The sequence below is a fragment of the Ruditapes philippinarum genome, unplaced genomic scaffold (genome assembly GCF_026571515.1).
Source record: "Ruditapes philippinarum isolate M1 unplaced genomic scaffold, ASM2657151v2 ctg9275_1_1_1_1, whole genome shotgun sequence".
Taxonomy (NCBI): domain Eukaryota; kingdom Metazoa; phylum Mollusca; class Bivalvia; order Venerida; family Veneridae; genus Ruditapes; species Ruditapes philippinarum.
Window position 1 is genome coordinate 4,796 of NW_026855433.1, and position 67,271 is coordinate 72,066.

The 67,271-nt window shown below is 32.5% G+C and overlaps 4 protein-coding genes and 3 non-coding genes across 7 annotated transcripts; 6 read left to right on the top strand and 1 right to left on the bottom strand.

The window, feature by feature from the left end:
* The first annotated feature begins 30,540 nt into the window (after positions 1-30,540).
* Positions 30,541-31,763, top strand: LOC132743323 (galactosylceramide sulfotransferase-like). Its single transcript, XM_060731859.1, has one exon. It carries the CDS (start codon positions 30,541-30,543, stop codon positions 31,687-31,689), a length of 1,149 nt encoding a protein of 382 aa, XP_060587842.1. The 3' UTR covers positions 31,690-31,763.
* Positions 31,764-32,298: 535 nt separating this feature from the next.
* Trnar-ucg (transfer RNA arginine (anticodon UCG)) lies at positions 32,299-32,371 on the bottom strand. Its single transcript has one exon. It is a non-coding gene; the product is annotated as a tRNA-Arg (tRNA).
* Positions 32,372-33,302: 931 nt separating this feature from the next.
* Trnas-gcu (transfer RNA serine (anticodon GCU)) lies at positions 33,303-33,384 on the top strand. Its single transcript has one exon. It is a non-coding gene; the product is annotated as a tRNA-Ser (tRNA).
* Positions 33,385-34,481: 1,097 nt separating this feature from the next.
* Trnas-gcu (transfer RNA serine (anticodon GCU)) lies at positions 34,482-34,563 on the top strand. The gene has a single exon. It is a non-coding gene; the product is annotated as a tRNA-Ser (tRNA).
* Positions 34,564-38,661: 4,098 nt separating this feature from the next.
* On the top strand, positions 38,662-40,441 carry LOC132743324 (solute carrier family 22 member 4-like). Its single transcript, XM_060731860.1, has 3 exons — positions 38,662-39,034; positions 39,299-39,720; positions 40,177-40,441. The coding sequence occupies exons 1-3, from the start codon at positions 38,732-38,734 to the stop codon at positions 40,439-40,441; spliced, it is 990 nt and encodes a 329-aa protein (XP_060587843.1). The 5' UTR covers positions 38,662-38,731.
* A 1,302-nt stretch (positions 40,442-41,743) lies between these two features.
* LOC132743322 (solute carrier family 22 member 6-like) lies at positions 41,744-44,875 on the top strand. Its single transcript, XM_060731858.1, has 5 exons — positions 41,744-42,218; positions 42,507-42,589; positions 43,119-43,251; positions 43,565-43,637; positions 43,952-44,875. The coding sequence occupies exons 1-5, from the start codon at positions 42,112-42,114 to the stop codon at positions 44,096-44,098; spliced, it is 543 nt and encodes a 180-aa protein (XP_060587841.1). The 5' UTR covers positions 41,744-42,111; the 3' UTR covers positions 44,099-44,875.
* Positions 44,876-50,025: 5,150 nt separating this feature from the next.
* LOC132743325 (solute carrier family 22 member 4-like) lies at positions 50,026-60,708 on the top strand. The gene is made up of 7 exons (XM_060731861.1): positions 50,026-50,115; positions 51,106-51,190; positions 54,988-55,271; positions 57,519-57,940; positions 58,313-58,549; positions 58,930-59,064; positions 60,618-60,708. The coding sequence occupies exons 1-7, from the start codon at positions 50,026-50,028 to the stop codon at positions 60,706-60,708; spliced, it is 1,344 nt and encodes a 447-aa protein (XP_060587844.1).
* The last annotated feature ends 6,563 nt before the right edge of the window (positions 60,709-67,271 follow it).

The following is a 67,271-nucleotide window of genomic DNA, read 5'->3' on the forward strand; positions in this document are numbered from 1 at the left end:
GGCTTCGTATCTGGGGCAGGTTTGTCACTAGTGTGTGATTCCTCTGTGCTACTTGCTGTGCTAGACATTGCAAAATCTGTCCAAATAATGTCACAATTAACTTGGAATATTATTAATGTTGAGTTAGTCTTGGATAATATCAGTGCACTGAAAATATATACATGTTTATTAAGTGATGTAAGGTCTACGTACATGCTCTCTTATAAGCAAACCTTTATAGGCATGGATGGGCAGCAGGGAATTTTGGGCAAAATCATAAAAAATAAATTTATGTTTCATTATTTAATATTTCAGTGATAAACATGACAAACATTTTAAAGTATTCAGCTGACATCCTTATTTTTTGTCTTGATTACTGTAAAGTTGAATAAATGAGTATTTTTTATGATTTTGTCCACCTGTACGTACATAACATGTTTACAAGTGAAAATGATAGAAAACAACAAACATAGGTGATTTAGCCTACATGCAATATACCTTTTGTTAAAAATGAGAATATTGAATGAAATGGCAAAACTAAGTTTCAGCTTCTTGGCAAAGCACACTATCATTACTTTTCAAAATTTTAATGTTAATTTATTACTGGAAAAGTTGTACGGTTATGTTTAAACTTCAGTATTACTGTCAGTATTCCCCTATAAAAGTTAACACAAAGATTTTTAGTGCATAAATGGATATATGTTTAGATTGCGAACAAAAATAATTTGACAAAGAAATTGTATTTTGCATATAGTTTCCAGGCCCACCACACATGCCTCAATGGTTATACAATGTGTAGGTTAAAAACATACAATATACACACAGCATGCAAAGGAAGCTATTAGTTTAAAACCTTAAAAACTGTGTTCAGGTAACCAATACCACATAGCAAAACCTATAGAATTGTATCACTTTCAGGAGAAAGATTTATACAGTGGAGAAAATCCCCGATTAAAATGGTTATTATTGGTACTGATAATATAAAGTTAATATCAGCCCTACCACACTTTTCTCTAACTATTGCCCGAAACACAGTTTTTAAGGCCTTTTAGATCAACTATCTAGAGTGAAATATACCCACAAATACATGTAAGAGAACGAAACATAATGCTAACTTTTAAGGCAAGCTCGAGGAGGTACACCCATGGTACAGTACAGTTGACTATATACGTAAAGTACCTGCAAAATGTACTCATAGTTCTTCACTAGACCAACAAGAACACAAACACACCCACACACATGCAAATGGAAATGTTTGGTAATTATATACCTTTCCACAGTACTGATTATATTATAAGTAATTTATTTTTTATGTAAATGATCAATGTCAACTGCACTGTAAACAGTAATGACAGTTTCATTTAAAAGCATATATGTCAAGGTATTATTACTAATAAATTAAAATCACCAGTAAACACTGTACTATTAAGAAATTTACTATTTTCCATTTCTTAAAAATCAATTTAGATATTTTGTTTTAATCTAAAAATGTAAATGACTGCCATTTCTTCTGCGCATAAAACTAAGAAATGCAAGCTATACAATTACACATGTATAAAAATTTAAGCTTTGAGACACTTACATTTGCTCAAGTCACTGAACTGAAGTATCTCTGAATGTTCAGACCGCATGCCTGGAACTGCTATTGTACCTAGAATAAAACTAGGACAGAATTTAAAATAAAAATCAATCAAAGGGTAATAATTCAAAAACCGAAAAAGGTAGAGTTACAGTTCTTGTGCACTTCACTTCAAGTCATAGCCAAGAACATGCATACCAAGTTTGGAATCATTTGACCCTTCGGTGACAAAATTACGCTCCGGACAAGGTAATCCAGACGACGCTGCCGACACCGCCGACAAAAGTAATGTTGCGGCCATATAAATGTAACAGCACACATGCATGCAAGATAAGTTTATTTGTGTCTCACCTGTCCAAGACACGATTTTGCTGCAAGGTCACCTGTCCCGGACACAATTTTGCTGCAAGGTCAAGCTGTGACATTGACCCTCAAGGCAGCGACCCAAATGTTGCGCGCGACACGTCGTCTCAATATGGTGATCATTTCTGTGAAATAGTTTTAAAATCCGACTTCAAATAAGAAAGTTATGGACCGGACACGATTTTGCTGCAAGATCATGCTGTGACCTTGAACTTCAAGGCAGCGGCCCAATTGTTGCGCGCGACACGTCGTCTCAATATGGTGATCATTTCTGTGAAAAGGTTTTAAAATCTGACTTCAAATAAGAAAGTTATGGGTCGGACACGAATTCGGGACGTACGTACGGACGGTCTGACGGACGGACGGACAACCCGACGACTATATGCTCCCCCGAAATTTTTCGGGGAGCATAAAAAGAGTAAAAGGTTTCCTGTGGCATAAAATACTTTTAAATATTAAGCATCAAATGATTCTAATTATCAAAATATTTAGTCTGAGGCTGACATACAGTGTCAAACATATACAAGTAACTACTCCAGAAAATAAAATAAATTGAGATTAAAAACGTCTGCAAAAAAGTATTGCTAAAGTAAATTTGTTCTCCAAGGTTTGAAGAACTAGACTGAGTCTTAATTCAGAACAATGGTTCATCTGATCTCGTCGTAAAATTGAAAAGGAACGCTAAAAATTTTGTTAAATATATACATGTACATAATAATGTTTGTGTTGCAGATATTGCTAAGACATGTGTACACACGTGCCTGTAATAGTTTGTTTGTTTGATTGATTTGGTTGGACGTCACACCGAAACATTATAGGTCATATGGCGACGTTCCTGCTTTTAATGGTGGAGGAAAACCTTAGGTGTTTCACGAATAATGTTCAGTAAAGCAAAGTATTAGTAGTTTGTTTTTATACCAATTTTTCATTCTATCTAACAGTAAAATAATCACCCGATTTCCCTTGCATGCATTTTTACTAGAACTATATTTTTTTTTTAAAGAAGTCTTAGTTTTTTCTTTTCTATTTATGTCACATTATTTACTGGGAACTATTTTAATAGCGCAAGTTTAAAGATAAATAATGACATAATTGATAGATGATTTAATGCTGTAGTATATATATATATATATATATATATATATATATATATATATACTGCTAAAATAGTATATAAATTGCAAGTCGTTTAATATTTCCCCGTATCGTGAATGATTCAAAGAACGGTGACACCTGTATGTTTCAATTATTTACCCATTTTTACAAATAAATAGATAAAAAAAATAAATAAAAACATATAGCATCGCTCAAGGTAAATAAAAGTTACACAATCATCGGTATAGCTTTACCTATTTTTAAATATGGAATGCAAATGTAAAGTGGAGGCATTGATTGAACATGGCATACATGTTAAATAATATTTCTCTCTGTAATCTTCAATGTAAATAGTACTTTGTTCCGAATATCAAGTACGTAGCAGAAAATTTGTAAACTGTGTACTTCAAATTCTTTCGAATTACATATTTGTAATTTCATTCTTGTAACGATGAAAAAGTCGTCGCCCTACTTTGTGCAATGTTTTTATTATTTTGGTAAGTAAGAACAATATAACAAAAAGTGTTTTAATGTTTCATGTACAATATAAACTATCATTCTTATTAATATATACAATAACGATGCTACAAAATTATTTTTGTTTGCATTGTTAATTAGATAAAAATGTATGAAGTCAGTGATCTTATAACAGTGAAGTTCGGTGTTGGCTCCGACTTTACAGATATAAATAAATTATTATCAGGTATTATTTTAACAAGCCGAACAAAGTCATGTCTCAAAAACGCTGTGACGTGCACATATTCTATATGGGCATACAATGCAAAGGCATGCTTACTATTTGAATTACTTATTTCTGATGTAGCATTATTTACAGGACCTACGGGAATATTTTAGCTCCATGATTGTACATACCAATTACATACATATTTCATTTTGCGTTTTTGGTTTTCAATAATTTGTTGCCAATGTTTAGGCTGAACTTGTCATAACGAATTTTACTAGCGTGATATGTTGTCCCAACGGATATGTTATGAGACGGCATTGTCGATTATCATTTAAATTTTATTACTCAAACTGCTATTTTGGTCTAATGAAATATAATTTGTCTTCATTTCTGTTTGTGCTTGTAAGATAATCAGCATAAAACAAATAATTTGTTTCGGTAATTCGATCCAGTAAAATTAATCAAAACACGATTTTGATTCACTATTTTGACAATATTCTATTGGGATATTTGCTGAAACATTATTGCAAGCATAGTTTCAAATCAATGTCAAAGAAGAACACTTATCTTGTTCAGCTTTATGCCACATTGATATTATTTAGAGAATATGGGTACAGAAACGTTAAAGGGTCTCCTATAAGTTAGATCATGATGTGCAACTGTTTACAAGTCTTCTGTTTTTTATTGATTTAATTAAACGTTTAAATTTATTTTATTAACAAAGATTAAAAAACGTTTATTTTGTCGAACCTTTTCTCGATATGCCGTGAAGTTATTGTCTTTTGTAAAGCATTTATTTTTTTTCGGCAAAAATTCGCAAAAAATTTTTTTTCAGAAAAGTGACTTATAATGACAAAAATTGATCTAGTCTTTTTGAAAATAAGGAACTGATCTGTGTTAAAATTTCTAATCAAATCGAACATAAATCAGTCGTCTTACACATCATAATCTCATGTTTAACGTTTACCTGATTGGCTACTGTATTGTATCAATTGAAATTACAAGTTTAATTTTTTTTTTGAATTTAAACATCCTTTTTCTGGTAAGCCCAGGTTGAGAAAAATCTGAAATGCAATAGCAATAAGAAACCACTGTCCATTTACATTAATTGAGCACTTATACACTTATCGCACTATTAGGATGAATAATGAAATTATTTACAGTTTATGTCTTTAAGTTTTACATAAAGACCGTTGAATTTATGTCCACTCAAATAAATCGTTGCTAAACTAAAAAAGTAACAATACCTTAATAAACAAATAACCAAACAAAAATGAATGATATAACGTTATACCATACATATAAATATTAAAAAGATTATTTAGGCATCCATTAATACATACATTTTGTAAAGGAATACATATGTTCATCATAGTTTGTCACAGTTAGTTAGTCAAGATGAATAAGCGTTGTACAATCAAGTCAGCTTAAGTTTTACTTAGTTATATCCATGGTTCATTCTACATTCAGTCTATATTTGGATGACAACAAGGATAAGTTATTAACATATCGTATGAAACGGAATGTTGTAACTGTATCAGATAAGTTTTATAAAAGCTGATAACAAAAATCCATTAGTTAGAAAATATTTTCTGATTTAACGTCCTTCACCCCTTCTAGTATGTACTTCTCATTCCTGTTAAACTAATGTATGTAAAACATCGTAGAAGCATAGGTCTCATCTGTTTATTTATTAAAGAAAACAATTAAACAGAATAATGATATCTTATATCCACCCTGTTTGCATATATATTTTTTTGAAAGAGTATTCAAAACTTTCATCTTGTTTTATAAACAAGATATTTAAATCAAAAATCTTGACACACACAAAAAAACCCACAACAAACGAACATAAACTGTGCACCATTATATTTGCTATATTATCGCGATTCGTGATTTATTTTCATCTGAGAACTGCCGTATTAGCCTACAATAAAATGACCGACATTTTATCGGATATTTACCGCAAGATAATTTGAACGCTGTTACGTTTTTCATGTTTGTTGTGTCACTAACCGACTGAATCCTTACGCATAGAAAACTTTCGCTTTTTAAATTGAATTTTACTCTTTAAGAAAATGTCACGGCTTGAAAAAAAGAGAGTCTAAGCGCTTGTCGGCCTTGTGTGTCTTACGTCTGGTGCTTCTTACGTCGGGAAGAAGCGTGACCGACGTTGTGTGACAGTTAAACTGCCATATTAACACAGTTGTTAATCTGCGACAGTCTTTTCTGAAATATAGGCAAAAAAAAGTATTTTTTCTAGGATTCAAGAAAACATTAATACTTGATTTTCAGGATAGATATGTCCTAAATAGGTAGCTCTAAATATATTTCATGATTTTATTTTACTAAAATACATTTTTCAAACTATACACAATATATGCAAATAAAATATGATATGCATTTCATCTTACTTTATTACATATAATTATACTTTTACGAGAACTCTACTAATTACCAAATATTCACTTTTAACATGAGTGGATGTATGTTCTTTTTTTACAACTCTAGGTCTAAAAATAAGTACAGTTATGGTAAAAAGTATATAAACATAAGTGGAGGTATGACCGATTTAATTTTACAGTACAAAAGTGGAAACAAATCTATAATCCTCAACGTTTACTACTGCTTCAATTCTTTTAACCCCAAGCCCTTTAACTGACTTATACTATCTCTATATACATATGCAAAATAACTCAAAAATAATAATAAAATGATATTAGTAATACTTTACTTCTTGATCAGAAGTAAAATAAAATACAGAGCATACTTAAAAGATCATATTAGTTCTTAATACTATGTAGACGGTAACTAACCCGTACAGAACTACAAGAACCTTAATAATGGTCTGATATTTTGGAATTTATGTTTAGGACGAAAAGTATACAGTACAATATTCATAGACTAGTTGGCATTTTAAAAACAAATTGTAGATTTAATTAAACGTACTGTTTGTATTTCTGTGTTTTTGTTTTAACATAATTTTAAAACGAGTTAATATTTCTTATAATACGTACTTTTTTCGTAGAGACGATTAACCTTTATATAAGCCATGCGTTTAGATTAAGTAACTTCTTTTCTTTTAACCAATGCATTATATTACTACGCCGAAAAGAGAAATACATAACTAGAAATATATAAACAAACTAACGGATTAAGATCGTTAATCATTAGTATATATATATTTCTTTCTTTTTATAATTGGGTTTGACATGATTCTAAATATGGTAAGTATTTGCCGAATATCCTTTATCAAAAGATATTTCTTCTTGCAACTGACATTGTTGTCTCAATCAGTAACCTAAGGGACTTTGTGCAATTTTAATGACATTTCCAAGACTGCCGCAAAATACTTTACAACGCATTAAACATAACATAAGTGGACGGAGCAAGAGAAATAAAGAATACGATAAAATTTTAAACTACATTATTTCAATAAAGTTAATATGTTCTACGTAATGATATCTTACAAAAAATATAAATGTACTAAAACTGAAAAACGTGTCCTTATGTCGCCATATTGCACCCATTCTCACGCTATTGTTATTTTAACTTAAGCAAGTGTGTTCCAAAAAATGAGTCATACTCGCACTGATCAAGACTACTAAATATAGCATACAAATCATGTAGAGAAATTGAGACCAAATGTCATTTTTTACATGTAAACTATGTAAGAAGTATTTATAAATGACTAAAAAATTTAATGATCGAGACTGGAGACTGTCGTCATAAGAAATCGCTTTTTACATCCTTTTTATGGCACCTGAGCACAAAGAGCTCAAGGGTGAGCTTTTGTCATCACTCTGCGTCCGTCGTGCGTCCGTGCGTCGTGCGGCCTTCAAAAAATGGCGTCAAACTTTTCAAACAACATCTCCTTCTAAACCATATAGCCAATTGCAACCAAACTTTACAGAAATGATCCTAAGGTGGACCCCTTTCAAAGTTGTTCAAAAATTTAAATTCCATTAAAAACTCTGGTTGCCATGGCAACCAATAGGAAAAACTTAAAAATCTTCTTTTAAAAAACCCTAAGAGCTAGAGCTTAGATATTTGGCATGAAACATCTTCTAATGAGTGTCTACCAAGTTTGTTCAAATAAAAGCCCTGGGGTCAAAATTGGCACCGCCCCAGGGGGTCTTTGATTTTCCCTATATGCATATAGCAAAAACTTAAAAAAACCTTCTTTGAAAAAACCCAAATAGCTAGAGTTTAGATATTAAGCATGAAACATCTTCTAGTGGATGTCTACCAAGTTTGTTCAAATAAAAGCCATAGGGTCAAAATTTGCCCCGCCCAAGGGGGGGTCATTTATTTTCCCTATATGCATATAGTAAAAACTTAAAAAAATCTTCTTTTAAAGAACTCAAAGAGCTCGAGCTAAGATATTTAGCATGAAACATGTTCTAATGGGTGTCTAGCAAGTTTGTTCAAATAAAAGCCCTGGGGTCAAAATTGGCCCCTTCCCATGAGGTCATTGATTTTCCTTATATGTGTATAGCAAAAACTTAAAAAATCTTCTTTGAAAAAACACAAATAGCTGGAGTTTAGATATTAAGCACGACACATCTTCTAGTGAGTGTCTACCAAGTTTGTTCAAATAAAAGCCCTGGGGTCAAAATTAGCCCCGCCACGGGGGTCATTGATTTTCCTTATATGACAGTGTATAGCAAAAGCTTAAAAATCTTCTTTGAAAAAACCCAGATAGATAGAGTTTAGATATTAAGCATGAAACATCTTCTAGTGAGTGTCTACCAAGTTTGTTCAAATAAAAGCCCTGGGGTCAAAATTGGCACCGCCCCAGGGGGTCTTTGATTTTCCCTATATGCATATAGCAAAAACTTAAAAAAACCTTCTTTGAAAAAACCCAAATAGCTAGAGTTTAGATATTAAGCATGAAACATCTTCTAGTGGATGTCTACCAAGTTTGTTCAAATAAAAGCCATAGGGTCAAAATTTGCCCCGCCCAAGGGGGGTCATTTATTTTCCCTATATGCATATAGTAAAAACTTAAAAAAATCTTCTTTTAAAGAACTCAAAGAGCTCGAGCTAAGATATTTAGCATGAAACATGTTCTAATGGGTGTCTAGCAAGTTTGTTCAAATAAAAGCCCTGGGGTCAAAATTGGCCCCTTCCCATGAGGTCATTGATTTTCCTTATATGTGTATAGCAAAAACTTAAAAAATCTTCTTTGAAAAAACACAAATAGCTGGAGTTTAGATATTAAGCACGACACATCTTCTAGTGAGTGTCTACCAAGTTTGTTCAAATAAAAGCCCTGGGGTCAAAATTAGCCCCGCCACGGGGGTCATTGATTTTCCTTATATGACAGTGTATAGCAAAAGCTTAAAAATCTTCTTTGAAAAAACCCAGATAGATAGAGTTTAGATATTAAGCATGAAACATCTTCTAGTGAGTGTCTACCAAGTTTGTTCAAATAAAAGCCCTGGGGTCAAAATTGGCCCCGCCCCAGGGTGTCTTTGATTTTCCCTATATGCATATAGTAAAAACTTAGAAAACCTTCTTTTAAAGAACCCAAAGAGCTACAGCTAAGATATTTAGCATGAAACATCTTCTAATGAGTGTCTACCAAGTTTGTTCAAATAAAAGCCCTGGGGTCAAAATTGGCCCCGCCCCAGGGGGTCATTGATTTTCCCTATATACATATAGTAAAAACTTAAAAAATCTTCTTTTAAAGAACTCAAAGAGTTAGAGCTAAGATATTTAGCATGAAACATGTTCTAATGGGTGTCTACCAAGTTTGTTCAGATAAAAGCCCTGGGGTCAAAATTGGCCCCGCCCCGGGGGTCATTGATTTTCCTTATATGTGTAAAGCAAAAACTTAAAAAATCTTTTTTGAAAAGCCCAAATAGCTGGAGTTTAGATATTAAGCATGCAACATCTTCTAGTGAGTGTCTACAAAGTTTGTTCAAATTAAAGCCCTGGGGTCAAAACTGGCACCGCCCCAGGGTGTCATTGTTTTCAACTATATGTGTATAGTAAAATTTTAACTTAAAAAATCTTCTTTTAAAAAACCCAATGAGCTAGAGCTTAGATGTTTAGCATGAAACATCTTCTTATTGGTGTCTACCAAGTTTGTTCAAATAAAAGCCCCTGGATTAAAATTGGCCCTGACGGGGGGGGGGGGAGTAGATCATTGTTTTTCATTATATGTGTAGTAAAAACTTAACATTTTGAAACATCTTCTAATGGGTGTCTTCTAAGTTTGTTCAAATAAAAGCCCTGGGTTTTAAACTGGCCCGCTCCGGGTGCCTTTATACAGGTCAGCGACCTCAGGGCCATCATGGCCCTCTTGTTACTAGTATTATGCCATTCATAAATGATCTAGAGAAATATTTTTTATAAAGTGTCATGTCTTTTAAATCTCTTAATTGTATTTTGTTCCAGCTTTTAATATTTTACTTTATTCCATACGTCAAAAAGCAAAGTCGCCGAGATTTTACAATTCATGAAAATGTTCGAGACCGCATAATCAATCTTTTCTTTCAAGCAGTTTATAAGCAAAGGAGCACTCCAGAGAGGTTGTTTTAAAGAGTTATTGTGGGTTTGAACAATAATGATTGTCATTTATCGACAAAAAAACCTTGAAATCGTAGGATTTGAGTAATCAATGAGACACATAAAGTAGATCGGTTTAACAGAAATGTTCGATACTTTGAATTCTAGGCCTATCTTTAATTAAAATCTAACCCTTTCTTTTCCATAAACTAGTGCATTATCATTAAGTCTTCCCCATACACGTAGATATTTCATATCAGAATATTCAACAGATGAATGATCTTTGAACATTGTGCAAGAAATGTACGATATTGAATGACATCATCAAGTTAGCACGTCATAAGCAATTGTGTCATTTGCAATCAATAAGGTTCGAAAGAAAACAGATTGTTTTTACTGACCTTGATGTTGTTATTCACGGAAACGGATACCTTTTGAGAGTGGTAAGTCAAATTTAATTTTTTTATATTATGAATTCCGTTGTACTTAAATGAATGAATTTTTGTATAAAGTTGTTAAATAGTTTATATGAAAAAAAAACCCAAAATTTATTCGTAAAATATAATAAATGATATGTGAAATGTGCGCTACATTTGGTATCGAACATTTCATTTCTATATAATGGTGCCTTTTTCACATCCTTTGACTTACTACCAAACAATATACATTGAAGTTCTTCAAATGACGAATAATTGATAAAATCACGTTGTTTTCATGTCAGGAAAAATTGTTCTAGAGAGATTTTGCCCTTTTAATAAACATATGAAATCACCCAAATGCATGGTGTTAGGAAGTGGTCAGTTTTATCTTGTTTAATCAAATAAATGCCATGCTTTTTTATCTAAAATATATTTTTTCTATTCTTAATATTCTTAGCTTAAGATCACAAAGGATGTTTTTAAAGTTGCATGGGATATCCTCCTTGCTCATGAAAGAGTTTTAGATGTTCGGTATCGAACATTTCAAAATTGTAGTGAACATTTCCGAATATCAATAGCTTAAAATGTCTTGTACATAAAGTAACTATTTGAAGTCAAAATACTTTAATAAATAGAACATCTTTTTGTAGATATTTTTTCTCCTTTTTTGATCGTCTGTCCGTTCGTACGTCTGTCCCGTTGCTCTTTTATCTGTCCTAAATGTTTCTTTTTTTAAAAGCGTAAATGATTTCATTTTTTTTTACAGGCAGAATAATGGTAAAGTCCAGAGCTGAAATATGTCGAGACTATAGGAGAAGACTTAAACAAAAAGATGAAGAAGGCTATTTGAAGAAAGAAAGAGAGGGACGAAGAAAGACGTACCTGCCGCACAATTGTCTGATAGCGAACGTAAGAAAAGAAACATTAAAATAAAATCAATTTGCAAGTTCATGGGCAAAAAAGCGATTCGAAGAGCAAGAAGGAAACCAGATTGAGGAGTCTGCAGCAGAGACAAGTGGATACAAAAGTGTTGACCCTTCAAATAGCAACCTTCTACAAGTAGCTCTACCTTTTCATAATCGTCGTCGTGGGTCACAAAAGAGAAAGCCAAATGAAATGTCTCGAATGCGAAAGCAAATAGCATCATTGAAATCTAATATATCAACCGTAAAACGAAAATTAGGAACAGCTCAAAGGAGAAACCAAAGGCTGGTAAAAAGATTAGACTATAGACCAAAACTTCAAATTCCAAGTAAATACAAATTAAAGAAAAATCAAGAAGTAACCAAAAAAACATGTTTTCAAAGTGAACCTGATAGAGCATTGATGGGGTATTCAGATGAAGCTGAGCAAGTAGCAACTAGAGAAACTATAAAAGTACAAACCCCAAGAAAGACACCAAATGTAATAGAAGAGAAAATAGTTGAAGAGACAGACATGACACCTAAGGCTAGAGCTGAATCAAATATGCAGTCTGCCAAATTAACCTCTGAACAAAGAAATGCTGTACGAAAAGATTTAATACTTAGTGGTGCTTTGGCAAAACAGTTAAAACAAAAGAGTCAAGGTCTATATTTCACGAAACAGTTGTCTCTGCACCAAACATCAGAATAGGCACTTACACTTAAAGCAATGCGCAATGAAGGTATGCTAGTTTCATCTAATCCAGAGTCCTTTCTAAAGGAAAATATTGACATGACGAGTTGCAGACAACCAAAAAAGGATAAATCAGTTTATCACAGTGGAAGAGGGTACAAGTAAATGAAAAAAGAAATACCAAGCAAGTTATGAGAATTGTTCAATCTGTAATCGATAAAGACTCATTCATTTCTCATTTTGAAACTCAAATGGCTGATTTTCAAGAACATGTAATGAGAATGCGAACTCAGTATGAACAAAAATGTTCCCTTAAAAAAACTTGTCCAGAAACCATGTCTTAATCTATATGAATTTTGCTGAGAACTATAGTTGCAAAATGCTTGATAAAATCCAAAGTGCATATTGGTGTCAAACTAGTGTAACATTGCATTCAATAGTTGTGTATTACAGAACCAGCGAAGTTGAGGATATTTCACACCAAAGTTATGTAATGGTGTGAGACACATTATCACATAACTCAACTGCTGTATTGGCATTTTTAGATGCTATAATGCCAGATATCAAGTTGTTCGTACCTGACTTATCCGCTGTCCATTACTGAGTCAGTATCGGAATAAATTGATATTTGATATTGTAGCAAATCACGTGACATTATATAATTGAAATACCACGTGGAATTACTTTGAATCCGGGCATGGTAAGGGTCCGTGTGACGGTCTTGGCGGGACAGTCAAACGAATGGCCGACACTGCAGTCAAATCTGGAAAAGTTGTAATTCAAGATGCAACAAAATTTATTAGCTGGGCAATTCAGTCAAGTATTTCAAGTATCATATTTAAATATGTGTCAGATGAAGATATTTGTTTAAAGGGGGCTTCTTTAAAAGCCACTTTAAGTAAGCTCAAACCTGTTTTGGGAATCATGAAACTGCATGTTGTGATGGGAATAACTCTTCTGTTTATGTAAGAGACACAAGTTGTTACTGTTCTGCATGTATTACAAACACAAGCACATGTGGTACCTGGAAACAGGCCACTACTAGGAAGGTTACAGATGCATTAAAGGAAAGTATCTCATGTGATCACCCCAAGTCACCCGTAACTCACGACTCAGTGCTAGTAGATCAATCCTTGTGTAATAATCCTCAACCTCCTGTCACAGAAAATCCTCAGCCTTCATCAGCGTGTAATTCTCTTTCCCCGTCATTCTCTTGTGGTGATTATGTAGCCGCAGTGTAATATTGGAAGGGTAATTGATAAAGATGAAAGTGATGGGGAGTTTGAAATTTCATTTATGGAGCGTAAGAAATGCTTCTTTCAATGGCCCTCCAGGGATGATAACTTATGGGTTAAGAAAACAGATGTTTTATGTAATGTTGAAAAGCCAACAGCCACTAGAAAGTCTAAGCACATGTTCAAAATTTCTGAAGGTGACAAAGTTTTTATTAAATCGTGTTTGCATAGCAAACAGTGTTTGTTTTAATTGAGAAAATTCATTTTGAAATGTTCAAGACTTCCATGAAAGAAATTTGATGAATACATATAGTCTTACATGATTATGTAGTTGGTATTTTAAATGATGTTTACTCTGTCAAAACAGTTTATTGATAATATGTTTGTTTGTGTTTTTGAGGTGTTAATTTCATTTAGTAACATGATATAGTAACATGTCGAACATTTCAAAACGTTATTCTGGACTTCAAATTTCCATGCTGATTATGACGCTTCGAAGAATTTAATTTGAACCCATGCATATAATTGAACCCATGCAGGAATCAAATCAATGATGTCTTTAAATTACTCTTAGTTGACGGCAATTTCTTGAAGCATACACCCTTACTATGTCCGGATTGTTACGTTTATATACACATATTATATATGCAAAGAAGCATGCAATTTTGTATGAAATTCTTTTGCAAATTGTGTCATTTAACAAATTATTAATGCAAATTCTTATGCATAATACAAAGATATTTTTATTTTGTATGTGTCAATACATAGAAATAACTAACGAGATTTGAAATATTTGATACATAGATTTGAAATATCCGAGACATTTTTAAGATTGGTACAGTTTTAATAGATTACGACTTTTCGTTGAATTGTTACGCTATATAGTATTACAGAAGTAATTGGACATGTTCTTACATTAAAATCTTTTTATTTATGTATTACAAAAATAACAAAGATAAAAAAGTGGGAAATTATCTGTTGATACTGTTCATTGCATTGAGTATTCTATGAACAAGCTAATATATAGCCAAATCGGATATGATTTACGTACAGTTCCAATAAATTACTTTTCAATTTGTCATTTTTTGTTGTATTTTGCTGCTATTTATAATGGAATTCCATTAAGGCGTGTATTAATGAAATGTTCGATACAAAATGTATGTTAGATTGGGTCACATAGCCTTTTAATTAAATATGTTAGACCTAATCTCAACCCGAGTACATATTGATTGACGAAATAAAGTATTAACTCAACCTTAAAGCCTTTTTCTTACAAAACTGCTCATTTCACTGTTATTTTTTCAAACCTACAAAGAAGTTTTTTTGTCTCTTTTGTAACTAAATATTAAACTCGCCACCACAGACAAACAAATCATCTTAAGTCTATATTGATTGATTGATTTGATTTTCTTTAGACCGGGCGGTCAAGGATAACCTATGATAGTGCAAGCACTTATTTCCAGTAGGGTCCTTACCTCAGCAGACACTAGAGACAGCTATGAGATACAAGGAAATCCGGGAACAAGTCCCTAGCTCTTATTGAATAGATTCCTTGGTTCTTTTACATGCCCAGTGTATAGCACTGATACATGCGAGGATAACCTGGGTTTCGTACCAGTAAACCTCTAGTTAGGTGGGAAACACTGAAAGTGTTTCTGAAAAATCCCAAGGGTGTTACCCAGGATCGAACCCGGAACCTCAGGACTGACAGTCAGTGGTCTAACCAACTGAGCTATCGCGCCACCTATATACGTTTATAATATTTTTGTTACATATGTAGCCAGTTTGAAAAAGTGTCTTCTCAAAGAAAATAAACTATAATAAGATTGCCTTTAACCTTTATACCAGCAGACATACTGATGCATAAAAAATGTACCTTCACATATGAAATATATGAAGCTCTGACTAAAAATCTGTGAATATGATGATCATGAAATAATTTTAGCTGAGATTAAGACATATTGGAGGAACCAAAAATAACAATAAATAACCAGAAATTGAAAAATATTATTTTTTCTTCTTTTCTCTTTGGATATCACAATTCCCGTGAGAGTTGTTGATTAACAGCACATCAAACAACTCAACAAAGTGGACACTATGTCTAAACCTTTATAATAAAAGTTAAATGTCTTTAACAGACATTATGCCCCAGAAACAGATAAATCTTTACCTCTCTCGAAAGGGCAAACGTGTATTTTATAATGTTTGAAAATTGGTTTTAGAGAACGTTAATAATTTTTATTTGGAGAAAGTGACAATGAGTATAACATAATTTGTCGTAAAAGTAGGAAAAAATAAACAAATTAGTATTTTGACTTTACTGACTTTCAAATTCACAACAACAGGTGTCAAGAGGTGTGTGGTAGGTGTAAAATTTTACCCCTTACTTCACTTCTTTCGAAATCATTGATTCAAAAACTTTATAGTGTTGAACTCTGAGTACCGCTCAAGCCGTTACTATGGGAATGAGGGATGTTGTACCTGTTCATTATCCCTCATGTACAGACTCAATCAAAACGAGTTTGCAATTTTCATGTAATTTTGTTGTGATTAGTTCTTGCGAAGGAAGATCTCCATAAAGAATACAAATTCACTTTAACTATACTTTTTGCAAAAAATCAACAGATGAAGAGGGTTCAGATAATTGGCCAATGAGTATCTTTTTCGATAATGTTAAAGTACACCAAAATGAATAACATTTGAGAATGAAAATAAAGGCATGTCTAGGGCATAATTGGCTTTTAAGGTATTTCCTACTAAAGGTGAAAAGATAAATAAAATTGCATTGCCTAAATTCAAAGAATAGAATTATTTCTTTTAAAATTTCAAATTATATGTTGCCTTAATAAATGTGGCTAAGGAAACCGACTTGAAAACACTTGCCCCTCATCTCTGTAGGTTTCTATCCCGCCAGATACCTGTTGTGATTATTTCATAAGGAAGCTATCGTAAGGAATGCTGCTCGTTTACTCACAAGCCCGTTCGTGTCTAAAACAATACATACAGAGCCACTGACGTATTCCTCCACCGGTATACAAATGAATAGTATCGAAGTGTCAAAACAAACAATAAATGCATATTTTAAAAATTGTTGTTAGATGGGCAAATTTCAAAGATATTTTACAAAATATTTATGACATTTATGGCATCCTCTTCTAGTTAACCTTTTTACCAAAATGCAAGCGACTGTCGCCGACTTTTATCATTCCCAGATGGAAGCGACAATTAACTACTTTATCGATTACCTCATGTAAGCGAGAATCGTCGACTTGCATCATCTCAATAGAAGAAAGAATCGTCGACATTACTTTTACCTGTAAAAAATCGCAAATTTAATACGAAAACTAGCCTGTAAAGTGTGGTGAGCCTTATTCTTCAGATAAAAATGTACTTTGTTTGTCTAGTTTCCTATATGGTTTAACTGGAGCTTATTTTCTAAATTTCACTTTTCTTCTTATTAAAACTAAACGTTCAAATGAGTATCTATAGATGGTAAAGTGTAAAATCATCTTTAAAATCGTCTCAGTTGCGTTCCAAGTGTAATCTGATGACATTTTTTTTTATTAAACACAAAAACAGTAAAGTAAAATTGTTCTTATAATTTAATATACAAAATGTACATGAATATCCTAAAAGGTATGTAAACAGAGTAAAGTGTTCCGGAACAAAATATTCCACTGCGACATGTATGATAGTAGGTCTGGCGATGATTTCACGCATGCTCCAATCCCTTTAAATTTAATATACTGACACATTTCTTTCATTTTATGTATTTAGTAATTATCTAAATTAGAGAGAAATGTAATCCCTGAAAAAACGTCCAACACGACAAAATTGAAAATGCTGCACGCTCGTTTTTTTAGCCTATTATTACTTGCAAGCTACCGTCTGCGTCCCATAGCACCGGCTTCAGCAATACATTAAATGGGAAAATTTGAATTTAGAAACATACGCAGATGTATACAGCGGTTATCATGTAACTTTCAATGTGACACATTCGTGCAATTTATGCCACTTATGTTACAATAAGATAGAGAAAAAATAAATCCGTGAAGAACGCCACGATATATACAATAATTTTACAGTCCACAAGATTGATATATCAGTATAGTCAAGTTACTTTATATGTGACAGGTGTTGTGAGGCAGCTGTCAAGTTTCCCAGTATAGTACCTTTCTTGCTCTTCCAAGCACGATAGTATTGAAGATAGAATACAACATGTACAGCTTAAGCCTGTGTTAAGTGTAGCGGAAGATGTTGCACTCTTTATAATGATCTTACATTGACAGACGTAAATAAGACTTCGGCTTTCATACAATTCATGTTGTTCATTGCTTACTTCTTTTTCCATATTTTTCCTTACTGATACACAAAAAAGTATTTGATTTTTATTCAATGATTTATGGCTAGATATTATTTTGAGTTTTACATTCTCTTTGCGTGCCTATTAATTGAAAGTTAACTCTGTGATGGTAGAGCTAAATATTTTAGTAAAACAATAAGTAATAATGTTTCCGAATAATTGTTTACAAGATGTACGTGACAGAGGAAGACAGTAAATACTTTGACATAAATAACATTTAACGTTGCGTGACAAAAACAAAATGTACTTTTATCGTCGATGAAAAATATAGTGCTTTAGTGCATATGTAATACTAACGCTTGATTAAGTTCACTGAGATAATGTAATGAGGTATCATTTTACAAACATTTTCATTGTCATTATTGTCTATATATATGGAATGATTTCTTCATGTAGCTACTGATAAAGGTGTGGTTGTTAGATTTAATACGTTATTTACCCAGAAAGATAAAACACAATAATAACATGAGGTTCTCACATTGGGAAATGAAGCTTATGTCAGAATACAATTTCGTTGAGTCCGTTCATAAATATTCAATTATTTTGAAAAATGACGCAGCACTGAAAATTGAGAACAAAGATCGACAGTTAAATTCAATGAACTCATTGAAAGTACCTCCGTCGAAATTCCATGCAACATTTAACAGCTTCCACATAGCGCATGATTAATGCTGTTTTGAGTATAAAACTTTAGGAATCAGACTTAAGATCTCCCGAGAACAACAACAAGGAACAGTTTTAACCAGAAGTATCTGTACAAAAAGATGCTCGCACGAGATAAATCTACTTTATCCTGCATTTTCATTCCGGATTTTTGTCATCATTTATTGATTAATTCAATAAAACAATGGAAGATATGTTTCTAAATGGAACGTGTACGTTTAAATACAGATAATTATATGCTTCATAATATACAAAAATGTATGGTCAATTTAAAATCTATGTCAATGGCATTTAATATCATAAACGCTAAAAGTTCCAGAAAAGTTTGGTTTTTTTTATTAATTTTTATGCATTTCGTTTTTTTCATACACATGCGTTTCCGGTTCTTGTTATTAAGGGCAAAACTTAAATGTCAGTTATAACCTAATAAATTCTTATCTTGAATAAAGTTCCGCTACAGAATCAATGAAATTTTAAAAGCTATGTAAAATGTTATAAAATGTTTGATTGAAAGAAGCCAGCACGATATACATATCTCCATAATGCCAGAATCTTACCTAGGACGTTTGTGTCCCAACCTACTATTTCCTGACTAATAAAAATTCTACTAATATTCAGTTCTTCTCTGTAAATGTTACATTTCATACGGGCTTCGTCAGTTTTCATACGGGCTTCGTCAGTTCATCAGGTCGAGCTTTGGTAACTAGGGTCCATATCAATCTATGCCAATTTTATGGTAATTAATGTGTTATTCATAATTACTGATCGTGAGTATAAATCATGAAATATTGGAAAAATTGATTATGTTTACATGTCTTTGTTTTTCTCCTTATTCAAAACTTAACCAGACTGCGAATACAAAAAATTGAACATAGAAGCTGCATAAATTAAACGTACTTTCATTTATCTGCTGGAATTCTTGTTTATTATATTATATGCTACGGACTGAATTAATTTGGATGTCTTTAATAAGTTTTGGCTTTTAAAATAAAATCAGGCGAATAAAACCGCTATGATCTAATTCTATTTATAAAATTAATGTGATTCTGATTACTGCGGTATATGGATCAGGCCTATTTAATTTTGTGTAAATAAGTATAACACGATCAATTACAATGTATATATATTACACCATTGCTTATGAATATCTTTCTAACAACGCACTGTGTTTTACCACACGATCTTATTCGATACTGATATTTCAAAGGCAGTCATTTGCTTCACAAACAGCTTCAGGGTATAAAAGAGTGTCTATCATTTAATTAAAGCATTGCAGTCTATTCAATTATATTGTAAAGTAATGTCAAGGCAACTTATAAAACTGGAAATCATATGACAGAAAGACGATCAACACGAAACGTCACTGTGAGTAGGTATTTTGTTCTACCACACGATCCTATTCGTTTCTCACTATTTCAAAGGCAGTCATTTGCTCCACAAACAGCTTCAGGATATAAAAGAGTGTCTATCAATTTTTGAAAGCATTGCAGACTATTCAATTATATTGTCAAGGCAACTTATTAAACTGGAAATCATATGACAGAAAGACGATTAACACGAAACCTTTGTAGAAACATAATGACATTTAAAGTAATGACATAGTCTGACCTTTTGTCAAGCAAATCTATACATATTTATCAGCAGAGCTGAAAGACAGTTTCCAGTCACAGTAAAAAGAAAAGGAAATGCTTGGAGATGCTTCCATTTAATGCCTCCCTTGTTGATCTTGTTTTATTTGTGTCAAGTAAAGGTAAAATGCAAAGAGAAAAATACAATTTTCTTCTTTGGTGCAGATATTTCAAAATTCTTAACTATACCAGTTCGTGTTAATGTTGAATACTGCTTAAGTCGGTGCTAGGGGGCGTGGACGGTAACTTACACTTTCCAGTACCGTCTATGAACAAGCTCAATCAAACCGAGCCTGCAACACTTTCAATTTTGCTGTGTTGGGCTTTCATTTGGGATTCTGTTTTTTTTTCTATTAAATAGCTCGGCATATTTAAATAAGTGTAGCTGTTGCCTATATTAAAAATAAAAGAATCGACAACAATACATAATATTCTATAAATAGTCTTTCAATTTCATGCAATTTCTGTTAACATTATCTTTTGAAAAAAATAGGTAACGAATTTACTTTATTTTCTAATTTATCTTTCAGTTTGTACATTATCTTTATATAGAAAAATGTAATGGTTTAGAAAGCTGTATTATATGCTGGTCTTTGGATTGCAAAAAAATATTCTTTATATCACTATTTAAATACCTACAGTATATATAGATTAAAAGAAACCTGCCTGTATATGTCATTAAAACAGTCAATGTTTTACGCATGCGCAAAATGACCAGTGTGCACTGTATTCTTATTACTTTACATATGTTTGTTTAGATCTGTGCAGTTTTGAATATTTAAATTAAAGGAGAAGCGTGACCACACGGAAATTCAATTACATCCATATAAAATAGATAAATACAGAATCCCTAAAGAAAGCCCAACACGGCAAAATTGAAAATGTTGCAGGCTCGGTTGATTTAGCCTGTTCATGGACGGTACTGGAAAGTGCAAGTTACCGTCCACGCCCCCTAGCAAGTTCTCGTTTTAATATTGTGACACGACTGGTACAATTAAATCAATGCGGTTGGGAATGCTAACCAATAGTTGAGTCAGAAATCTAATATTCTCATTTGATAACCTCGAGATTAGTTTGTGATAAGAATGTTTTTAGTTAACAATTTACTGCAGACTGGAATAATTATTACGCCAGACTATTTAGACAGATAACCTTTATTATGGCATCTTGCTGTTTTCGAGGAACTTTTCTCCTACACAAATATCATGTATGTCAAGATTTTAGTGCTTGTGATTTATTTAAACTTATGATTTTTAAATAAAAGTAGAGGTATATTTATTCAAATTTGTTCCTTTAATTTATTTATCTTTTAAATAATACATCGGAGTGAAGTCGGAACATTCAATGAGATATTAAGACAACCCAGTATACTTAAAATAATAAATATAGTGTTATAAGTATGGATTCTAAATAGGAAAAATATTTCTATATGTATATACACTAGATTTTAAATTGATTATTTTCTTAGATTTCAAGAAAATGATACCATATCACAGCGATTTAATTTGCATTCCACTATTACACACACATAACGAATGTTAAGGTTTTTGACACATTTTCACAACATTGCAAATTATTAGTTTGGTCTAAAAATCTGGAAACAAAGTGATCCGTCGGAAGCATTAATCACTTCAAAATAACATAAGAATTGCAGACTCGGTTTAATTAGGTCTAACTCGGACTAACTCTCGAACGATGTGTATAATTGTAAAACTATATATGGAATAATTATATTTTTAGCTTTCAAAATGACAACGACCATTTAAAATCATATATTAAACATTTTTTCAAATAATTCGAATTGCGTCGTGTTTAACTTCAGTGCTGCTTTAATGTTCTCGTCCTTCGGAATCAATGATGCTGGCACGTTGATGTTGAAGTTTGAATATGTTTACGCTGGTCCTAGGGGCGTAAGAAATGTTGCACAGTATCCATCATGAACAAACTCAATCAAACTGCTTGTGAATGTTGAGAACTGTTGAGGCATCATAATTTGCACCGTTTATGCCTCTGCGGTCATTATATGCGACTTAATGGGCTCGAATTACTGGAGTTTATAATGCATCCTTTAGCTCCAGCAGATGGGGTGGTTTTGACCACTGGTGTTGCTTTAAGTTTGTAACACCAGAGGTAAGCCAAAATCATCTTTCCAGTTTCGGCACCTTAATTTGACCATTGTGTTGGTGCGCCGAAAAACCAAATAAAACAATCTCATTTCTAGTTCCAAACAATAGTGTTGTTTCCGAGTTGCCACACATTTTCCAGATTTTTATTTTTATTCATATTTTCTATTACAAGCGAATTGATTCATATAAAGTATATATTAGTTGATATTTTTACACAAATTAGATATCGCTTAAATATTTAGCATCAAAGCTTATGTCGAAGTTTCCCCTCGTTACATTTACGAATACATTTCGTCTAAAGCCGGCAAACTGTGTCGCATACATGTAACGGTTTCAGAAAGACATAATTATGGTTGAAAAAGTCTGCAAATGCCTTACCTATGTTTATTTGTAAAATGTCTCCAAAGTTTGATGAACTAGTCTTCATTAAGGTCAATGTGATACACCTGCTTTCGCAATAACAATTTTTTAGTTCGATATATTTATAAGTACACATACATGTTTATTACTGATATTGCATATATATGTGTAGATACGTTCCTAAAATGTTAACATTTATTAACAAAAATAAATACTTTGTATCATAAAAAACTTGAAGCTCCATGAATGTTCAGTACAGTCAACAGTTTTATTATTTAACTGATTTGTCTTACGATTATCATGTATTATTTAGTGATTATCCTGTCCATGCTCTGATTGTGCCCTTTCCTGTTTTTTGTTTGGGGTCCTCCTGGTCTCCTGACCACTGTTCCTTGTTGCTGGGTCGTGTTGGGGTTGCGATCATTGAACGCCGCCTTTCCTTGTTGCTCTTGTTTACCATATTTCATGTTTTTCTATGTATATATATATATATATATATATATATATATATATAATATGTTGGTAAGTGAACTATCAATAGAACGAGTGATTTTTAATTCCTTGTCTTTGTAAATTGTTTATTTTTATGTTTCTTAATAGTAAATATCGGGAGACAAAAGGTATAAAGTGTCAATCCCCAGAAAAGATAATACTAATGGCTAATGATGTTAACAACTACACAGGTATTACCCTTTACTGTGTTTTTCTAGAATATTTTCTTCAATATTATATACCCGTTGCGCAAGTGGGCCGGAACTAACAATTTGTTATCTGAGTACCAGTATGGGTTTCGTAACGGCAAAGGCACCATAGATTTCAATTCTATAATAAATGAAGTTATTAATAGCGAGAGAAAGAAATTATATTACGCTTCTATTGATTTTCGTTAAGCATTTAATGTTGTATATAGAAATGGTATATGGAAGGAACATTTATTAAAACAAGGGGCAGGACGTGAAGTGGTTGCACACTTGGTTCAAGTGAGCGAATTGGTTGCAAACTGGACAAAATGGCAAACACGGCGTGATTTTTTGAAACGGGTGAACGAATTTTTGCCAGGCAAGTGGGTTTCTTTGTTATTTTGAAGTTCATTAGTGTGTCTATTCCATAATGCAATATATATACCACACTCGGTTTAAGGTTTCAGCATCCTAGATTCTGTTTTGACGAAGTTATTGAAGATATAAACTGATCATGTAGATATTTTGAAATTTGACATGTGACTGTTCTGGTCGGTTTTTCTCCTAATTTATTCGAATTTGTAAGTTTTGAACTGCATTTTAACAAATAACAAAATATGTTTCTGTCAAATGCAGTACAAAATGGTTTAGTTCGCAAGTCCGAAGATAACTTTCAATACACAAAAATATCTTGTTCAAGCACATTTTGTTGCATACTTACACTTCAAGCATTTTTGGTTGCAAACTTATTCTTATTCTATTGAAATCCATAGTAAAACTTTGCAAAAGGATTGTAGTAGTTTATATTTATTAACCTTTTTTCAATGGCAATTATTGACATTTATGTTCTTTTACTTGTTTTTGTTATAAATGTTATTTATACTTTCTTCTTTTACAACAAGTATGCACTTTATGTTTCAAATTACATGGTTCTCAGTTCAATACTATAATCATCATTTAAAGCCTGCAAACAAAATAATAGCACATAGAAGAAAATATTTATTGATACTTCAATTCTAAAATATGTCATCATATGTAAAATGCAAAGGAAAGTATGTGAGAGTACTGCTGTATGTAAGTGAATTATTTTTATCATAAACATAAGGACATGTGCACACATACGATGTTTCTCGGCAAAATTTCCAAAGTTTATCAAAACCACAATAAATGTTATTTTGTTTGTTTCGTATGTAAAGATCAGCAGTTGCTTTAGACATAAAGTATGTAATTGTACTTATAAACCAAAGTTTAAATGACATGCTTGTTTACAATATTTCGGATTTGATGTACATATAATATATATGTCAATTGGTATTCTAAAAATTATTTTGACTATTAGATTATAATATAACTGATATACGATTGGTAATTTACATTGACTGATATATGACAAAACTATATAAAGTCATTGTTCGAGTTAGGGAATTTTGAAGATGTTTCGATTGGTCAATAATAAGGAACAATTTAAAGAAACATGTGAACAATGCCCTTGTGTCAATGTTAATATAGTTTGTATCTACTATATAATCAAATTTATTTCAAATCTCAAAAAAGAACAATAATGAAAGCTGTTTGTTTTTTTTCTCTTCTTTTCCTTTACTGTTAGTCATGCCAAGATGAAAAAGTCCTAAGACTATGTTAAACGAAAAGAAGTATATCGAAGAGAAAAAAAGATGAAGATAAACACAACTGAACTTCAATTTTGCATATTGTGTTTTATATCTATTTGAAAGACCCTGTGTTAGGATATATCTGCACGCATGCACAATTTGTATATATATTTCTTAGTAGATGAACGGGTATAATTGCCTTAATATTGCTAATTATTTTTAAAAAAAAAGATAAGTTATTCCTCGCTAAAAATATGCATGCCACATTATTGACACAAAAGTTTGCAACCAAAAATGCTTGAAGTATAAGTCTGCAACAAAAATGTGCTTGAACAATATATTTTTGTGTATTGAATGTTATCTTCGGACTTGCGAACTAAACCATTTGTACAGCATTGACAGAAACATATTTTGTTACTGTTAAATGCAGTTCAAAACTTACAAATTCGAATAAATTAGGAGAAAAACCGACCAGAACAGTCACATGTCAAATTTCTAAATATCTACATGATCAGTTTACAACCAATTCGCTCACTTGAACCAAGTGTGCAACCACTTCACGTCCTGCCCCTTGTAAAATATTATTGCTCTTGGCCTTCTTTAAATTAATTTATAATTTTAATGAAAAATTCTAAGCATGGAATTGTTACAGATTATTTATTAATAAGTATATCTACTTCGCCAATGTATTACGCGATAGAACGAATAACTGTTTTCATATACTGATATTGCTATATCTAGCAAACTATTAGTAAAAAACATATATTTAAATACAAAGTATCTGTGGTTCTTTACAGTATAAAAATGTTGTTATAAAAATTATTTGTATTTGTATACAGTAACTACATACTTTTCTCATATACTACATGTTAACCTATATTTATTTGTAAAATGTCTCCAAAGTTTGATGAACTAGTCTTCATTAAGGTCAATGTGATACACCTGCTTTCGCAATAACAATTTTTTAGTTCGATATATTTATAAGTACACATACATGTTTATTACTGATATTGCATATATATGTGTAGATACGTTCCTAAAATGTTAACATTTATTAACAAAAATAAATACTTTGTATCATAAAAAACTTGAAGCTCCATGAATGTTCAGTACAGTCAACAGTTTTATTATTTAACTGATTTGTCTTACGATTATCATGTATTATTTAGTGATTATCCTGTCCATGCTCTGATTGTGCCCTTTCCTGTTTTTTTTGTTTGGGGTCCTCCTGGTCTCCCTGACCACTGTTCCTTGTTGCTGGGTCGTGTTGGGGTTGCGATCATTGAAACGCCGCTTTCCTTGTTGCTCTTGTTTACCATATTTTCATGTTTTCTATGTATATATATATATATATATATATATATATAATATATGTTGGTAGTGAACTATCAATAGAACGAGTGATTTTTAATTCCTTGTCTTTGTAAAATTATCTATTTTTATGTTTCTTTTTAATAGTATATATCCGGAGCCAAAAGGTATAAAGTGTCAATCCCCAGAAAAGATAATACTAATGGCTAATGATGTTAACAACTACACAGGTATTACCCTTTACTGTGTTTTTCTAGAATATTTTCTTCAATATTATATACCCGTTGCGCAAGTGGGCCGGAACTAACAATTTGTTATCTGAGTACCAGTATGGGTTTCGTAACGGCAAAGGCACCATATAGATTTTCATTCTATAATAAATGAAGTATTAATAGCGAGAGAAAGAAATTATATTGACGCTCTATTGATTTTCGTTAAGCATTTAATGTTGTATATAGAAATGGTAATATGGAAAGGAACATTTATTAAACAAGGGGCAGGACGTGAAGTGGTTGCACACACTTGGTTCAAGTGAGCGAATTGGTTGCAAACTGGACAAAATGGCATAACACGCGCGTGATTTTTTGAAACGGGTGAACGAACTTTTTGCCAGGCAAGTGGGTTTCTTTGTTATTTTGAAAGTTCATTAAGTGTGTCTATTCCATAATGCAATATATATACCACACTCGGTTTAAGGTTCAGCATCCTAGATTCTGTTTTGACGAAGTTATTGAAGATAATAAACTGATCATGTAGATATTTTTGAAATTTGACCATGTGAGGGCTGTTCTAGGTCGGTTTTTCTCTCTAATTATTTCGAATTTGTAGTATTTTGACTGCATTTAAACAATAACCAAAATATGTTTTTCTGTCAATGCAGTACAAATGGTTTAGTTCGCAAGTCCGAGATAACTTTCAATACACAAAATATATTTGTTCAAGCAACAATTTGTTGCATACTTACACTTCAAGCATTTTTGGTTGCAAACTTATTCTTATTCTAATTGAAATCCATAGTAAAACTTTGCAAAAGGATTGTAGTAGTTTTATATTTATTAACCTTTTTTCAATGGCAATTATTTGACATTTATGTTCTTTTACTTGTTATTTTGTTATAATGTTATTTATACTTTCTTCTTTTACAACAAGTATGCACTTTAATGTTTCAAATTACATGGTTTCTCAGTTCAATAACTATAATCATCAATTTAAAGCCTGCAAAACAAAATAATAGCACAATAGAAGAAAATATTTATTGATACTTCAATTCTAAAATATGTCATCATATGTAAAATGCAAAGAAAGTATGTGAGAGTACTGCTGTATGTAGTTGAATTATTTTTTAATGCATAAACTAAAAGACAGTGCACACAATACGATGTTTCTCGGGGCATTTCAAAGTTTACCTTGTTTTTGTTTTGTTTCGTATGTAAAGATCAGCATTGTTGCTTGACATAAGTATGTATTGTACTTAATAAAGCAGTTTAAAAATGACATGCTGTTTACAATATTTCGGAATTATGATATGTACATATAATATATATGTCAATTGGTATTCTAAAAATTATTTTGACTATTAGATTATAATATAACTGATATACGATTGGTAATTTACATTGACTGATATATGACAAAACTATATAAAGTCATTGTTCGAGTTAGGGAACTTTGAAGATGTTTCGATTGGTCAATAATAAGGAACAATTTAAAGAAAAATGTGAACAATGCCCTTGTGTCAATGTTAATATAGTTTGTATCTACTATATAATCAAATTTATTTCAAATCTCAAAAAAGAACAATAATGAAAGCTGTTTGTTTTTTTTCTCTTCTTTTCCTTTACTGTTAGTCATGCCAAGATGAAAAAGTCCTAAGACTATGTTAAACGAAAAGAAGTATATCGAAGAGAAAAAAAGATGAAGATAAACACAACTGAACTTCAATTTTGCATATTGTGTTTTATATCTATTTGAAAGACCCTGTGTTAGGATATATCTGCACGCATGCACAATTTGTATATATATTTCTTAGTAGATGAACGGGTATAATTGCCTTAATATTGCTAATTATTTTTTAAAAAAAAGATAAGTTATTCCTCGCTAAAAATATCCATGCCACATTATTGACACAAAAGTTTGCAACCAAAAATGCGTGAAGTATAAGTCTGCAACCAAAATGTGCTTGAACAAGATATGTTTGTGTATTGAACGTTATCTTCGGACTTGCGAACTAAACCGCTTGTACAGCATTGACATAAACATATTTTGTTATTGTTAAATGCAGTTTAAAACGTACTTATTCGAATAAATTAGGAGAAAAACCGACCAGAACAGTCACATGTCAAATTTCAAAATATCTACATGATCAATTTATATCTTCAATAACTTCGTCAAAACAGAATCTAGGATGCTGAAACCTTTAACCGAGTGCGGCATATATATTGCATTATGGAATAGACATACTTATGAACTTCAAAATAACAAAGAAACCCACTTGCCTGGCAAAAATTCGTTCACCCGTTTCAAAAAATTACGCCGTGTTCGCCATTTTGTCAAGTTTGCAACCAATTCGCTCGCTTGAACCAAGTGTGCAACCACTTCACGTCCTGCCACTTGTAAATGAGGACTCGACATTTAATGCAATATTTTTTTTTCATTCTTGACAAAACGTGACACTGACGACACGACATTCGACTTAAGTTTTTTTCCGCTATTTAAGCGAAGTTTGCATTGATCATTTTTGTTTCTTTGGTTTTACGGCGCACCAACACAAATTATGTCGTGTTTATATGTTTATATATACCCCTTTGAAAACAACAGGTAACAGATGGACAATTCAGTAGGTGATTTTTTTGCAATTATCTGTAAAATCAAATATGGATAATGTACTATATGCACTGTATCTTCTTCGTGATTATTATACATGTACATGTAGTTTGTATTTATTACTATGTAATCCTTTTCGTATTGGTTGCAAGTGGCTCCATTGTGGGCAATAAATTTTCTCTTTTCTGAGGTAATACAGGGAAATAGTATTTAGTTTAAGACCAAGGTTAAAGTCAGATGTATCTTTGTATGTAAGTTGTAATATACTCAATATATACTATATAGGCAACCCCCACCAATCCAAACCGGTGCTAGGGGGCGTGAGAGGTGTTTTATATTTTAGAACATACTCAATCAAATCGAGTCTACGTTTTTAGATTATATTCCTGTTTCCCTGTTCCGTGGGATAACTTTTTTTAGATTTGTTTTTATATAAGTCGTATGTAGGTGCTACAACCAGTCTCTGTCAAGTGATTCAACTGCAAGTTTTGTAGTTAAAAAAGGTCAACGCAATGCTAAGATCGTTGTTATCTCAACATTTCAAACATGTTATAGCAGTTCAGTTTTTCACTGGCCGTGTCGGTGAAGCTGTCACTTCCACAAATGTGTATATTTATATTTTGTGGGACATCGCAGTATAGAACAAAACATTGAACATATGGGGGAACGGACCACGTACAATTTTGCACATGAACGCTGTTTCGCCCTGTTATTTGTCCGTGGTAAAAAAACACCAAAACTGCTTTCGATACAATGTAATGTAATAGCAATGAATTTCCACTAATGATCCGGACGAATTTCATGCTTTTGCTTATCGCTAATAGATGCAAAATGGAGAGGTTGATATTTTCGGATAACACCCTGTTTAGCAATTACTGGCACGTGTTATTTCCGATCACTGTACCTTTCTTTCGGGCCAGTATATTTGAACTTTAACCCTTTCGCTGCCAGAGGGTTATTTATTTATTGATCACATATTTGCAAGAAGGTTTTCTTAGAAATTACTATATTTTTAATTAATAATATTATTATTATTTGTTATTAGTATTATAGTAATTTTATATGTTTCCAAATATGCTAGTATAATAATAATTAGTGTCGATGGTATAATTATCTATATATTTATTATGATTATTATTATTATTATTATAATTATTATTATTATAATAGAAACGTCAAAAGCCGTCCATATGGCAAATACGCCGAAAATAATAGGAACGGCATATGCCGTCAAGGGTTAACCTCTCTTGCGATATCAGGAAGTAGTCATGTTTATATTCTATAACTTTTGTAAAGTGGAACATATTTTCCTGATATCATTTATCTATAAAGCAAATACTTATATATTGTAGTTCGTTAAAGTAGTTCATTGGCTAAATATACCGAAATTTATATATTATTAACCGGTATTTAAGTAGTCTTCTTTGACAACAAATGAGAATCAATTCTACAATGTCTACTTTTTCCAGGCTGTTGTTTTTTGTGCTAGTTGTTTCCTTTATAACCACTATGTCTGATTTGTTCGGCTACAAACTCCTAGCACTTGTTCCCGGTACAAAGAAAATGTCAGTTCACGACTACAAAGAACCATTTTATGAAAATACTTCAACGGGAAATGCATTTCTCACCACTTCTCGGGAGAACATAACAGCAGTTATTTTTTCTAATATGGCAACAACGCAAGGTTCTAAAACTCGTACAGGCATGAAAACGCACGTGGCGTTCTTGAAAGTCCACAAAGCAGGATCGACAACTATGCAGAACCTATTTTTCAGATTTGGTCTACGGCATAACTTAAATATTCTCCTTCCAAGATCTGGCACATATCTAGATTCACCTGGACAGAAACTGCCTTTAAGGCCTGGTGAACACTACGATATTTTTGCATGCCACACCGTTTATCGCACGGAATTGTTTAAAAGCCTACTTCCGGCAGATTCGGTAAATATCGCCATCGTCCGTGAGCCAGTTGATAGAATGATCAGTGCTGCATTTTATTTCAGGGATCTTATTGGCGATAAATACCTAAAAAGAATTCCCTCAACTTATTACATCCACAACCTCGTGAATTTCCCAGAAAAATACAACACAGCATTCTTTTCGCGGACTAGGAACACAATGGGTAAAGATTTTGGATTTCCCAAGTATATTCAGCCAAATAAAAAGGCTCAAATAAAGGCATATTTGGATAAGCTTAATTCAGAATTTTTACTTGTTATGATAATGGAAAAGTTTAATGAATCTTTGGTCATGATGAAAACGGCACTTAACTGGTCATTTATTGACATTATCTATCTAAAAAGCAATTCACATAAACACAGCCAAATTGTGCTAAATGCTACTGAAATAGCAAAGTATAAAAATACAAGTTTTTTAGACTTTGAAATTTATAATTATTTTTCAGAAGTATTTGAAACAAAGTTGAAAACGATGGGAAGTGATTTCAACAATGAAGTCAAGTTTTTCCAAACTGTTTTGGATAGAGTCCATGATTTTTGCTCGACAGACACTGTGAAAGAACTCACTTTGACATTTTTAAGTTCGAAATGGGATAAACATTTTGTAGTAAGAGACACTGATTGTGAATGGATGAGAACTGGAGAAATGCGATTCATTTCTAAACTTCGTTCAAATTATACTATGAAACGTCGAGGATAGAGTTTGCTAGTTGAGTACCCCATTTTAGCATAATATAATTTATAACAAAATTTTACCATGGAAGCATTGAAATATTTTTGAAAATACATAAGAAAAAAAAAAATGAAATTGTCATTGTAATGTGTTAAAAAATGTTGACAATTTGTAAGATGAGCAAACCGAATGATTCGCCTATAAAGAAAACTTAAAGATTTATAAACTTAAAACCATGTAACATTAAACGTTATACATGTAATCTGAAAACTTTAAAGCTTTATATACTACTACGACCTTCTGATTGTTTACTTTACAAGAAACAAAATCGTTAAAAAACCCTTTATGTTAGAGTAACTCATAGAAAGCTTTATCCAACAGCAATTAATGAAAATATTAGCAAAGGTATGGTAGAAAATATTACATTGACTGTCTTTTATATTGGGTTTTGCCCCTGAGCAGATTAGACTGGTTCCCGGCTTGTTTTCGCCTTTTTTGCCTTTTCAGCATAATTATCTAATTTCTTGCATTTTCGCTTTTTGCATTGTTTTATTCTACTTTTTATTTTCGTATTGTTGTATTCTCGAATCATTGCGTTATAGTTTTATCGAAAAAATCATTCAATAAAAATAACAACGACCACGACGAGACTCGAACTCGCAATCTTCTGATTCGAAGTCAGACGCCTTATCCATTAGGCCACGCGGCCGCTTACGTGATGACAAGCAGTAATTTTGCAATGGCTAAATTACCTACCATGGCAAATATTTTCAGAATCTACTCACGGCAAAGTTTATTCCAATACTCAGAAAAGAACTTATGTATGATGTAATAAAATGCAGTATTTTTTATTGTGTGCGTAGGAAGGAAAACGCGATATTTAAAACATTCAACTCAAAACTTTTAATTAAACAATATCATTTGTCAATGAAAATTGAAAGAAATTCCTCTAAAAGTGTTTCAGAGGATGGATGTAAAATTCTATGGCTAGCAATAAAAGTATTATTATTTACAAATGCATTTTGAATAAAGATGCACATTTAATATTAAGATTCAGGGAGTACAATATATGAATAAATTGATGAAACTATGTATACAATTGTTTACTATCGTTTCTTAAATGTGGTTCCGAAATTCAAATTTTTAATATATATTGACTGCTTATACCTAGAGCTCCACTCGTCATTGTGCGTTCGATCCCGTCCCAACCTATATATACTATATTGGGTATCATATTAAAACTATCAATTAAATTGTTTTTTGTAAGATATCTTAAATAGAAGGCGTTATAAAGAATAATGGCTGTATGTATTTCTCCGTTTTTGAAGCTACTCTCTCATACGAAACGGTCTAAAACATCGACATAACTGGTGACAGTTACTAAATATATATAGACTTAAAATTTGCAGTTTCCATGAGCAAATTCTCACGTAATATCTCTATAAAATTCTGATATGAAACTAATAATTTAAAAATATAATTATGCAAAAAAAGTGTTTCTAAACTAAATTGATAAGTTTATAACAAGATCTAGTAAGTTAAAGATGTAGTTAATGATCTTTTATTCGATATTAAAAACTGTTTATGTATTTGATACATACTCATATATTGACATTTATGTATTCTTTTTACTATCTTCCGACGAGGTGGCCGAGTGGTTAAGGCGATGGACTGCTAATCCATTGGGCTCTGCCCGCGTGGGTTCGAATCCCATCCTCGTCGAAATTATTTTGTTAATAAGGACACTTAACATTCCAATGAAACTTGTGATATATTTGTATCCTTTTCACGCTCAATAATAAAGAGAGCTAGAGCATAGGGGATTATTTTGGTTATCAAATGTAAAGTATAATCAATCATTTAAGATAATACGTTTCAGCCATTACGTTATTCCAATACTCAGAGAACAAGCGTATGTATAAATAAATGAAATAAAATGCAGAAATTTTGTATTGTATGCGTAGGTGTGAAAAGGCGACATTAAAAACATTTAACTCCAAACATTCAATTAAACAATATCAATTGTCAATAAACATGTACATGTTAAGAAATTCCTTAAGAACTGTCACAGAAGATGGATATAACATTCTAAAGCTAGTAATAAAATTGTTATCATTTATAAATGTAACTTAAATTTAGATAAGCAGTTAAGATCCAGTAAGATAAAGTTGTAGTTAATGTCAAAGAACCTTTAAAGTCGCATCTGTGTATGAATATATTGATGAAACCATGTATACAATTTTTGACGTTGAAAGAGAAAATAAGACCCTTGTATTTAATTAATTCACATTTTACTATCGCATCTTTCATGTCGTTCCGAAATTCAAACTTTGAATAGATATCAATTAGATTATTATTGTGAAAAAGTAACATTAATATTTTCTATTTATCTATCTAATTAATATTGAATATCCGGTATTGCACAATATCATACAGATCTTTTTATCTTTCGATCTTTACAAGGTAAATAATTTATATGTGTTACAAATTGTGCAGTATTTAATATACATATTCAAATTTATGTAAAATTATTGCCGTCAACAATCAAAGGCGTTCAATGGATGAGGTGGCCGAGTGGCTAAAGCGGTGGACTGCATATACTTTATGTGCACATGTATATTATTCGACGATGACTTAATGGTAATGTGAAAAGACACGAAACAACGAAATATAATGTTGAGGCATCATCATCAACATTATAATTATTATTTCATGCTAACGAATTAGTTTTTTTATTGGCCGGTATGATCGAGTAAACGGTGTTTATGCTTTTAGTAAATGTATTTTACATGTGTATATATAAGAAGCGACGACCGTGTGACGAGGTGGCCGAGTGGTTAAGGCGATGGACTGCTAATCCATTGGGCTCTGCCCGCGTGGGTTCGAATCCCATCCTCGTCGGAATAATTTTGATACGGACACTCAGCATTTCAAAATATATGTATCCTTTTCACGTGCAAGAATTTTGAGATCTATAAATGACATAGAGGATTATTTTTCAGTTTATTTGCTGCCGGAAATGGTATTTAGTGTAAATGTTTGCTACTATGTTTGAAAAATACTCTAGAATCATTTGTTTCTCATGGGTCATTTGTTTCTCATGGGTCTCTGTTAACGAATAAGAAATGAATTCATGTGTATCTCTTTAAATAAAACGCCTGAAACATTCAGTTAACATAAGCATAATGTTACAGCATAATTTGTTTAAATAGTCGGATGAAATAAAAAAGAAATGAAACGATCACAACGAGACAGGAACTCGCAATATCCTTATTCGAGGTCAGAGGCCATGCGGTCGGTGGAATACCAATAAACTAAAAAAGTAATAAATTTGTACATGTATAGCCACCGGTTTTCTTAATGTCATGCCGGTTATTGGTAAAGTATAGAAATGACCGTTTATTACGGTGGCATAAAAGTGACATTTGCAAATTTTTTATTTTTTTTTGTTTTTGAAACTTTTTTTTTTGTTTTTCGCACATTTTTTATTTTTTTTTTTGTTTTTGGAACTTTTTTTTTTTTGTTTTTCGCACATTTTTTTTTTTTTTTTTTTTTTTTTTTTTTTTTTTTTTTTTTTGCACATTTTTTTTTTTTTTTTGTTTTTGAAACTTTTTGTTTTTTGTTTTTCGCACATTTTTTATTTTTTTGTTTTTGAATTTTTTTTTAAGTTTTGTGTACATATTTTATTTTAGTTTTTCGTACATATTTTTAAGCCAATCAAAACAGTTACACCTTATAGAAATAGTTATCTCCCATAGTATAAATTACGCCATTTCCTTGTTCAAAAATGGATAACACACATAGTTACTTCCCTTAGTATGAAATAAGCCGTTAATGTACCTCAGTATACACGATGGGGTCTCAAATCGAGGAATTTCTACGAAAGCGAGGGGTAGACTCTTCAACACTGGCACGAATGGCCACGGATAAGGTAACTTGGATTTTTTTCTTTGGTTTTACGTCACACCGACACAGTATAGGTCATTTGGCGACGTTCCAGCGAAGACCTCAGGTGCCCTTCCGTGCATTATTTCAGGCACAAACGGGCAAGGTAACTTGTTCCGAGGCATATATTATTATAGATTATTTTAATTATATATAGTAATTGTGGTAAATCTAAACCGTTGAGCCACACATAGTGATTAAAAATGTGACTTAAAAGTGCAGAAATCAAATTTTGTAAACAATCTTATTATTTAAATTTTGTATAGATAGTCCTGATATATAAAAGCACAGAGCAAGAATGCATGTTAGTCTAATTCATTAGACTCTTAAAGGCTTGTACACAACGTACAATCAAATGGGCAGACAGCCGTTCAACCGTCGACAGCCGTACCGGTATATATATGCTTTTATATATCAGGACTATCTATACAAAATTTAAATAATAAGATTGTTTACAAAATTTGATTTATGCACTTTTAAGTCACATTTTTAATCACTATGTGTGGCTCAACGGTTTAGATTTACCACAATTACTATATATAATTAAAATAATCTATAATAATATATGCCTCGGAACAAGTTACCTTGCCCGTTTGTGCCTGAAATAATGCACGGAAGGGCACCTGAGGTCTTCGCTGGTACGTCGCCGAATGACCTATACTGTGTCGGTGTGACGTAAAACCAAAAAAAAAAAAAAAAAAAAAAAAAAAAATCCAAGTTACCTTATCCGTGGCCATTCGTGCCAGTGTTGAAGAGTCTACCCCTCGCTTTCGTAGAAATTCCTAGATTTGAGACCCCATCGTGTATACCGAGGTACATTAACGGCTTATTTCATACTAAGGGAAGTAACTATGTGTGTTATCCATTTTTGAACAAGGAAATGGCATAATTTATACTATGGGAGATAACTATTTCTATAAGGTGTAACTGTTTTGATTGGCTTAAAATATGTACGAAAAACTAAAATAAAATATGTACACAAAACTAAAAAAAAAAGTTTCAAAAACAAAAAATTAAAAATGTGCGAAAAACAAAAAAACAAAAGTTTCAAAAACAAAAAAAACAAAAAAAATGTGCGAAAAAAAAAAAAAAAAAGTTCCAAAAAAAAAAAAAAAAAAACAAAAAATGTGCGAAAAACAAAACAAAAAAAGTTTCAAAAACAAAAAAAAAAAAAATGAAAAAATTGCAAATGTCACTTTTATGCCACCGTAGTTTATTGTTACAGTAAGTCTTTTTGTAAAAGAATAATCAATCATTTCAAATATTATTTTTCAGCCTTTAAGAAAATTCAGGATTCATTTTTTTCCTTTTCCTTACTTATTTTTATTTTGATCAATTAGCTGAAACCTAAGATAGATGGCACATGAATTAGATATGAAAATGCCAACTGTTCTAGTTACGTGGATTTAATGCTGTATTAGAAAAAGAAACTCATCTCAAAGCAATTTCCCGAGAGCAATTAAATCAACAAGTAATATGAATCATTACCTAAATATTTGTTGATGATTCTGTATTAAAAAGACTATCCAATAATTTTATTCTTTTTGCTAAATTTATAACAGAATCAAATTTATAACATATCATAGATGACGCATTTCAAATTTAGACAGAAGCAAGCAACATACGCAAAATGACATGATATGCAAGTACGAATGAACTGAATTGATTTTAGTTTGCTATTTTATCATTTTGAATTCCACTAGAAAACTTGTTGTTCAATAAAATTATCATTTCATTCATGTAATTTCCGTCGTATGTATAACATTTTAATTTTATAGTATACTTTGTGTTCACATCGTAACACCTGCATGCTTGACAAAAACAAATCAAAACAATTCGAAACTAGAACTGTGTTCAAAGGACACGGATGCCCCCACTGACAACATATATATGGTATATAGTGAAAAAATCAACAAAGGGCCATAATTCTGTTATTTTGGTCGCAGCAAAAATTCCTTCCTTTACTTCCATCTACACATTAAGGTTGTTCATCCCTGGAAGTTTAAGCAAAATCTGCCATCCGGTTTAAGAGGAGTTGCGTTCACAAAATTTCTATATGGTATATAGTGAAAAAATCAACAAAGGGCCATAATTCTGTTAAATTTTGTCGCAGCAAAAATTCCTTCCTTTACTACCATCTACACATTAAGGTTGTTCATCCCTGGAAGTTTAAGCAAAATCTGCCATCCGGTTTAAGAGAAGTTTCGTTCACAAGATTTCGGGACGTACGGACAGACGGACGGACGGACAAGTGCAACGCTATATGCTCCCCACTTTGTGGGGGGGGGGGCATACAAAGGACAAACATAGGCATAACACAAGAATAGAATATCGGCATATCTTTTCCGAGTCTGGATACAAAAATTATGTAAAACATATGTATGACAGTACTATACACAATTTATGTAACGAAGGTAAATGACTGTATAAGCAAAAGGTGGACAAAATACAATTTAGTAAGACAAGACAGTCAACCCTAGCATCAAAACGCAAAAAAGACTTCCACTTTGGAACAATTTCCAGTATCAAAAGATAAGTCCATAAGTATTCTGTTTTGGGAGATGTATGTAAGAAAATGGAAACAAATCAAAGACAAGATTTAATTGCCTCCCGTCATCTTGAAAAGTGCATTTTTATACAGACATAAATAATAGCCAATCCTTATCAGAACAGGTGACGAAATCAATAATTTAATTATAAGTAAAAGATAAATATAGCAACACTAAAAATTATGCAGGTATCATTTCCTGTTTCCTAACATCATTTGACTTTCAAATCGTTGGCCTTTTATGAACAAAAACTTTGTTTTCTCTCTTATATCAATTATATTATTTCATCAGAAGTGTAAATTTATTCATTAAATTGAATAAAGCAATAACATACAGCACGAAAAGAAGATTTTTATTTATATTTTAGTAAGAGTTTGTAATGATATGACTGATATTTCGTTGTATTTGAGAGTATGTACGTGATTTAATGATAAAACCTTCATGACAATGCAGTTCAATTAAAATACATTGGTCTTTTACGACACTTAAGTATTACGTGCTGAAATACCTTCATTCGATGGAATAATATCAATAAAGATAAAATTATCAAAGTAACTCTAAAAGATTTCCCCAGAATGTCATTGTATAGTTATAAAGTAGACAATTTGATGAATGACCTTGGTGGATGCGGACTTTTACAAAAACTTCTCTGTGTTATAACACACGTAGCTATCATATTAGCAGCATGGAGTGTTCTTGGAATGGCGTTTATTGGATATGATCCGGGATTCACTTGTCGGATTCTTAACATTGAAGCAACTGCCATGTCTTTCATAAACGCAAGCACGATTTCTACGCATCGTCTTTGTTCGGTTGGGACATATTCCACATGCAGTTCTTACCAATTTTCACCAAAGATGAATACTATTGTTTCAGAGGTAAGGTATTAAGTAAAGTTTTCAATATTGCAGTTTAGATTAGTTTAAATGCTCAGAAATTATTATTGGTTGACTTTGATAAATAAATGTCTCCATACATAAATGCTGAACTGACCTTTATTAATATTTCAAGTCAAAATATTAAGTTATCAATATATTAAGTTTTCAATTCATTATAGATATTTAGAGATAATATCATAAGAGCAAATAGATATGTACCTGAAAGATGAAAGATAACTAGTTATTTGCCTTTTTATATGACAGTGGAACCTAGTGTGTGACAAAAGATGGGTTGTGGCCGTTGTAACGTCCGTTCAAATGGCAGGAGTTTTTGTCGGAAACATCGTAACAGGTCCGTTGGCAGACTCCATTGGACGCAAACCTTCTTTGATAATAAATGTATTATTGTTGGTTGTCTTCAATTTCATCGCTTATTTCATACAGACGTGGGAGGTTTATGCAGTTATTCGCTTTCTTATTGGAATAGGAGCCGGTATTTACTTTACGGTAGCATTCCCTCTTATGGTTGAATTTGTACCGTCAAAACTGCGACCGATAGCTGTATGTTTCCCATCCGAGCCAATTGCTGCAATGCTGTTTGCATTTGTATCATTTTGGTTACATGATTGGAGGAGTATCCATTTATTAAAGACACTTATTGGCATTCCCATTTTGATGACTCTGTGGTAAGATTTGCTGTTGTTTGTAAATTTTTTAAAGAAACGTTAATTATTGTAGTAAATTCCAGTATTTGTGTTTTCAATAAGAAAAATCGTAATCCGAAAAAATGAATAGCATACTTCGATTAATATAATTGGTATATATCGTATATACTGATAAAGTTTTGTGATAAACAGTACAAACCTGTTTAACTTTGTTTGTTTGTTTGTTTCATTTTACGCTTTTTCCCAACAGTATTTCAGTCATATAGGCGGGTAGTTTCCTAACCATCGTTCCTGGAGAGTTACACCAGTACTAGACTACCTTCCTCCGCGCTAAACTACCAAAGCATCTCCCGGGGATCGAACCTACGCCAGAGAGGTAACTGGGTTAGAAGTCATCGACTCTAACCCCTCGACCACGGAGCATTAGCTCAATAAAACAAACATGAGGATAAAATAGATCTGCATTTTACATTTCAGTTTTATACCTGAAAGTTTCAGATGGTTGATTTCTAAATTAAAATTTGAGCGCGCTGATCAAACGATCAGCTTTGTGGCAAATGTCAATAGAGTCATTAAACCAGATATAGATGGTCTATTTGAAGCAGCTCAAAAGGAAATTGCAGCAACGTCAACTGAAAATATATCGCCATTTTCATTAACCATATTGTGGTCAAACAAGGACCTTCGAAAAGTGACTGTGCCCCTTACAATACCATGGCAAGTACAAGTTTCCTTCAAATAATTTTAAAAGCACATTATACAAGGGTGGGTCCATATGTAATGCAATATGAAGTATATTTTCTAATTAGCTCTTGAGTATTGTGTTTGCTTGAACTATGATATGCTTCGAGGCCTCTGATCTCACATGATACCAAACTTATGTGTGTAGTCAACATATTAAGATTTTTATTCACATTCAAAAGTACCTTTTTCGAAAACTTCATGTAAGATACTGCTGATAAAAGCTCAGTTAAAATTGCTGAAATATGGGCTTGCATGAAACTTTGTGCAAAACTAGGAAAATCCAATTTAAATGTTTATAATGATATTTGAAATATTTATTGCAATAATGAAGTATCTTATGCAACTGTGTCGAGGTGGAAGCATAAATTCAAAACTGGGCAAAACACAATGATTATATCAAGCTTATTATTGACAAAGATGTCAGACTCGTACTTAACCAGATAGCCCATATCGCAGGGGCATCAAAAACGTCAACTCATACTGTTCTAAAGAATCACATGGAAGTGATGCGAATAACTACGAGATTGAAAATCCATTCGCTTATGTCTGTCCAGAAGGAGAAAAGAAAGTGCAAGAATAAGATTTGGACCACCAAAAATGCTCGTCGACCATGCATTGCCAAGTGTTCTCGCAACACTAGTGTCCGAATTCATGTTTCTAGAGGCATTTCCGCCATATGTAAGTAATATCGAGATGGTGTGTTTAAAAAAACAACTTCACTTCGTCATTCGACTGGTATGAAAGGCCTATATTTTCAGCGTTCCTGCATACAAGGAGCTACTGTAATATTTGTCTTTTTTCTCGAGAGGAACGACTGACTGTCTTTAAACAACCATTGTTTTCTGCAAACTTGGCACCCTGTAACATTTTCGTCTATTCTAGACTGAAAAAGAGATCTTGAAGGTCGTGGCTACAAGAGAAGACATGGACTTGAATCGGCCATTATTCAATGATTGGAAGGTATACCTAAGGAGACTATGTTGAAGCATTTTAAAAAAGGATTAAACGTCTGAAACATTGTATTTCTGTAGGAGGCGTGTATTTCGAAAAGTTGAAATAGAAAATTCTAAAGAATTTGCTTTCTGTTAAATATACTGACCATATTCATTACATATTGACCCACCCTCATAGCTCGCGAGCGAGAAAATATTTTTGTTAGAGCATACATGCGTTTTTATAACGCTTAAATAGTGCTTTTAAATCATGTTAGATAAAATAAAATTATTTCTGACAGATTAAGCAAAATGCAAATAAAAAATTACAATAGTTCAAAACACTAAATCATTAAATTATTACTATTTCTGTACTATTAACCAAAGAGCAACATAAAATAAAGATGGGTCAAGAAGTTGGACAATAAGTGACGTTATGATAAATATAACAGAACACTAATTTTCTTATGAATAAAAGTAAATGCATTTCTTGTGCATAATGGACATTAAAGCATAATGATCTCTAAATATTTTCTATTTGTATAAATAAAGTAGTATCATGGTTGAGATATTGTAGCAAATTTCAATGTTTCATCAAAACAATGTCACATTCATCATGCGTATATTGTTCAATATTTGTCGGAATAGGTTTAATGTGCAGATAGAATGTGTTTAAGATATTTACTTCAGTATACGTATTTTTTGCAGGTTTGCAATTTGCTGTTCTTGGTTTTGTATGGCTTTAGGAATGGAAAGTTTTTCTGTCAACATTTATTTAACAATATTTCTTATAAATCTTGTTGACTTACCGTCCGTTTCTATCACAGCCCCTCTGGTAAACAGGTACATTTCAGTGTTTATTGTTTCAGTTCTCGTTTGCAAAATTTTAATACTTACATTTCTTTCCGTTTAATTATTTTAACATACGTTGTCACTTAAATATTGATTTTAAAATCGCCTTTGTTATTTATAAGTCCCAGTTATTTTATATATGTCTTGCTGTTGAGATTATTTGGCCCTTTTTGTTTTAATAAAACATTCACTTTGGTCTTCAGAAAAAAGTGGGTTTGAAATTCTTAATTACATCTGCATTTACAAGCATTAATAAGTTCAATTAAATTATTTTTTCAGATACGGGCGAAAGAAATATCTCGTATTTGTTTCTTTAGCGTCCGGTATACTGAGTGTTATTTCAGGAATTTTGCAGTATTACGGTAATGTTATTTCAAATGTCATATAAAACTTTATATAATTGTAACACGATGCGTTGATGACAATCAATTTAAGTTGAACCTGAGTTCTTGTGCACAATTATTTTTCACCGACCCTTGAATTATAAAATTTTACTGAAGAAAAAATATTAAATATATACAACCAAATTGTCAAATATTAAATATGACTAATAGCAATATTCTTCTGTAAAAAGTGCATATGGAAAAGTAATAAACATGAACGGAGAAGGAAAAAAATCTAAGGATATCATAATATTTAATCAAACGAGCTCGCGCAATTATTGCAGCTCGACTTAGGGCAAGTTGAAAAAATGCTAACTACAAAGCGGCCCTGGTAATTCCATTATCAAAACATAACTGTCAGATAAATCGCTCTAGCACATGTATGTTAGGCACGACGAAATGGCCAAAAAAGAAACACTGATCTTTTATTGTAATGATGGTACAAATCAATGCTTAATGACACTGTCTTACAGTTTATGTATATGATAAACTCTTGATTTGATTTCAGATAAACTCTCCCAACATTCAATAACACTCACTACAATTTCGTTGATCGTTTCGCTTCTTGCAAAAATGACATTGACAACTGCATACTATGCTATCATTATATACACAAATGAACTTTATCCTACAGTAGTAAGGTGAGACATATAATGACCCATGGATTAACTTTCTTAAAGATGATAACACATACAATTGCAAAAAGGTTAAGGACATGATTATCTACAATTAACTTTATGAATTTATTTCCGTTTTCGTAAAACCGAACAACTCTCTCAGTTATTTAGAAATATGTCTATTTTGATGGTCTTAGATTTATAGAATTAAACAATATTCTATTTTTTTTCTCAATATTCACAACATAATTATATATTTAAACTTTATAAAGCAAATATATTTAGTCTGGCTTACATTTTATTTTTATCTAAAGCTGATCTTTATATGGTATTTTAGGGGAAATGGATATGGACTACTATCAACAATTGGAAGAGTCGGCTCTATTGTTTCCCCGGTGTTGATTTATCTGGTTTGTACTGTCTATTATATTCCTTGTTGATTTCTTATGATTGTGTACTTAGATTTTGCATTTTTACACCAAAAAGACTGTTGAAAAAGGAAATAATGCTTGGATATTTTTCACAAGTAAATACAATTAGAACAATAAAAGAAAGATGTTATTGTCTGTAGCACTATACGTTAATTTTTTATTAAAAGTCGCCAATTTTAGTTATATGCATACCTCTTGTTAAACATGTCATTAAACGTAATGTTTATTGTCCAATCACCTGCTTTATTTCTTTTTTCTCTTTGTCAGATTATATTTCAGTTACATTTTTACAGGATGGACTTCTACCTGGAATAATGTATTTCATTTGCGGAGTGATGGTGTTTCTATCAACTTGCTGTGTTAGACGTTTACAGGAAACAAAAGATATGATATTACTCGACTCATTTTCACATCAGAAAAAAGACGATAATTGTAAATAAAAATCAAACATTGATACTCCATTTAAAACCTTTTTATTTGATATTACTCGACTAATGTTCACATCAGGAAAATGACGATAATTGTTTATAAAAATCAAACATCGATTCTCCATTTCAAACCTTTTTAATCAGGTACATAAATGACTCTTTCCTCTATGAAATTTTTAAGACAAAATGCTGCCTTTTCGAGATGGATTATTATTTTATAATTATGTTGTTGTTCAACATTTGGAAATTTGGAAATATTTTCTGAACTGTTATATACACTTGAAACACATGAATAACTATTATAATGTATTTCTCGGCTGTTGTTTTACTGCATATATAATTTGAAACTGACTTAAGTACTGCTTCGTATATAATGGTGAATTATTTACTATTGTTTATAATAATCTAAAGCATGATGCAACTTACTTTTTAAAAAATGTAATTTTCTTTCCTTAAGCAAAACAATTTGGCATTTATAAATATGAAACGTCTAAAATTGCTCATTTTAAGCATTCAAATGTTTACCTGTAGGGAATAGGGCACTGACACGAGACAGCTTAAATCTTCAGGACGTTTACTTATCTGCTATTAAAATACATCTTTTGCATAATTCTATCAGTAATTGTCATAGTTCTTATTCGAGATGTGTGTAACATTTAAATGGCCTTCACTCATGATTTTTCACATAAAAGGACCGCAAATTGTTTTCCGAAACTTGTTTTTCGTTTCATACAATTTTCATTTTTATAATGTAAAATGACGAAACAAATGAAACTATTTACACTCAAATCGGACTTAAAAGGTTTCCAATGTAAGGTGAGAAGCGTTTCAAGGCATTTAACTCAAATCCGGTCAAGAATCGCACAAAAAATAAATTTATAAGATACTTCTGAGTATACTTCTCTATCATCATTTACATATTTTTCCCTTTTAAGTTGATAGGTCTACGATGATTTCAGGGAAAAGAGTAAAGCTCACACAGCCCGCGGTGAAAGCAATATCACATATATATTATGTCATATTAGGCAAGGTGATAGCTTCAGGGGAAAAACAGTAAAGCTCATACAATCTAGAGTTATAACCCCATATAATATTTCTCGTATCAACTGAAGCACGGTGTTAGCCTCAGGGAATATGGTAAAACATAAACAACGCATGTAGATAGCCATACCTAATATTTCTTATCTCAAATACGGTAATAGCCTAAGGGAATACAGTAAACCTCACAACACACATGGAGATATCTCTATCCAATATGTTCTATCTCAAATAAAACACAGTATCTTATACTTCCTATCTCGTTAGCCACAAGGAATACAATAAAGCCCGGCACACAACTCACACGATAGCCCTCAACAAGATATTAGCCTCAATGATTATTTTGAAGCTCACACAACACACAAAGATCACACGTATGTCATAATTTTTATCACTAATTTAGCAAAGTCATAGCCTCTAGGAATACAGTTAAGCTCATACAACCCGCGGTGCGAGTCTTATCTTATATTTCCTATCTCAATTTAAGCACAGTATTAGCATCGGGGAATACAGAAAAGCTCACACAACCCACGGTAATAGCCCTGTCTCATATTTCTTATCTCAAATTAAGCACGATGATAGCCTCAGGGAATATAGTAATGCTCACACAACAGTCAGTGATAGCCCTATCTAATATTTCTCATCTCAAATTAAGCACGGTGATAGCCCCAAGGAATAGAGTAATACAGCCATCACCGTGATAGGCCTTTTAAAGTGTTCCTATCATAGTGAAGCCCTGGGTGATAGCATCAGAGAATTAAGTAAAACTCAAACGACCCATGGAGAGTGGCCTTTCAGACGGTCATTAACACGTTATATCGAACGATGATAGCCTCAGTGAAAAAAGTAAAGCTCTTACAAGCCACCGTGATAAACATAATAAAGGGTTCTTATCGCAATAAACCAACGAAGATAGCCTCAGCAAATTCAGTAAACCTCACACAACACACGGTTACACGGCCTTTAACAGGGTTCTTATCGATATAAAACCCACCGTGATAGCCTCAACGAATTCAGTAAAGCTCATAAAACCCTCGATGATAGGAATTTTAGAGGGTTCAAACCATAATAAAGCCCACGGTGATAGCCTCGACAAATGCAAAATACCTCAAACAACCCCCGGTGATAGGCTTTTAACATGGTTCATATTCCAGTAAAATACGCGGTGTTAGCCTCAACAAATGCAGTAACGCTCACATAATTCACGGTGATAGGCCTTTTAGAGGGTTATAATCGCAATTTAACCCACGGTGATAGCCTCAACGAATGCAGTCAGACTCAAACAGTTCACGTTGAAAGGCCTTTAAGGTTTTTACAGCTATAAAACCAGCAGTGATAGCGTCAACTAATGCAGTACAGCTATCACAGCCCATGGTGATAGGTCATTAAGAGGGTTGTTATTATAATAAAACGCAAGGTTATAGCCTCAACGAATGCAGTAAAGCTTTCACAACCCTCGAATATATGCCTTTAAGAGGGTTTCTTATCGCATTTAAATACACGGTGTTAACCTCAACGAATAAATAAAAGCTCATACAGCCCAGAGTAATAGGCGTTTCAGAGGGTTCTTATCGTAATCAAACTCACGTTGATACCCTCAACGAATGCAGTAAAGCTCACATTACCCCGGTGATTATTCGTATACAGGGTACTTATTATGATTAAATAAACTGCGATAGCCTCAAAAATTGCAGCAAAACTCACACAGCCCATGAATGTAGGCCCTTAAGTGAGTTCTAATCGCAATGAACCTAACGGTGATAGCCTAAATGCATGCCGTAAAGCTCACACAATTCACGGTGAAGGGCATTTGAGAGGGTTCTTATCATAATAAAGATCCACGGTGAGAGCCTCAACACTTTCAGTGAAACTCCCACAACCCACAGTAATAAACCTTTTTCAACACATAACAACCCACCGTAAAAGACCTTTTACGGGTTTCTATCATAATAAACCCAAATGAAAAAAAGCCTCAACGAATGCAGTCTAGCTCACACAATCCACGGTGATAATCCTTTTTAAAGGTTGTTATAATCATAATAAAACCGACGGAAACAGCCTCAGAGAGATCAGAGAAGCTCACACAACCACGGCCTATTAGATGGTTCTTATCGATATATAAAACTAACGATGATAGCCTCAACGGATGCAATGAAGCTTACAAATCCCACGGTTATAAGGCCGTAGGAGAGTTTTTATTGCAATAAAACCCACGGTGATAGCCTTAACAAATGTAGTAAAGCTAACAAAATCCAAGGTCATAAGCCTTTAAGAGGGTTCCTATTGAAATAAAACCCATGGAGATAGCCTCAACGAATGCAATAATGCTTACACAAACCACGGTAATGGGCCTTTAGAGCGTTCTTATCGAAATAACACTCACGATGATAGCCTCAACGAAAGTAGTAAAGCTCATACAACTCACGTTGAAGAGCCTTTTAGAGCCTCAACGAATGCAGTAAAATTCAAACAACCCACGGTTATTGGCCTTTAAGAGTGTTCTTATTATAATCAAACCCACGGTGATGGCCTAAACGAATGCAGTAAAGCTCACAGAACCCACGGTGAAAGGCCTTAAAAAAGAATTCTTATCCAAAAAATTCAACGGTGATTGCCTTAACGAATGCAATAAAGCTATAACAAACGACGTCGATAAGCCTTTTACAAGGTTCTTATCATAATAAAACCCACGGTGATAGCCTTAACTAATACAGTAAAGCTCACACAACGCATGGTGTTAAGCCATTTAAAGGATTATTCTTATCGTAATCAATCACACAGTGATAGTCTCAACGAAGCAGTAAAACTCACACATCACACGGTGATAGACCTTAAAGAAGGTTCTTATCACCAGAAAACCCGGTTGATAGCCTCAACAAATGCATTAAGCATCAAAAGACCCTCGGTGATAGGAATTAAAGAGGGTTCTTTTCATAATAATGCCAACGGTGATAGACTCAATGAATGCAGTTAACCTCAAACAACCCAGTATGACAGATCTTTAGAGGGTTCACAAGAAAATAAAACCTACGGTTATATCTTCAACGATTGCAGTAAAGCTCACACATTGAAGAGGAAACTATATAAAATAATATCACGGCAATAGCCTCCATGAACACAGTAAATTTGCCATAACCCACGTTGATAGGCCTTTCAGAGAATTCTTATCGCATAAACAACCACGGTGATAGCTTCAACGAATGCAGTAAAGTCTAAGCAAGCCACGATGATAGGCACCTATGAGGTTTCATTTGATAAAAAATAACCCACGGTGAAGCCTCCCCGAATGCAGTAAAGTTCATATAAGCCATAGTGATAGGCCTTTCACATGGTTCTTCTCGCAATAAAATCCAAGGTGATAGCCTCAACTAATGCTATAAATCTCACACAACCCACGGTGATAGGCCTTTAAGAGGGTTGTGATTGCAATATGTTCCGTGGTGATAGCCTCAAAGAATTCAGAAAAGCTCACAACAACCCACAAAGCTCATACAATCCACAAGTCTTTTATAATGTTTCTTATCATTATTGAACCCATGGTGATAGCCTCAAAGAATTCAGTAAAGGTCAGATAACAAGCGATGAAAGGCCTTTTAGAGGGTTCTTATTATAATAAAAACGACGGAGAAAGCCCAAGTATATAAAGTAAAGCTCACTTTAAAATGCCTTTTAGAGGGTTCTAATCGCAAAAATACCCCATGAGACCAGGCCTTTAAGATGATTCTTATCATAACAAAACCCATGGTGATTGCCTCAACTAATGCAGTAAAGCTTATACAACCTATGGTCATTGGCCTTTTAAAGGGACCTATTGCAATATAGCCCACGGTAATAGACTCAACGACTACAGTAAAGCTAAGACAAATCAAGGTGACAGGCCTTTTAGAGTAGTTTTATCGCAATAAAATTCACGAAGAAAGTCTCAGGACATACATAACCTAACACAAACAAGTTTGATTGACAATCTAAATGGTTCTTATCGCTAAAATATAGGGAATATAGTAAGACTAACACAACCAACGGTGAAAGGCGTTTTACAGGGGTGTTGTCTGAACAAAACACAAGTTGATAGCCTAAACAAATGCAAAAAAGCTCACACAGCCCACGGTGATAGGCCCTTTTAACGTTTCCTATAGCAATAAAACCTATTGTGATAGCCTCGACAAATGCAATGAAGCTCACAACATCCACAGTGATAACCCTTTCAGAGGGTCCTGATCGCAATTGAATCCGCGCTGACAGCCTCAGGGAATACATTAACCAATCGTGGTAGGCTTTGCAAAAAAAAAAAAAAGCCCACGGTGTTAAACTCAGAAAATACAATACAGCTGATACAACTCATGGTAAATCATTGTGAAAAGTCTTTTACAGGGTTTAATAACAATTTTCACGCTCATAGCCTAAGTGATTAAAGTTAATATCACGCAACCCACGATGATAAGTTTTTTTCAAGCGTTCTTATAACAATTAAACCAACGGTGAAAGTTTCCGAGGATACAGTAAGGCTCACATAAACCACGGTGACAGGCCTTTAAAAGTCAACCTATCGCCAGTTACCCAACGGTGACAGCCTCAGGGATTACAGAAATATTTTATACAAGCCATGGTGACAGGCCTTCTACAGTGCTGTTATCGCAACAAATCTCGCAGTGATTATCTCTGAGAATACAGTAAGGCTCAGATAAAAACACGGTGGTTCACCTTTTAGTGCTTTATTATCCCAATTAAGCTCATAGTGATAGCCTCAACGAATGCAGTTAAGCTCATTCAACCTACGGTGGTAAACCTTTTAGAGGTTGCTTATTGCACTAAAACCCTCGATGATAGCGTCAGGAAATTAGTTAAGCTCATACAACCATCGGTGATAAGCCTTTTGCAGGGTTCTAATCGCATTAAAACCCATGGTGAAGGCCTCTAAGAATACAGTAAAGATCACACAAGCCCTGGTGATTGGCATTTTAGAGGTGATACCCTCAGGGAATACAGCAATGGTAACACAACTCATATAATAATTATAGGCCATTATTAGATGGTTCTTATCGCAGGAAAAGCCTGCGGTGAATACAGTAAATCTTAAACAGCCAACGGTAATAGGGCATTTACAAGGCTGTTATCTCAACAAAACCTACGGTAATAGCCTCTTGAAATGCAGTTATCCTCACAATATCCACGGTGATAAGCCTTTTAGAGGGTTATTATCGCAATAAAACTCGCGATGATAGTACAAGCAATTAAAGTTAAGAAAATACAGTAAATTTAGGCAACTCATCGTTATTGGGCTTTTAAAAAGATTGTTATCGCAATAACACCCACAGTGATAGCCTCAGGAAATAAGTTAAGCTAACACAACCCACACAACCCACGGTGATAGGCCTTTTTAAGGGTATCTATCGCCAGTTACCGGTGATAGCGTAAGGGAACAGTGATGGGCCTTTTAAAAGGCACTTTTCGCCAGTTACCCAATGGTGTTAGCCTAATGGAATACAGTTGTTCTAACATAACCCGTGGTGAGAGGCCTTTAAGAGAGTTCTTGTCGCAATTAAACCCACTGTGATAGCTTCAGAAAATACAGTTATGCTCACACAACGACTGTGATATGCCTTTGTAGGGGAACTTTTGACCAGTTACCAACGGTGATACCCTCAGGGATTACAGTTAAGCTCATACAACCCATGGTGTAAGGCCTGTTAGAGGGTTGTTATTGCAATAAAACCTACGGTGATAACATCAGGGAATAGAGTAAAGGTCACACAAACCATGGTGATAGGCCTTTCAGAATATTCACATCGCACTATAACCTACGGTTATAGCATCAGGGATTGCAGTTAAGCTCTGTCAATTCACGGTGATAGGCCTTTTAGAGAGTTCTAATTGCAATAACACTTTAGAAATCTTCAGGAAATACAGTTAAGCTCAAAAACGTCGGGTAATAGGCATTTTAGAGGATTTATATCTGAATGAATCCCACGGTGATAGCCTAGGGGAATACCGTAAGCTCGTACAACCCATTGTTGTGCTTTTTAGAGGTCTCTTATCGCAATAAACTCACGATGATAGTCTTAGGAAAAACAGTTATGCTCACAGAACCAACGGTTATGGACCTTTTAAAAGGCACTAATCGCCTATTTACTTTGTTTGTTTGTTTTGGGTTTTACGTCACATCGACACAGTATAGGTCATATCGCGACGTTCCAGCTTTACTGGTGGAGGAAGACCTCAGGTGCCCTTCCGTGCACTATTTCAGGCACGAATTAACACCTGAGTAGAACCACCGACGTTCCGTAAGCTAGCTGGATAGCTTCCTCACATGAAAGAATCCAATGTCCCTGTCGGGATTCGAACCCACAGCGGTGAGGGGCAAGTGGTTTGAAGTCAACGACCTTAACCACTCGGCCACGGACGCCCCTGTATTTACTTTGTAAATGTTGTTCACTTGTTAAATGTTTTGTTGAATAAATACGTTTAAACCAAATCCTCAGGGAATGCAGAAAAGCTTAAACTACCCACGGTGATCGACCTTTTAGATAGTTCTAATCTCAAGATTTATGTGTCGTACTTGCTTTTAGAATTACAAGATTGGCCTATCACCGTGGGTTGTGTGAATTTTTCTATATTTCTTTGGGCCATTATCGCGCTTTATAGAATAGACCACTAGATAGATACTTGTGGGTTTTGTGAGCTTTACCTATTATTTGAGGCTATAGTTGCGTTAAGATCTACTAGTTAAGCCTTTCACCGTGGGTAATGTGACTTTTACTTATTCTTTGCTCTATCACCGTGCTTTAGTTGATGTTTAACCTCGATAAAATCCTATTTGCGTTGGTATGAGAGCTTATCTGCATTCCTTAGGGCTATCAATGTGCTTTAGTTGCGATAAGACTTACAAGTTGGTGTGACCTTTTCCGTTTTTAACGTGATTCTATAACCGTGCTTTATAGTTGCGATAATACCTATATCACCATGTGTTATGGTATATGATAATCTGGATTGAAAATTCATAGTTTAAAAAATAACACTTCCTTTCTGACATGAACACTGCCTACACATTCTTTTTATATGTTTTGGAAAACATAATATAAAAACAGTATTTGATGAGATTTATAACAATAAATAAGTTCAGATAAGATAAAAAAAAGTTCAGGCTTATACATGAAGCAATATGAATATAGCTTACATTCCTAAAATGAGAACGTGTAGATACAGGTAGGACTTAATTTGACCACGTTTTGAATGCTACACTCCAATCTGAAAAAGTATAATTTATACATATTTTAATTGTTTTCCATGTTTTAACTCAGAGTATTTGCCATGTTTTCTACGTCGATTCCATAAAACAATGACAATACCAGAAAATACAACATAAAAACCACCCGACAAAATTCAAAAAAATGTTTAACCAAATTTATTTATATCATTGAAATATTAATTAAGAGCGGATTATGAAATATTAAACCTTTGCATTAATTTGCACTTAAAGTTACATTTAATAAATTTAATTGAAATAGAAATAGCGACATTTCATTAACAAATTGGGTTTTATATTGACTCCCTGTCTTATTTTGGTGTCCAGACAACCAAAATGAGTTTTATGAGCATACAAATGTGCAACCTCATTGTGGCGAATTCGGAAGTACTATTTTGTTTGCATGAGAAACTCCGCCTTCAGATAATCCGTACAAACATGAAAATTTTGAAAATGAAATTAAATGTATAACGCAGTAGAAATATAGTTACACATAATGAAAAAGTCACCATTGACCGCTCCAAACATGTAAATTATTACTTGAACCTTGAATCTTTCTAATTTGCCTAAAATTTTACTACATCTTTTATGGAAATATTTTCGCTGGAGGCATGTTGCTCTAACTGATGAAATCCTTTGTTTCACATTTCAAATTTAAGTATTTAGAATAATTAATTAATTAATAATTATATCTGAATTTATGTTATGTATGATAATAATTAGTTTATTAAGGTGTTGTCGCAAAAAGTTTCATCTTGCGCACATTATGCTTTTAAGAATCACATAAAACGAATTAACAACATGATTTATACCTAAATATATATCTAAAATATCCAAACTAGTGTATGAATAACACATACAAATGATTCAAAACAGAACGATTGCATAGTTTGTCATTGTAAATTAAATGATATTTGATGGTTTGCATTGTAATCATCTTACTAGTGTATCATTTAAGAATTTGCATGGTATAGACAATATATATATATTTTACAAATGACGATTCTAATAAAATGGTCAAATATAAATGGAATATAGAACATTCAAGGTAGCAAAACGAGCCTAAATTGATAGTGTTGCAATTTCGGTTGGATTGATTGGCAGTGTTAAATACAAGTTTACATATCCATACCCTGAGCAGAAAGTTACGTTCAAACTTGAAATGGTGGGCAATGTGTAAGTAATGTCCGAAGATGTGTTGTTACTGAGTTGATCATTTAATTTGCATCTTGCATTTCTATCAGATCCATGAAAACAAGCGTATGGCCAATGAGTAAGATTTATATATGCTTTTAGCAACAAAACGATTGGCGTAATAAATTCAAAGTAACTTTGAGAAAGATAAGTATGTATTTCACCCACAGACAGCTGCCATAAGTATATCAAATAGCCAAAGTGTGATGTAGGAAATTGAACAGAAAATTTTTGACCCTGAAGAAGTATAAAAAACGCAGAACAGTTCGGAAATAAGATGCCTCTTTTAAAACGTAGAGGGTATTTAAGGCGTATAAATGTGCTAGTATTAACGGGCGCATGGAACGAGTTGGCCTAGTGGTTATATTTGTAAACGTCTTAACCAATTAGCCCGCGTGTGCGTGTATCTCAGTTTTGTCGAAATGTTTTGTAGCATAGTGTGTCATTCCATCTTCCCTTTGATCTTGCAAAAAGGAAATTGATTTTGCAGGCTTAGATATCATCATATTTATTTTTAAAAAAGGAGATAGGAATTGTCTCGGAGCAACAATGAAGATTGTTTTGGTTGTGTGTATTGAATTATCTTTATGAACAAAGCTAGAAAAATACTCATATGACCATCTATTAATCTACACGGCATATATGCACGAACATCTGTACAGATAACGTGTCGAAAATTTGGAGCAGTCTCGGTCAAGTCTACTATAATGGAGAATGATTAACTGCTACTTTTGAAGAAAATCGAACACAAAAATTAGAACCAACTAAGACAATGCTCGAATTTGCAATTATCTGATTCGAAGTCAGATGATTAAGACAATATGTAGCATATTAAACTATGAAACATATGTATACAAGTATTTGCATGTTCTAACATATTAAAATATATCTATATTCGTTAATACCAAATATTCAATTAAAAGATAAAAACAAATAACAAATAAAACAAAAATAATGTACTGCCAAGTCAAGCACATACAGTGTTGTGCTACATTTTCTGCAGACAGTACATACGACCATAAAATATAGATTTATATGTGCTGACATATTTCTTGAAATAATTTGGACGTACTTTTTGTCACGACTTAAACTCATTCTGAGGACAATTGTCATAAGAATTACTTTATCAGGTAAAATATGTTCGCATAAATAATGATAATACTGAATTAGTACACAAATTCTAATTACTCAGAAGAATTTTATGATACTATCATGTTAATGCTGTTTTCAATTATTATTTAAAGACGATGCAAGGGACGTGTATTTTAAGTACATTCGATGAATATGCTCAAGCAAAGCAAGCCTGCAATTTCTTTAATTTTGCCGTCTTGGATGTTCTTAAGAAACTCGTATTTCTCTTTTTTAAATTTGTTTGACAGTTATATTTTCATTGAATATTTTTCAGACATGACATTCTACAGTTCTCAACTTGAACAATTAATTGATGACATTGGAGGATGTGGCCTTTTGCAGGTCATTTTCTGCCTTCTTGTCCACTGCTCGTCTTTTGTATCTTTATGGAGCGTCATGTCTATGTCGTTCATTGGTTACAACCCAGGATTTACATGTCAAACACTTGAACTTTCTTTTGATCTATTGTCTGTGTTAAACACAAGCAATCTTTCACCGGAAGACCTTTGCTCCACTGGGAAAGATTCAGCATGTAAAACCTATGTATTTGCAAATGACATGAATACCATTGTGTCGGAGGTAATTTTTAATTCAACATATACAGTAATAGTTATGTTTTGATTTATTTATCGTCTATAATTTCTCAGCGATATTTTGTTTGAAACAAATATAAATTCTTTCTATGGTAGTTATGAATGATGTTGCAATTCTTATTTCCGCTCATGGTTTTGTTTATTAATTTTGACGGCAGGTCTGAATGGCAAATAGGCAGCTATTATAATTGCCTTATACTTAATCTCCAAGTTGTTGTATATTTTTTAATCCTTTGGGATACAATACTTACAATGTCGAAGAAAAAATAATTGTTAAATAATAAAATGATACTATGTGCGTGAGAAATAATGCATATTGCACTATATCAATTGGACAGACTCGAACCTTTTGTGCAAATTTCATCATTTAATTTTTGTATTTGTTTCCTTTCATTCAAGACTAAAGTATACAGACTTTTTCACTTTGCGAAGTGATAAAATTGAATACTGAAGTAATTTAATTTTATTTTAACAGAAACGAAAGGTATTTAATGTTAAAACATTTCATGAACACATACATTTAAGGCCTGCATCTTAACTGGTTCTTTGAAATAATTCAAACAAGATCTATGACCTTTGAATATATGTACATGAAACATACGAATAATTTAATCATACATAGCAAAATATATTGAGAATACAAGCCTGAACAAATATGTTATGTATTTAGGTTATCAACAACAACAACAACAACATCATCATCAACAACAACAACAACAACAGCAATAATAAACAATACTACTTCTAATAATAATAATAAAATAACAACTGTAGCTCATCGGGACACAATATAAATGACCAGACGCTATAAACTTAAAGACGATGCTTACAAAATATATAGTTTTCAGTGTAGCAATACCACGTGACCATGACATCATTTTCGGCATCATTTCCAAAACAAATATTGCTCGATTCGAAAAAATATAGCCGGAAGGATTTTGTTTCTGTACCAATTTCTTTGGGGTATGCACAGGAAAAAATAGAAGCATACCACAAAATATTTGATCTCCTTCAGTATATGAGCCGTTTCTTAAAACACTTTGTCAAACTTTAACTGGTGCGTATCCAAAAGAAATTGGTAGTCACGGTTATTTTCGTTTTCGAACCGAGTAATATTTGTCTTGGAAATAATGCCGTAAATGACATCATGGTCACATGGCATTGCTACACTGGTTTTGTGTGTTTTGAAATTTGTTTTTCCCTAAAGACTTTATATAAAAAAATGCATAGTTTTGAATAACTACGAGAAACCGGTGACGACATTTCAAATTCATGAATTCCGGATTTAATCCTCATGGATTAATAATTTCAACATAACGATTTCAGCTTCACAAATTCACAGTTTTACTTCATTAGTTTCACGAGCTCACATTGGTGATTCATCAAGTCGGGAAGTTGAATACGTGAAGTTGAAATAATGCGTTCATGAATTTAATTTGTAATTTCGTGAAGTTGTTGAATTCGTGAAGTTGAAATCGTGAACATGTAAAGTTGAATCGTAAATTTACAAGCTGAATTCTTGTAGTAGAATTCGGGAATTCATGAAGTTGAAACCGTGAATTCGCGCAGTTGAAATCGTGAATTCCTGAAGGTAAAATCGTGCATTCTTGAAGTTGAAATCGTAAATTCATCAATCTGAAATAGTGAATTTGTAAATTATCTAGTTGAAAAAGTGAATTCACGGAGTTAAAATTGTGAATTCACTAAGATGAAACCGGGAATTCATGAAGTTGAAATGTCCCCGCCGGTCTTTCGCTTTTAATTAATTGCAATAGTTATGATAGCTTTGGTGCTTCCAAAAATATATTCTGATTTTTGTTTAATCTAGACATTTTACAATAGGTGGAAATTCCTCTTTAAGAAGATGTTCATTTTACATTTAAAAAGAAACCGTATAGAATTGATCAGTATTTTCAAATATCAAAGAGCGTAACTTATCTTAAAAAATATGACCAAAACAACATGGCTGTTAACAATAAACGATACTGATCTTCGATACTGTAACTGTTTCTTTGGCCTGTTCATCAAATTTGATGCAAACACAGTTATTTGGTATATTTTGTTAAAGAAAATCATTTCTTTTAATTGCATTGAATTTAAACTAAACCTATTTTTAATTTCATTTACATACTTATTTTTATGTTAAAGCAATTTCGTCTCAGATTTAAAAAAAACATCCCATTGTTGACGCACTGAATGGCCTGCTATCTTTATTCCGTTGTTCATTTTCCAGTGGCAGCTCGTATGTGGAAAACGATGGATCGTGGCTTTTGTTATATCGATCCAGATGGTCGGAATGCTTGTTGGTTTCATTATCGCCGCACAGATAGCTGACTTATTTGGTCGTAAACCAACCATTCTTATAGGGCTTTTCATAATTACTGTATTTAATTTCGGTGGTTATTTATCTAATTCATATGGAGCATATTGTGGCATTCGTTTCGTAATCGGGATTGGATTAGGATTTTATTACACAGTTCAAAAACCTTTCATGTCTGAACTAGTACCGTCTAGATGGCGATCATTTGTTGTATGCTGCCCAATAGAGCCTATGGTTTCTATGACGTTTGCATTTGCAGTATGGTGGTTGAATGACTGGAAACTAATACATTTACTAGTGACAGTTATTGGCGTAGTGATGACGGTGATAGTATAGTATGTATGGTATTTCTTTTATTGAATATGATTTCAAGATTTAAAAGCTAAAAAGAAAATCCACATTGATTATACATACAAGCATACAACGACGAAGTCCATTAAGAACGCGCAAAATGCCATATTGAAAATGTTACACGCTCTGTTTGAGTGAACCTGTTGATAGACGGTTATGGCAGGTGCAAGCAAACGTCAACTCCTCATTCCCCAGCTTTGTCTGACGGAAACATGTATTGATACATTGCTGATAATTGACATTTTACAGTATCAAGTTTGGCTCGGAAAAGAATAACTTCATGTATAACACTATATAGAGCAAGTTATCTACGTATGCACTGTCTTTTTTGTCGATTATTTCTAAATATATTTCAGTTTAGTACCAGAAAGTTTCAGGTGGTTATTGTCGAAAATGAAGTTTGAGCGAGCTAAACGATCAATACATTGTGTAGCAACTATGAACAGAGTTCCGATGCCAGATCTTAAGCGTTTATTCAATTCAGCAGTCAGCGAAATTGAATCTTCGTCACATAGAAATAACAAGACCAATACATCAATTCTATGGGCATCAAAAGATCTCAGAAAAACAACAATGTCTCTGTCACTTTTATGGTTTGTATATGAATTGTAGTTATGTAAACACAAGAGTTAAGATTTAAAACATTGGTACATTGTACATTAAACACTAAATTTACCAGAACTTTTAAGGGAACTTTAAAATGTCAGCTGAATATGACTTTGTATAAACGTGTTTGTATGAAGACGTTCATAAGAAGTCTTAAACAATTCATTTCCAACTATCTTGGTAATAACTTTCAAAATGACTTTGATCAACCTTTATACAATCTGAGGCATTGTTATATTGAAAATTTAATTTCATGTGTATAAATGCTTAGTATCTTTTTTATATGGATATCTCCTATTAAATATGAGTTTAATTGTTTGCTATTACAGTAAAGTACAAAGGTAACGTAATCCAAAACTTTTTGTAGGTTTTGTGCTCACGCATCTTGGTATGCCACCAGCCTCGGATTAGAGAGTATTCCTGTCAATATTTATTTAACAATTTTCCTAATTAATCTGGTTGATGTACCTTCATTATTATTGATATCTCCCATAGTGAACAAGTAAGTATCATAAATTTTCGTTTGAAAAATCATTTGGAAAAATAATAGAGTTATGTCTATATATGATTGATTTCATCTTTTCGATGAAAGACGGAGCCGATGAAAGACGGAGCTATTGTTTGCTTCAAAGTTTGTTAACCTTTTTGGTTAAATTTTCGTTCATGGTCAATACGTATGTGTTTATTGTGTCGTGTATCGTTAACAATCTTCCCGTACATTTAATTAAAAACGATATAATTTTAGATCCTAGAAGATATCTTTAAAGATCGTCCAATACGGAATTATTGCTGTGTGCATGTCTTAGTCCCTTGTATTTAATATCCATTCTGGTTAGGTGGTTATAGTATACGTACCCTAACACTGTATAAAATCACCCTTAGGATATGCTACTTGCCTTTTTAATTTGTCTTTTTACATATGCAGTCTTCAGAACATGTCTTTAACAATGCCGTTTTATTAATTTCCGGATATTGTGGTTTCTCAGGCATGGGTGTGTCGGGGGCTGTGTCCTGTGAACGTTGCCTTTGCCATGCAATTGTTGATCTTTATTCTAATCTTTCTATTTTTAAATCAAGGCAAATGCATATGACTACTTTGGCCCTTACGCCGCTTTTCGTGGAATGGCACAATCATTTCACATTGAAGTTCTACAATAAATAATATGCAATAATACATATGCGGATGTTTCGCCTTTTTCATGTTTAAATGTTGAATTCTGCCATAGCCGGTGGCAGGTGGCATGGACCGAAGCTAGCATTAACCAGTACCGTGAATGAACAGACTTAATCAAACCGAGTCTGAGATTTTTTTCAATTTTGCCGTTTTTGGGGTTCTTAGGGTATTTCATTTTTCTCTGATTTATAAACTTTATATAATTTCGCTTTAACGAACAAATTTAAAATGACATTTTGCTATGTTATGCCCCTTTATTTGACTTATTGTGTGCATTGGTTAACCTGTTTGTTTAAGTTTATTTCTCAATAAGTTGTATTAAATGTTGAACTTGAACAGTGTAAATCCATTTTTTAGTAGTTCATGCTGCATGCAAGAACACCCTAGTAACACATTCATCGGAAGTTTTTAGTCATATCATGGCGAGAACCGATGAAAACGTATTATACAAAGATATCATCAACTGCTCGTGGGGAAAAATAAGTTTTATCGTCGAAAAGTGACCGATTGGTCGGGATTGTTTAAGCATCTTAAAAATTCTTGTTTAATAACCCCTATTGATAACCTGTCTACAACCAGTATCGATGAAGGGCCAACGATAAGCAACAGATCAAGTTATACCACTGATAGTAATAACGAAGAGAATTAAAATGTAAATTTCGTCACCAAATGAGCGACCGTCTGTGTAAGTAGAGTGTAAAACTATACATTGATTTGGTTAAAAAAAAAATTTGTATCAAACTAATTTCAGGTCTTTATAAAATATTCGGCACCCTATAAAACCTAGTATGACTTTCTGTATCTTGCCGACAGGGTTCTTGTTTAGGGTTTTAATTAATTTTATCTATTTGATTGATATTTTACAAATGATCTTTTTACAGGTTCGGAAGAAAGAAATTTTGTCTGGTGATTTGTATAATGTCCTGTTTATTTTGCTGTTCGTCGGGTATTCTGCAGCATTTTGGTAATTAACAAAATTTAGTTTCTTCGTGTTTTATTTGTAAAATCATAAGTTTTCAATATTCAGAAAAAAATGTTTTATGATTAAACAATTATTTCCTTTGACTTCAAGAATTGTGAGTAAATGATATACCAATAAATGTCCCAAATATAATATGTGTTTTTATGATCTAAACTCTATTCTTTATAGCAATCTTATATATTTTTTGGAAATTAAAATAATATCTATAAAATTTTAGATAAAACATCAAAGTCATTGCAGACTTTTAAAGTCGTCACTCTGGTGGTCTCTTTGCTTGCAAAAATGACCGTAACAGCTCTTTTCTTTGTGTTATTCATTTACACAACAGAACTTTATCCTACTATTATCAGGTGAGTTTTAAAATGTTGATTAAAATGTTACTGGTACATATGTTTATTTTCTATTACACGTTTAAAGAAAAAAGATAAAAATCAGCCCTCATTCAGTTCATTCAGCTTGCAAAAAAAGCCTTGAATGCATATTATACTATAAGAATAACCAGATCGATAAATTGACTATTTTATTAGAGAAAAAATCAATAAAGTTATTATTATATAAAACAACATTAATTTATTCGAATGTCACTATGTTTCATAAAGTGAAGAATAACACAAATTGGTTTCATAGCAATGAAAGACTGGTAATTTAAAGTCAATAAAATTGACTTGTTTGGTGATAAAAGGGATTTTACAACCGGACATATCACGAACATTTTATTTTATTACCCCTCACTATTTTGGTAATGTTTATTTTCCATAGGCCAAATGGAATTATTCTTACTTTTAATTAAGTGTACCATGTGACTAAATGTCTAGTACTTTTTCACTATAGGAAACTGAAAAAATAAAATCCTGGAGAAGCAGTGTGGCCCAATGAAGTATTTGTCAGCAGTTATAAAATAAATAATAGATAGGTTTGTGTAAGAGCAGAAATATCACCTCTAGTAAAAATATAGTAATTTCCCTCGGGGTAATATTTTTACTGTAACTCACAAACCAATGTGTTATTTATAAATATATATATAGATATACTTTCGTGATAAATCATTTTTAGGACGAGAGGCTATGGGTTTCAATCAACAATGGGTAAACTTGGCGCTATTGCTTCATCATTGCTAATACATTTGGTATGTTGCTTAAAATACATTTCTTACCACACCATTATGCGTGTTGTGTGCATGTTTTATTGATGAAGCGAAACAGTCAGATATTTACAGCATTACATTAGACATACTGCTTGTTACATCAGAGACACTGGTATTGAGCACGAAGAAAATCAATGTTCTCTATATATTTATTCTTAACTCTTTAGTTATTATTTCTATTTCATTGCTAATATTAATTTGGTATGGCATATTTTTAGTTTCCGTTTCATACAATATACGTTTAAGAGAGCGAAAGTATCCCATTCAATATGTGAAAAAAGCAGACTCAATGTCATATACCATTTAAGCATTACGTATACAATTATTTGTACCCGATATATGAATTTCAACGTGAGAAAGGGCAATTTCAATTTATTTTATAACCACACTCACAAATGAATTCAGTTCCTAGCATTTTATGTAGTTTATTAAGAAATACATGATTCATTACGCTTCTTTTAAAATTTCAGGATGGGTTGTTTCCAGGAACGATGTATTTCACTTGTGGTGTTTTAATGTTGTTGTCGATAGGAGGGGTATTGTGTCTTAAAGAAACAAAAGGTTTAATACTCCAGGATTTAATGTCTGAACAGTCCGTAGATCCCCCTGATTCCACTCAGTGATATAACACCGTGTAAGAATTTTACAAACTTTTTGCCAGACATGTAAAGTTTATAATTACATGTCTTATTAATCTTTGATACCAGAATAAATGTTACATGTTTTCTTCAATTGTTTTTTTATGAACAGTAATATCATAATATAAGTGCTAATAGTAAATATAGACAATAGAAAAACAGTAGATCATTTTAACTATAAACATAACCATAATTTGATTTATTTATATCTATCTTTTTTATTCATTTCTTTCTTTCATACAATTGTTTTTGCCGGCAATTGAATCCACTGATTTTCTTTTGATAACAAAACTTAAATGTTGGGAAAAATATTTCAATCTTTCTAATTCTGTATGACAAAGGGAAATCATAATACCGGTATTTAAATAGAAAATTAACTATATTATTGTATAACTTCTCAGCTACACATAGATAAATTATGTTTGAAAATAAACTTATTTAACTGTCACTCGCAAATTACCATCCTTAGCTATGACTTTATAAGAACTATTTAACATTTGAAACAATTTTAAGAATACATATTAAATTATATGAATGCTTTTTTATACATACTTGCTATTCTGTCTGTTACGTATATGTGAAATTGATAAGAATATATCAATATATAAATGTTCTTTGTTCATCCATGAAGCTTCTTATGTTGTTTATCAACGCTCACGAAGCATGATTCTTGTGCAGTTACGACTACTTTCACTACTTTGGTATTTGCAAGCATATATCTCAATTACTATACATTCACTTACATATCAGCGGCCATGAAAACAATTCAATTAATATTGATAATTAGTTATTTATGTTCGTATCAGTGTTTGTAGTTTTGAAAAAAAAGGTTTCATTAAAGTTTTTATAAATTTTGAATCTTAATTTGTCCAAACGGTGGCGAAATATTTTAATGACAGAGCCCGAAATGTTGAAGAAGATAGAAATGGTGACTTAATGTAAACTTAAATTAAATCCCTGCAGATGCTCATCTATTACTGGTGAGGACCAAAAATAACAATATTTAGTACAACACTTCATATATATTAAAAATATATGTAAACAAAAGGAAATGATATATTACATGACACAACATCTGCATTGCATTACTGTAATTGATATTATTGATCAAAACATTTTTTTGGAAAAAAGACCATTTTCCGGCAAGCGAGCAGCAACTCGTGTATTTACTCGTCCTGTAAAAAGTAAGCTGAAGAAGAAGGCATTTCACCTTAGAAACCATTCCATAAAGCATGTTTTATTGATGAAGCGTAACAGTCAGATATTTACAGCATTACATTAGACATAGTGCTTGACAATGTTAAGAATTACACATTACATTAAGTATGTGCACATGAACCACTGTACAGAGATACTGATATTGAACAAGAAGAAAATCAAGGTTCTCTGTATATTTATTCTTAACTCTTTAGTTATTATTTCTATTTCATTGCTTATATTAATTTGGTATGGCGTATTTTTAAGATTTTTATAAGTATCTGATTCATCTATAGACAACATCTCATTCGTATTTTGCAAAGTGTCGCATTTAAGAGAGCGAAAGTATCCCGTTCAATATGTGAAAAAGCAGACTCAATGTCATATACCATTAAAGCATTACGTATACAATTATTTTTTCCGACAAAAATTAAACGGTTAGTTATTAACTATTATTTGCATAATCATACATTTTACACCAAGCTAGATATAATTTCAATATAATATGGGCACCGATCGTCATTTTTAGTTAATCACGGTAATTATGCAGTAATGAAACATTCATGATAATTTACATAATGAAATATTGATCCGATACCATGGAAAACGCATTTAACTATATATTCATTACAGTGTATTTCGTGCAGAGGCATATCATAATGATATTAAAATATTTCTCATGTACAATATATATATATCTGGAAATGTGTCAGATATTAACTGTATATATGAAGACATTGTACAACTGTTTTCATCTAAATAAAACATGCTATGGTCCTAAAAACAATACAAATATATCTTTCATTTACCGCCAACAGAAAGTGCAAAATGAATTAACAGCATGGTTGACCGGAGTCAAACCATAAATTTAAACTGTACATGGTAATTTACTTTTGTTCTTTGATATTTTTGAGACTGACATCTTATCTTTTTATTATCATAAAGTGGTCATAAAAAGTGTTTTAATTAAATTATAAAATATTATTAAATTTGTTCAAAAAGAAAAATGGAGACATAACAAAAACAAACAAGGATTACACGTTCATATAATTAACAAAGGTGCATTTACAACAATAGCTTCATTCATTGCTTTTCATTTAATAAGGATATCACTATCAAAACTACAAATAATAATATAATTAAAAATCTTGGAGAATGTGGACTTCTACAGAACCTTTTTTGCGTCTTAATAAATGCAACACTCATATTAGCAGTTTGGAGTGTGCTTGATATGACGTTTATTGGTTATGATCCTGGATTCTCATGTCGAACACTCGATGTAAAGTCCCTTCTGTTCATTTCATAATTGCAAGCAAAATTTTTACTCATCGCCTTTATTCAGTTGGGATGAATTTTACATGCAATTTTTACCAATTTTCACAAAGTAGAAATATCAGTATCATCAACAAACAATATATCGTCATATTCTTTGGATTTATACATATCTTATTGCCAAAAAAAAATATATACTTATACGAATACGCTAAGACAGTTACAATACAATGATATAACATATCTAGGAAACAAAGGTTGACCCGTAAGTTCTCTGAACATAAGCAACAGGTCTTCCCTTTATATTCTCTTTGCGATATAGTGGTTAAACAAATACCTTGGAAAAGTAACTTTGTCCTTAGTAATACCTTGGTAAGTATCTTAAAGTATTCCTAACTATATTTTAGGAAAATAATGTACAATGTATAATTAAAAAATGTCACAACGATGCAGATAGTGTAGCAGATTAACCATTTTGTTTCAACAAACAAATAAGGGTCACATTAAAATCATCTATAATCGTGTTTAAATGCTTAAAGACTTACAAACTGACATAAGCACACAAAATGTTTTCATGATATTTCAGTGCAATTACTTTTTATCTTGCAATTTGTAGGTCGTGGAATTGTATTGCTTTAGGAATAGAATGTCTCTGTAAAATTAATATTTATTTGACAATATTAAATCTTGTTGACTTACCATCCGTTTCTATCACTGCACCTCTACACAAGTTGGTTTGTGCCGTATAATTCTAAAGCACATATATAGGGAATATTGTATGAATGTGCTTGTCTAATGGTTTGTATTGCTCGCTCAAGTTTATGGTGTAAAGTTGTATTATTACTCGCTCTACGAGTACACAATCATTAAAGCATATTTTTGTATTTTTTTCTTTTATAATATACCTTCAATACACTGCGTTACAAAAAAAAGAATTATTTTTTCACTTGATAGATTAATCACCTTGTTTTTGTCGAGTTGTTCTGTCAAGCTTTTGAATACAGGTGACGTCATTGACGGCACAAAACTACTTACCAGTCATTAGATTAGATTAGTTTAAAACAGTCGCGTTTGAAACAAAAACATGATTGAATTTCAAACTTTAAATATCAAAATAGTTTTCTTTCTTTTTGAAATAATATGCATTTTAATATGGTGGTCTTTTTTATTTGCAATTTTAGTGCATGTTTGGTGAAGGAATAAATGTTCCCGTTTCTAAAAGAAGGAAGGACGAAATGAGAAAGAGATAGGGGGAGAGGGGGGAATGTTTTTTTGTTGTTTTTTTCCAATCCTGAATATTGACCAATGTTTACTGTTGGTAAATCAACTTTATAGATTTAATTGTGTTTTTTTAAAGTTTGAGACTCTACAATTATTTTCCTCATCTAGACTGTCATCTCTATATATTGTTCAGTCTGAAAGAATTTATTCTAGTGATTTGATAGTTATGAACAAAACTTAAAGATAGTTCAGAACCTCAGCTTATTTTGGTTTATTATAACATTGATAACTAGAAGAGTTTTTGTCACAAAAACATGTCCCCCAAAACTATGTATTGTCACTCATGTGATGTTTTATTGAAATCCCACCAGTAGCTTGGCATGTGAAAGCCGGACAAGATTTTTCTATTTATAGCTCTTGTGGCCATTTTGTGCAGCGAAGCAGAACGTGCTGGCGATAGGCACAATTAAGGATAGAACTGATCACTCCTGTGAAGTTTGGTTGAAATCCCAACAGTATTTTGACCTGTAAAGGCCGGATAAGATTATTATGTTTTGAGCTCTGGTGGACATTTAATGCAGCGAAGCGGATCATGCTGGTTATGTACACAACAAGGGACGGTACTGATCATTTCTGTTCAGTTTGTTTGAAATCCAACATGAAGTTTGACCTGTTAATGCTAGAAAAGATTTTTCTACTTTTAACTCTGGCGGCCAGTTTGTGCAGTCAATCAGAACGTGCCGGTGTCGTGCAAAACTAGAGATGGTACTGATCATTCCTGTAAAGTTTGATTGAAATCCCACCAGTAGTTTGACCTGTAATTCTACACTTAAAATTATTTGCTAAAAGAGCATTGGTAGTAGCCGTATTCCTTTTTTTTAAACCCGTCTAAATGAAGATCTGAATTATTTAATGAAAAGGTTTCTTCATTATTGCATGTGCAATGGAAATTAGTCAAATTACACTTACTTGTTAAAAATTTAACACTTATTCGTTGTTTGTATGTAGGCATGATCATTTTTATGAAGGGTTAGAAATTCTAAAAATAATGTTAATATCAAGCATATCTATACTGTTTATT

Excerpts from the sequence above, each read along its gene's own strand:
- LOC132743323 (XM_060731859.1), top strand. The coding sequence starts at position 30,541 with ATGTCTGATTTGTTCGGCTACAAACTCCTAGCACTTGTTCCCGGTACA.
- LOC132743322 (XM_060731858.1), top strand. The coding sequence starts at position 42,112 with ATGGCTTTAGGAATGGAAAGTTTTTCTGTCAACATTTATTTAACAATA. Across the intron at positions 42,219-42,506 it reads ACAGCCCCTCTGGTAAACAG|ATACGGGCGAAAGAAATATC; the intron begins GTACATTTCAGT and ends TTATTTTTTCAG. Across the intron at positions 43,638-43,951 it reads CCCCGGTGTTGATTTATCTG|GATGGACTTCTACCTGGAAT; the intron begins GTTTGTACTGTC and ends ACATTTTTACAG.
- LOC132743325 (XM_060731861.1), top strand. The coding sequence starts at position 50,026 with ATGGTGAAGGCCTCTAAGAATACAGTAAAGATCACACAAGCCCTGGTG. Across the intron at positions 50,116-51,105 it reads CCTCAGGGAATACAGCAATG|GGGAATACCGTAAGCTCGTA; the intron begins GTAACACAACTC and ends GTGATAGCCTAG. Across the intron at positions 57,941-58,312 it reads GTGATGACGGTGATAGTATA|TTTAGTACCAGAAAGTTTCA; the intron begins GTATGTATGGTA and ends AATATATTTCAG.
- LOC132743324 (XM_060731860.1), top strand. The coding sequence starts at position 38,732 with ATGTCATTGTATAGTTATAAAGTAGACAATTTGATGAATGACCTTGGT. Across the intron at positions 39,035-39,298 it reads TGAATACTATTGTTTCAGAG|TGGAACCTAGTGTGTGACAA; the intron begins GTAAGGTATTAA and ends TTTATATGACAG. Across the intron at positions 39,721-40,176 it reads CCCATTTTGATGACTCTGTG|TTTTATACCTGAAAGTTTCA; the intron begins GTAAGATTTGCT and ends TTTACATTTCAG.